At 48.1% G+C, this 70,869-nt stretch overlaps 2 protein-coding genes across 3 annotated transcripts in view; one reads left to right on the top strand and one right to left on the bottom strand.

The window, feature by feature from the left end:
* The window catches only part of EXTL1 (exostosin like glycosyltransferase 1), a 12,480-nt gene extending 12,266 nt beyond the window's left edge, over nucleotides 1–214 (bottom strand). The window contains exon 1 of the mRNA XM_054721125.1: nucleotides 1–214. This exon is cut by the window's left edge and continues 556 nt beyond it. Coding sequence (XP_054577100.1) covers nucleotides 1–214 — 214 coding nt within the window.
* A 16,206-nt stretch (nucleotides 215–16,420) lies between these two features.
* Nucleotides 16,421–45,245, top strand: PAFAH2 (platelet activating factor acetylhydrolase 2). 2 transcript variants are annotated; one of them, XM_054720957.1, is made up of 12 exons: nucleotides 16,421–16,475; nucleotides 16,613–16,887; nucleotides 22,386–22,522; nucleotides 23,486–23,639; nucleotides 24,415–24,511; nucleotides 28,464–28,532; nucleotides 29,150–29,291; nucleotides 30,480–30,593; nucleotides 34,532–34,623; nucleotides 36,273–36,443; nucleotides 38,999–39,153; nucleotides 43,526–45,245. In XM_054720957.1, the coding sequence occupies exons 2-12, from the start codon at nucleotides 16,824–16,826 to the stop codon at nucleotides 43,618–43,620; spliced, it is 1,290 nt and encodes a 429-aa protein (XP_054576932.1). In that variant the 5' UTR covers nucleotides 16,421–16,475; nucleotides 16,613–16,823; the 3' UTR covers nucleotides 43,621–45,245. The 2 variants fall into 2 exon arrangements, with proteins under 2 accessions (XP_054576932.1, XP_054576933.1); XM_054720958.1 differs by lacking the exon at nucleotides 16,613–16,887 and having other exon boundaries at nucleotides 16,431–16,475.
* The last annotated feature ends 25,624 nt before the right edge of the window (nucleotides 45,246–70,869 follow it).

Here is a 70,869-nt window from a genome sequence, read left to right as displayed (position 1 = left end):
CTCGAGGAAGTTGAGGGGCATCTTCTGGGGGCTCCCCAGGCTGGAAGAAGCTCTGCAGGAGCTCTGCATCCAGCCAGCGGGGCCAGCCTTGGGGGGCCCCTGCCCGAGGTCCGGTGGGCACGGCCAGGCGGAGAAGGGGAAAGACCCCCAGGAGGCCGAGGAGCCAGGAGGCCAGCAGTGCCAGCCAAAGGGACTTCCTTCTCCACGACTGCATGTGGCCACGCAGCCAGGGCCGGGGGAGCAGGAGGAGCAGGGGCCTGAGGGTGGGCCGCTGGAGCTGGGATCAGCCTAGTGCAGCGCCCTCATTGTACAGATGGGAAGACTGAGGCTCATCAAGAGCAGGCCGCCTGCGCAGGGCCAAACAGCAAGTCACCACCCAGGCGCCAGGGGGCCAGGAAGGGCCCAGCTTTCTGGCCTTGCGTTCCTGTGGTCAGGACTCTGCTTCCTTGGTCTTGGGACAAGCGAGCCAGCCTTTGCCCTCCCAGCAGGGCCCCCTGCCCCCAAGCACTGTTCAGGCTGATGCAACCTCTGTCCAGACTGCTGGGCTGTGTCCTTCTGCCCTTCTGGCTGAACCCCCTGACCTGGCCCTCAATGGGAACGACTGTCTGCCAGGCCATGGGGGACCTGTCAGGGCTCCCACAAGAGGCAGCTTGGCCAGGGTGCAGGGCTGGTCTCCCCAATTGCCCCCCCCCCCCCCCCCCTCGCCACCCGCCCCCGCCGCCTGAGCAGTCCCAGAGCAGCCCTGGCCACCCCTGTGCCAGTCGACCGGCACTCCTGGGCTCCGGGCCCTGTGGCTGAGCTAAAATTAGACCCTGTGCCCCATGTGGGCTATCAGGGTCAGCTGAGTTCAAGGCCTGGGTGTAGCCGGTGCTCCCTGCCTGGGGGGCCAGGAGGGCTCTTGGTCCTGGTCCCCTCCCACCCTACCGCTGTCTCCGTCTCGGGCAGCTCAGCCCCTCCTCCTCCAACCCCTAGCAGCTGACCCTGCACCCTCTGGCTTGGAGCTATCCCCTTGCAGAGGCCAGCGACCCTGCACCAAGGCTCTGCCCCAGGGCCCCTAGCCCCTCCTGTGCGCCTTCTCCCTTCCCTCTCCAGGCGCCGTCTGGCCAGCCTAGCTTTCCCTCCCAGTGGCAGCCCGGCTCCTCCCCGGCCAGCCTTGATTCGTTCCTGGCCGGGAGGCAGGGTCTCCCCTTAACCCCTTCCAAACCAGTTTCCTTGATTGCTAATAACAACCAGCAGGGACCGCACCTCAGTTTGCCACAAGCTACCACAGCCCGTGTCTCTGAATTCTCACATCAACCCTTCAAGGCGTGGAGTTTAAAGCGCCAGAGGCATGGCTGGGTAGGGTAGCCAGCATGTTCGTCATCCCGGAGTTCTGCAAGCCGTTTTGATGCATCAAGTAGAGGGTGGAGGTAGATATAAGCCCTCTGAAAGGATCGCAGTCACCACAGACAGAGGGAAGGGGAGAGGGGGAAGCAGGGCCAGTTCTGAGATGGGTGCAGCAGGTCCGCGCTGGCCCACAGTCAGCTCTTACAGGCTAACTGTACTGTTTCTTTAACTCCCCGGACACTGTCATTTTAATTTAGAGCATCTCAGATTTTTTTTCCTTATCATTACTCCCAAAAACGTCCTCCAAATGGCCAGCAAAGGGGGAATCTGGCCTCTTCGCATGACACAGAGGGTCAGTCACTGAGCGATGGGCTGACGTTCCCTGCATGGGTCAGGTTCTCTCTGTAGTGAGAGGCCTTTGCACACACTCTTACTGCTCCTGCCTGCGTGGCGTCCCTCTGTTTGCTGGGCTAACTCCTCACCCTACAGCAAGCATGTCAAACGCAAAGGCTAACATGGGCCAAATAAACGAGGCATTCGGCCCATGGCTTGCCCTATGGGAATCAGCTCCCTTCCTATAGGAAGCCTCCCTGACTCTCCTCCGACTGGGTTCGGGCCCTCCTCTAGGTTCTCATGCCATTGCTTCATCTCTCTATACCCAGACACATTCATTCATTCATCCAACCAATACTTACTGAGTACTACTGGTAAATATTGGCCAAACTTTATGCCAGGCACTGGAAATATACCACTGAAGAACAGTAATAGCTAACATTCCTATTGCTGTTTTTTCATTTAATCCTTTCCTATGGGGGCCACGAAGGAGATACCATCATGATTCCATTTTACAGATGCAGAAACGGAGGCCCAGGGAGCTTCATGTCACTTGCCTAAATTCCCATAGCGTAGCCAGAATCTACACCCCGGCGGTCCGTTCCCTCAGCCACTGCACCATTCCGTCTCCTGCAGAAGACAGACATGGCCCTGGGTCACTGTCCCAGGGAAAGAGAGACCAGTAACCAGGCAATTACTGAACAAGGGGCCAGAGGAGGCGTCTGAGGCAGTAACACCTCCCCTAAGACCTGAAGGATAACAATGTGTCTTTTAGGACAATCCCTGCGGCTACCTGTGTGGGAACAGGGAAAGGGGTGAGATATATTTTGAATCAAAGGAGAAAATGTAAGGAGGGTGACATGAAGTCCATGGGTGGTAGATTAAGGGGGCAGGAGAAAGCAAAGCGGGGACATCTTCCTCCAGGGCAAAATGACAGGATTGTTGATGGGTGGGATGTGAGGGGTGGCCTGAGCCCCAGGCAGGGTGGAGGTGCCAGCAGCTGAGATGGGGAAGACTTGGAGGGAAGGGGGGCAATGTGGGGAGAAGGTCGTGTAGACTGGAAAGCGGCCACCTGTTAACCCTGACAAGCTCAGGGCAGGCTTGCGTGGTGGGCCTTGCAAACTCAGACTGAAAGTGACCACAGAGGATGGGCTGAACATTGAAGTTCCTTTTTAAAAAATATATATGTTTTTATTGATTTTATTACAGAGAGGAAGAGAGAGGGATAGAGAGTTAGAAACATCGATGAGAGAGAAACATCGATCAGCTGCCTCTTGCACACCCCCCACTGGGGATGTGCCCGCAACCAAGGTACATGCCCTTGACCAGAATCGTACCTGGGACCTTTCAGTCCACAGGCTGACGCTCTATCCACTGAGCCAAACCGGTTTCGGCTGAACATTGAAGTTCCTAACTCATAGCAGGTCATGGCGGAGGTCACATCCTAGGCCTGGAACTTCCTTGACAAAGGTCCATCTCTCCCTTCAGTGAGCCTATCTGTTGCCTTTTTTGCATCTAGGACAACAGACCTTGGAAATGTCAGGGTAAGCCCCTTTTCCAGACCCCTCAGGGCATAACTGCTGCACCAGAGCAGAGACCTCCGACCCCTCATTGTCACTCTGGCTCCCCGCATTCCATCTCCATGTGCTGTAAATGTTATTAGTTATCCTGTACCCACCAACGTAAAAGAAGTTATGTGTCTCTCCCTTTCACTCTTTATCCAGTCCCAGAGACGCCCCCGCTTTGCTTTCTCCTGCCCCCTTAATCTACCACCCATGGACTTCATGTCACCCTCCTTACATTTTCTCCTTTGATTCTGGTGTACAAAATCAGATGCAAAACTGCCATTCTCTGGAGCACTTTCTCAATTTGTTGAGTTTTTGCTTCCAGGCAATTGTCATCAGTTTGATTCAAATAAACTCAAAATTTTCCTACAGGTTTGGACATTTCTTACATCGATAGTCAGGTTCTAAGGCTGGGAATTCATCCTTCTCATCCCCTGTACCAGCATAATGAATGTCCAACCAAAGCTTGTTGAAGGAGAGGATGGATGGATGGATGGATGGATGGATAGATGGATGGATGGATGGACAAAGTTGGGAGGGCTAGGAGGCCAAGGCCAGCTGTTGAGAGGATGGTGGTGGGTCACCTGCTCCAGCTCCAGGCCCCCTGGCTGGCTCAGGCCCATGCCCACACTTGAGCACCCACACACGCCTTCTCCTACCTTCATCCTTGCAGAGGAGACTCTCAGGCCAGCTGGGCCTGGGCTTGTCTGAACTGCCATTCACATACTTGCCTGGGGACTTGGATGAAAAAAGAGAAGGCAGGGCATTCTGGCAGGCAGGACTGAGCTGGGCTCGTCCTAAAAATACATGTCTGGGCTCTGCTAAGGGCTCTGGGCCTCCATCAAAGCCACCAGGCGTGCCTGTCCTATACCTGGGCTCTGATCACTGGAACAGAAGCCAACACTTTGGGGTGATGAGAGTGAGACAGGGCAGGAGAGAGGAGGACAACAGTGAGGAGGAGGAGGAAGAGGAGGAAGAGGAGAAAGAGGAGGAGGGGGGGAGGAGGAGGCACTGGGCTATAGTTCAACAAAGGGAGGATTCTGGGAGGGGTCAGGAGGCTTGTTTGTTTCCTGCAGGGCAGTTTGACAGATAAGGAGATGCTCTGGATGGCATCCCAGAGCTCAGCCGTGTTTGTTCCATGGCTGTGGTGTTATCATGCTGCCTGGGGCGGGAGGGGCAAGGGTGGGGGGGGGGGTGGGGGCAGGTCTGAGGGCTGCCTGAGCATGGAGTTGCTTCCTGTCTGAGGTGCCAGGTATCATATTGGTCAAGGTGCCCAGGCAGGAAATGGAAGCTAACGTCACTGTGTTTGATCGGAAGTGCCCCCTCTTTGCACCCTGACTCTGCTTCCCCACCACCCTAACTTTTCTGGGAGGGCGTGACATCTCCGGAAGGAATGTATCTCGTCTTCTAGGAGAAAGGGGCCTGGAGCACTACATGGGGCTGTGGTGAAGAGCACAGCGCAGGTGCTCTTAACAAGCTGTGTGTTCCTGTGCCGGTTACTCCACCTCTCTGTGCTTCTGTTTCCTCATCTATACAATGCTGGTAATAGCTTCTTTCTCAAAGGCTTGCTGGGGAGAGAATTAAATGAGAGAATGCCTGGCACAGAGCAGGCACCTAACAAATGGTATCCTTTGTTCCTCCTCAGCCCAGAGCGGGGTGAGATGACTTGCCCCAGGGACACCAAGCTTCCATCTGGGGTAGATCAGGACCAGGTTTTCCCCTCCCGCACCCATGCTCTTCCTGCCGCACCTCCATCTCAGTTCAGAAAGAAGACACTTAGAGCTCTAGCAGGCAGTCACCATGGAAACCCATCTGTTGCTTCTTTGCTGCTGCTTGTTCCTCCAGCCCTGAGCTGCCTGGGCGTCTCACTGCAAAATTAACCAGTGCAGGGGCTGGAGGCTGCAGGAGCCTCGGGGGTCTCAGCTCACTTGCTTGAGCACAGATAAGTCCAAACTGTGGCCCCCAGGGGGCATCATCAAACAGGCCCCCAAGGGTCATGGCTCCCTATGGATTCAGGCCCAGACGTTTTATAGGTCTGAGAACTAAGATGCTAATTTGTAGAAAACAGATATCCAAGAGTGATACAAATGATTTCTGACCAGTAGAGATTATAGGTTATAACCCAAAGGTCATAGGTCACGCACTGTAGGGCGTTTGGGGCTGGAATCTGATTAGCAATCTTCTTCCAGTGTTCTCCATGCTTCATTGATTATACCCGTCAGTCCTCCGAACTAGCTTTATCATCCTGATAGTTTCCTCATGATTACGTGAAATACAACTTTAACTTGTGCTCACGATGCGTTTGTATGATAATTTTTAAAACATTCAGATGAGTATAATTTGGAAACTCACTGGAGCCTCATGTTCCTCCTCTGTAAAATGGTGAATTCAAAGGAGGAGCTGACAAATTTGCTGACCCCGCACCAGGCACTACTGAGTTCTTGAGATCCATGGTTTTATTTAAGCTTCACAGCAAAACTGCAGGGGCGGGGTGGTGGCTCTTCTCCCCTTTTACAGGTGAGGTGAGTGAGGCTCAGAGAGGTGAAGTGATTGCCCCAAAGCTACACAGCCAGCGAGAAACAAAGTCTGTATTTGAACCACTGCATCACAGGGGGCTAATTCCTGCTTCTGTGGGGCTGGTTGAATGAGAAAACAGGTGGGGAAGTGCTTGGCAAGCTAGACAGGTATGCTCACTTGTGAATAGTTAGAGACGGCCCAAGGCAACCTCCTAACCAGACACAGCTAGGCATGGCCCAGGATCTGGGCTCCCCTCCTCTAGGGTGGGTTTCTGTTGTCTGAGGTGAGTAGGCATCGCTGGTCCAGCCCCTCACACACAGGACAGCATCCCTGCCTGAACCTGCAGAACAGTTTCCGCCCTAGCCTCCCTTTGGGGCCTGCATTGCTGAGACAGGGGTCTGGCGGACAGCAGGCCAAGTAGAGTCAATTTCAAACCCTGGTCTTGAGGTTATTCTGTCCCATCCTCCTGACCGTTTAGATCCTCCTGAATTAGATCTTCTCTGAAGGCTCCAGAAGCCATGCCCAGCCTCCTGGAAGTTTCCGGACCCTCCCAAGCAAACCACACGCAGACAGCTTCACCTCAGCCCTGGGGCCCAGGGGTTAATCAGTGGGGCCAGCAGACGAATGTTTACGAGCAGGCAGACAATTATCAGCCCGCTTTCCAAAGCAGCGGCAGGAAGATTTATTTCTCCCTCCTCCCTCCCTGGAGATGCCACTCGGCAGAGTAAACACAGCTTTCTGCTGGCTTCTGAGGAGCTGCCAGCTGAGAGGTGGGAGCTGAGAGGAGGTGCAGGGGCTCAGCCCCATTTCTCTTGAAGTCTGGGCTCCACCTTGGGAGCCTGGCCCCTCATTTAATCCTCAAAACCACCAGAAGTGCTAGATGCTGTTTTTTCTTGGAGCGAGGGGGGAGGGAAGAGAGGGAAAGGGAAAAGGAGAGGGAGAGGGAGAGGGAGAGATTTGTTGTTCCACTTATTTATGCATTCATTGGTTGCTTCTTGAATTCCCTGACAGGATCAAACCCACAACCTTGGTGTATCGGGATGATGCTCTAACCCAGTGGTCGGCAAACCGCTGCTCGAGAGCCACATGCGGCTCTTTGGCCCCTTGAGTGTGGCTCTTCCACAAAATACCACGTGCGGGCGCGCACGTACAGTGCGATTGAAACTTCGTGGCCCATGCGCAGAAGTCGGTTTTCGGCCTGGGCGAGTCTATTTTGAAGAAGTGGCGTTAGAACACTCAAGGGGCCAAAGAGCCGCATGTGGCTCGCGAGCCGCGGTTTGCCGACCACTGCTCTAACCAACTGAGCTACTAGGCGAGGGGGCAAAGTGCTCTTAACTCTGCCTCCAGATTGGGGAAGGACCCAGCCGGCAGTGTGGTTCAGTGATTGAGCATCGACCTTGAGCCAGGAGGTCACGGTCCGATTCTGGTCAGGGCACATGGCGGGTTGCGGGCTTGATCCCCAGTGGGGGGCATGCAGGAGGCAGCCAATCAATGATTCACTCTCATCATTGATGTTTCTATTTCTCTCTCCCTCTTCTTTCCTCTCTGAAATCAATAAATCAATACAAATATATTTTTGTGAAAAAACAGATTGGGGGAGGGAGATGCAGAGAGGTGAAATCACACGTCTAGGGTAACCCAGCCAGTGGGTGGTAGACCAAGCCATGGTCTGTCTGACACCAGACCCGCCGACTTTCTACTTTCCCGTATGGAAGAAAAGGCTGTCGATTTGTTGAGTCTCTACTGTGTGCCAGCCACCGTGTTGGGCACTTTACTTCTTCCTCTGATCTGGAAGGAGCATGTCCTAGAATCCCTTTACTATGCCCTTAACACCAGAAGAGTGAGATAGCGCCGTCCACAACCGGGGGCGGAAACACAGGAGCGAATCCCAGGAAGAAGAGATGGGCCTCAAGTTGCCGCGTGTAATCCAACCAGTGTCCTCAGCAGAGGCCCTTGAGGTCCCGTCGGATTCGCCTCCAAGCTACCCCCATGCCTCAGGGCCCACGGGAATTATTCCCACCAGCCAATCCTAAGCCTGCTTACCCTGCCTCATCCCTTCTTACCGTGGAAACCACAATGAAGACTGTGGCCCAAGTTTCCCCCTTGTTTTCTCTGCCCCCTGACCAACCTGGTGCTTCCCCCTGGAGCCCCCTGCAGCATGGCGTGACTCCTCCCTTAGGATCTGTGAGTATCGCGAACTGTCTTTTCAATGGCAGTTGTCCCCTGTTCTCATCATACCTAAATAATAATAAAATCTATATTTTAAAACAAACTCCCCAGTGGTTTCCATCTTGCAGAATAAAAACCAGGCTTCTTTCCATAGCCTAGAACAGTGGTCGGCAAACCGCGGCTCTGGCCCCTTGAGTGTTCTCACGCCACTTCTTCAAAATAGACCCGCCCAGGCCGAAAACCGACTTCTGCGCATGGGCCACGAAGTTTCAATCGCACTGTACTGTACGTGTGCGCCCGCACGTGGTGTTTTGTGGAAGAGCCACACTCAAGGGGCCAAAGAGCCGCATGTGGCTTGTGAGCCGCGGTTTGCCGACCACTGGCCTAGAAGGCCCTCCAGGATCTGGCCCCTGCCTGCCCTCCAGACCTTGCCTCCTTCCCTCTCCCCGGCTCCTCCAGCCCCACCGCCTTCTCTCTGTTTCTCAGACCTCAGGACCTGGCTGTTCCCTCTCCAGGGCACATGCTCCTCCCAGAGCCCAGTATCGTGGCTCCTTATTGACATCTAGGGCTCAGTTCACATGTCCTCTGCTCAGAGAGGCTGCTCTGAGCGCTCACCATCCAGGAACAGTAACAGCGAGCAGCCCTTGGGTGTTTTCCATGTGTCAGGCACCCTTTTATGTACTTTCCATGTGTTCCCTCTTAGAATCCTCCAACCCTATAAGGTAGGTATTAGTATTATTATTTCCAGAAACAATAATAAGAAACAGAGGCTCAGAGAGGTTAAGTGATGTGACCAAAGTCCCACAGCTAAGAGGCGGGAGAGCTGGGATGCAAACCCAGCAGCTCATTTCGCGTCCACACGTCCACACTCTGAATCACTACGCCTGATCTCCTGGGCAGAGTAAGTTTAAAAATAATTATTCTTTCATTTATTTTTAAAAATGTTTTCATTGATTTCAGAGGGAGGAAAGGAGAGGGAGAGAGAGAGAGAGAGAGAGAGAGAGAGAGAGAGAGAGAGAGAGAGAGAAACATCAATGATGAGAGGGAATCATCGATTGGCTGCCTCCTGCATGCCCTCCTATTGGGGATTTGAGCCTGAAACCCAGGCATGTGCCCTGACCAGGAATCCAACCTTGACTTTCTGGTTTGTAGATCAATGCTCAACCACCGAGCCACACAGGCTGGGCTAAAATAATTACTATTTTATTACATTGTATTGAACAGAGGCTGAATTCCACCCACCCATTTTCTCTAACCAAATTTGAACTCCTTTATGCAAATCACTCACTGCCCCCTTATCATTTTATACCAATTTACCCGACTTACTTGGACCCTGAAGGCATTTGTGTTTGCAAGCCCGGCTCTGGGTGCCTCTTACACATTCCCTCATTCTTTTAACCCACTGTGCCAGGTGAAAGGTTAACATGGTGTCCGGGGGCAGGCTAAGCAGCCATCTCAGATGGCGGATAAAGAAAAATTGAATTTATTTAAGGAAAGCTCTTGTCGTCAATGGGCCCCGGGGCTGAGTCAGTGAGCTTGGAATGCAGATGGAATTGGGATGTGCAATCAGGTGTCTTGAGGACAGTTTCAGCTCCTTGCATGGTCTGATTCCTGGTGTCCAGCAAGTTTTTCCTGGTCTTTGTTCTTCTGTGGCAGGAAGCCCTTAAGGATCGCATCGCCCTATAGTCCTAACTCCAGGCTCTGCGCTAGGCCCACTGAGATGAATCAGATGGCATCTGTGCCCTCCAGGAGCCCATGGCCGTGAGGGGAGGCGGACCTGCACACGGTTGTCCCACTGCACTGTTACGTAAGCGATTGTGGAAATGTCAGTGCATATTAGGGATTCAGCCAGGAAGGATTTCTCAGAAAAAGTGTCAACTCTGCTGGGTTTGCAAGACTGGACAGAACGCGGACAGGAAAGATGCAGCACAAACAAATGCACGGCTGAGCGCTTCACGTGGAGGGACCGGCCTGCTGCTTTGGAGTGAGTCTAACTGGCTGAGTCTTGAAGGGCCCTGGGCTTCTGATAAGGGTGCAACCCTCGCCACGGGGGCTGGAAGCAGGCTGAGGGGGATTTTAAGCTGGGGCTGATGCCATGTGGTCGGTAAGGGCCCTCCCCTCACGCCGTCCTCATTTTCCCAAACCTGCTGAGAACTTGGCACCTGCCAGGCCGGCTCCTGTTCTGCAGGCTGGGAGCTTTTCCAGGCATTTGATGGGATCGATGATAACAAGGCTGGGAGCCAGGAAAAGCAGTGCAGGAGTGGGAATTCAGGCCTTCCTTGGCTTCTGGGCTTCCCCGAACTGGCTCGGCCTCCAAGAATCATTTTTGATGAGAGATTCTGGGAAGCAGGCCATTGCTAAGGCCAAGTAAACTCCTGAAGGAATGGAAGGAGCCCAAAAGTAGAAAGAGTAATGGCCTCCCCAGTTTTCCCCTCCTAAGTGGGGGGGCGGATGTCATGCCCCTCCCTGTGCAGGAAGCCCCCTCAGCCTGGACTCCTTCCTCTGGGCTCCAAAGTCCCTACTCCTCCCAGCTAGGGCTCTGGCGACTGCCTTGGGGGAGGGAATTCCCCCTCAGTTGTAAAGTTAGACCTGATGGGGGGGGGTCGGGGGGAGGGAAGAGGGGTAAAGGGTGGTGGTGAATGTTGGAGCAGCCTCAGAGATTCTCATTCCTATCCTCTTCCTCCAGCCAGGCATCAAGGTGTGGTAGTGTGGTAGGCAGTTGGACAGACATGAGCAGAGCAAGGGCAATGGGCCAGGTACAGGTCACCAGGGTGGAAAGCCCCAGGTGCCTAGCAATGGACAATCAGTTGTAGGGTGGGACATCACCCCAGGGTGACTTTTCCTCCCCTAGCATATCGCTGGTCACACAGTTTGGAGCCCCTGACCTTTCCTCCTTAGAGATGACATCTATGCCTCAGTTGTATCTTAGCACCATACCTGTTAGGTCTGATCAAATAATTGAATTGATACCCTTTCCCCTGGGAAACTGACCTTTAGATCACTTCACAATCGACATTCCCTTTTGCTCAGACCACATTCCATTCGCTAAGACCATTATCTTTCCCCTCCAGACTTGCCCAGGATCAGGACCCGCAGAAAAAGCCTGCCTAGAGTCCTTTAAAACTTCTAGCCTGACCAGCCAGAGTGGCTCAGTGGTTGAGCATCAATCTATGAACCAGGAGGTCACAGTTCAATTCCTGGTCATGCCTGGGTTGCGGGCTTGATCCCCAGTGTGGGACGTGCAGAAGGCAGCCAATCAATGATTCTCTCTCATCATTGATGTTTCTCTGTCTCTCCCCCTCTCCCTTCCTCTCTGAAATAAATTAAAAAATACATTAACCCTTTGCACTCACTTGCTTTTTTCTCGATTTCTTTATTCTAATGCTAACCGTGTCGAGTCACACTCGACATCCTAATGCAAAAGGTTAAACAAAACAAAACAAAAACACCAAAAAGAACCCCAAACCTCTGACTGCCTGGTCCCTGGCTGCTGGCACCATTTTGGGGCTCAGCCCATCTGGTTTTCCAGATGACCTAATCCTAAATAATAAAGAGATAATATGCAAATTGACCCTCATGCCATCACACAAGATGGCTGCCCCCATGTGGTCAAAGATGGATGCCACAAGATGGCCATCAGGGGAGGGCAGTTGGAGGGGACCAGGCCTGCAGGGGAGGGCAGTTAGGGGGGACCGGCCTGCAGGGGAGGGCAGTTAGGGGTGACCGGGCCGGCAGGGAATGGCAGTTGGGGGCAATCGGGCCAGCAGGGGAGCAGTTAGGCATCGATCAGGCTGGCAGGGGAGTGGTTAGGGGGTGATCAGACTGGTAGGCAGGCAAGTGGTTTGGAACCAGCAGTACTGGATTGTGAGAGGGATGTCCGAGGGGTCCCAGATTGAAGAGGGTGAAGGCTGGGCTGAGGGACACCCCCCCCCCCCCTCGTGCACAAATTTCGTGCACTGGGCTTCTAGTCCATTTATAATTGTTTGCCACTTTTGGCCTCATGCATTCCTCCTTCAGTGACCCTAACACACCCAGATAAGCAATAAAAGCAGCCACAGTGGATGTCAGGACCAGCTGCATTGAATGATGCTCCCTACCCTGGTGCCAGCCAATCAACCAGTGAAGACCTCAACCCTGAAAGGACACACCTGGAAAACTGCTGAATATTCTATTAAAATCTTCCCCTGGGACCTCCCCTCAAATCTTCACTCTTAAAACCCTTGGGATGGAGGACCCAGTGGGCTCTCCCTCCCGGGAGCAAGCCCTGCTTTCCCCTATCCCTTCTCCTTTCCCCTGCCCTCCCCTGCCCAGCAGCTTACCATTAGTTTCCTCACTCCCAAGCTCCAAGGGCCTTCCTTTACCTCAATAACTCATTTCCTAAACCCATTTCTTCCAGGAATTACTTCTACCTCTATGATTGACCAAACAAATGTTCTCTTACAATTTGGGGGTGCACAACTCCCAGCTAGGTTAGAATGTCCTTTCTTTAACCAGAACAAGGCAATCACGGTTAACAGAGCATGATTAATATTTCCCATAGCCATAGTTAGCCCCCAATATTCTGTTTCTGCCCCTAACACAACCACTCTCTACCCTCATATAAGAGACTCTTGCTTCTTACTAAGGGCTGCTGTAACCTCAGTCGTCTTCCCTCCTTCAAGATAAGAATCACTCAAATCCCCAGTCAGAGAATTACCTCCGCTTCCTGACAGCATCCAATCCAGAGCCAAGTCCTGCTTCTTTAAAGCCTCCCTGAAATCACCTAACAAAAGCCTCAATCCTGTAAGTCCTTCCTGCACCCTCTTTTCCAGATGCCCCCGCAGTTCCCCATCACGTGTATTCTGCCCCCCCCGGAGTGAGTATCCAACTTATTCAATTACAGGTGTGTCTCCGGGGGTCTTTGACAGGAATGGCATTGACACGGGTATCAGACACTGATGGACCATTGAGCATAAAATATTGTCAAGAGTGCCCTGACCGCCGGTCAAGGGCATGTACCTTGGTTGCGGGCACATCCCCAGTGGGGGGGGGGGCGTGCAGGAGGCAGCTGATCAATGTTTCTAACTCTCTATCCCTCTCCCTTCCTCTCTGTAAAAACATCAATAAAATATATTTAAAAAATATTGTCAAGAGTTATGAGACGTTGTTCCCCCAAACTAGTTGATGATGACAGAGAGAAAGAAAAACAGTGGTTTTCTCTGGGAGTGAGGATGAGTGGTTATAAGCTGAGAAGGGACATGAAGCCACCGTTCGGGGTCCTGGAAATGTTCTACATGTTGAACTAGGTGATGATGACATCAAATTTTTAAAAGGGGTTAAGCTGTACACATAATATTAATGCACTTCACACACTTCTATGCTTTGACTAAAAAGGGTTGGGCCCTTCGCAGATCTCCCTAACAGTGACAGAACCGTGACTAAAAGGAGTGTCTGCCAACTTCAGCAGGTAGAGGGGTGTTAACCAAAAACAAGGTTTAAGTTGTAATAAAGAATAAAAAGTATTTCTTTGAGGATAGGAAGAATGGTAATGCGGTCGGTCTACTGATTCGGGTAGCAACCTAAATTGTGCTCCGAAGGGAACAAAGATAGGCAGGGTTTATAAAGGGCAAGACCATCGGTGCTGTTCTAATTCTGGTGCCCCAGGTAGATGAAGGGTGTTGGCTAGGTCAGTTAGAACTGGTTACACCCATTATGTAAATGAATGATGCAGGGGTTGGTTCCTTTCAAGGTGAAGAATGCTTACAGTCTGGTCACCATGAGGAGGAGGCAAGGTCCATATACGTCCTTGTAGCAATCATTGACCCAGATGTTTGTCTTGGCCTTGAGCTGAGTGTAGCAACATGTCGGCAACTTAACAAAAATTCCAAGAACTGAGACATGAGACATGCCTAGGCCTCACCTCCTTCATGATCTCCCGACTCCATTTTAAGTGACTCTCTTAACAATGCTTATTCTATTTTATGTTCTCCATTATCAGGAGGAGAAGAGGAAATCCAAAGCTCGTCACTCAAATACCAACGGAAAGTCACTTAGCAACAAGGTCAAGGCCAGAGTGGGATTGTGGCTGACTAGGAGGGGACCTTGGACCATTGGAAGATGAGATCTGTGGTGAAAAGGCTGGAAAATCAACCATTTGCGGAACACTCAAAAGCATTTGGGTGTTAGTCCCAGAAGAGATTAGATTGGAAGGAAATGCAATTGGAACTCAAGTATTTTATTTTGCAACCGAAAATAGTCTGGGCCCTAGGCAGATCTTCCTAACAGTGGCAAAAGCGGTAAAGGAAGCTGTGACATCCCTGTTCCTGGGAAGTTTAAAATTCAACCAGCAGATGTCCCCAGCGTGGCCTGGTCTGGAGCAGGAAAAAGAGAAATGACCTCCAGCTGCCCCTGCCGTGCCCGGGAATCCGGTTAGCCATGAGCGTTCTGGACTAGCAGCAGAACAGCGATTAATTAGCCAAAGGGAGCCACTCTCTGCTCTGCACTAAGCCTTTTATGTTCCGCCATCAACCACAGCTTTAATTAAATCCGGGGCTTAATTACCACAGTGCAGTCTGCCATCACCCTCTCCTGATGACTTTATCTTGGATCCTGGAAGGATGGTGGTGACGGCAGTGTATCAGGAGGAGGGATGAGCCTAAAGAAGCGTAAAGCACAGACTCTGAACACTGGTGATGTGAGGGCCCACGGGGTGGGCAGGTGGAAGGATCAGCTGTCGGACCCAGCACCTGACCGCAAGTTGCTCATAATTGATTGCAGAGTTAAAGCTTCCTACATAGGAGATGGCACAAGGCGATGTGAAATAAGCCGCCAAAAGAGGGGCACACACCGATATCCCAGCAACTGAGAGGGAGCAGAGACCCTTTGGGACCCGAGGGACCAGGGGAGCTTCCTGGAGAGAAAGTGAGGACCTAGAGGAATTTTCAGGGAAGAACGGGATTACACAAGGCAGCAGGCAGGGCAGTGTACCCAGTGGAGGGAAGAGCATGAGTGTGGAAGTAACAGTGAGAACCTGATGCGTCTGGAGGATGACGAGGAGGGAAGTGTAGCTGGGAACAGAGCCGAGCAGAAGAGAAGGGGTTCCTGTCAAAGAGGAGCATGAGCAGCCCTTTTGGAGAAGGTGGGGGACAGGTTGGGGAAGGCCTTGAATGCCAGGCTAAGAAGTTGGGACCTCATTCAGTAGGTAGCGGGAAGCCATTGAAAGTTTTTGAGCTGCTTGAATGATCCAAATGTCTTCTTGTTTTAACTTTATTTATTTTTACAATATTTTGGGAAGTACATGTTGTTTCTTAAACATGTTTTTAGAGAGAGAGAAATATCGATGAGAGAGAAATATCAGCGATTGGCTGCCTCCTGCACACCACCTACTACTGTGAATTGAGCTCACATGAGCCCTGACTGGGAATCAAACCCGTGACTTCTTGGTTCATGAGTTGATGTTCAACCATTGAGCCACACTGGCTGGGCTTAACTATTTTTACTATTTTTACAGATATCCTCTTTTCCCCACCCCACCCCCACCCCCACCAAATTTCTTACGAAAGCTTACAAGACTCTTGAGGATGTGGTCCTGCCTATTCCTCAGGTCTCCCTCTCTCCATTTTATCCCTCGCATTGTGTTCCAGCGGAGTGTAAAGCCTTCTTCCCACTCCTTGTATTCCTAAATTCTATTCCTTCAGTTTTCAATTTTAACTTCTAAGATCTTGCTGACTTCATTTCCCCTTGGGAAGGTACCACCTTTCAAGGCTCCCACAACCCGCCGAGTTTCCCCATTTCTAGTACATATCACTGGGTGAAATTATTTATTTGTTGGAATCCTCTGCTAGACTGTGAATTCTTTTGAGGCTGCGGATGGCATATTGCTCACCAGTGTGTCCCTAAGTACCAGCACAGAGCCAGCAAGGTGAGGGTGGATGGAGGGGCTGGGGCACGGGAGGACCCGTGATCTCTCACGTTTCTCTTGTTCCTGGAAAAGAACAATGGCACGTTCTCTCACGTTTCTCTTGTTCCTGGAAAAGAACAATGGCACGTTACTAGAGTCAACAGGTAAAGGTTGGTAGGAAATGCGCACTTTACCTGAATGATCAGTCTCTTAATCTCACAGGCAACAAAGCTGGGGTGGGGGAAACGAAACAAGTTCCCACCTCCCTAAAATAAAGTGAAGCCACGCTATTTCTTGGCACGCCTGGGAATTATTGAAGGAACAGTAAGGCTGACCGTTGCTAATGGGACTAAATGCAGAAACCTCCTCTCGAGCCTTGTCACCAGGGAGGTGGCTCCTTGACCACCAGGGGGAGGCATTGCATCGCATCGCGGGCCTTGGGCGGTTTCTCCCAACGACAAAGGGCCGCGTAGCACTATGGGAAGTGTAGTCCTAGGGTAGAAATGCGCGATCTTGCGCGGTGCACCACGGGAATTATAGTTCTAAATAGAGAGTCGGGAAATGCTTTTAAGTGCCAATGTTGAGTTCTAGAAACTACAACTACCACAGGGCCATGAGCTCCTGGACAGTTTCTCGGTTCCGTCGAAGTGACCGTCTGGGCTGCTTCTGAGAGGTCAGCTTGACTGGTAAGTTTGAGAGGGGGAAGCTCCTGTTCTGAACGGAGGTGTCTGCAGGCTTTTTCATATCCCAGCCCGGTATGGCGCTCTTCGTCTCCTCCCAGGAACTTCATATTAACCTCTCCTCCTTTCTGGCTCCTGTTCAGACGCCTCCAGTAGCCACCCACACCCTAACTCTCCCACTGTCTTCTCCAGCCGTCACTCCCGGCGCCCCTGGAACGCCGCTCAGCGCTCTCGTCTTAGGGCCCAGCCCCCTCAACCCCACCCTACGCCCCAGCTTCACCTCTCCGAAACCTGGACTTCCCGCGCCACACCTGTGTGCTTCACTGTCGCCCTCACTTTGCTGTTTCCCATGCTATGGAAGAAGGCTCGCCATTACTTCTCAGTCCGGGCAAAGCCCAGCGGGACTGGAAGTCAGCAGGTCCGGGTTCCAGTCCAACTCCGCAGCTCACTCGCTGAGTGACCTGGGCAAACCCTCCTTCTCCGGGACTCACTTTCTCCACCTGCCAAATGGAGATGACAGTTGCGCTGTCACTCCCAGGGTGAGGCTGTGTTGTGCAGCCAATGAGCTAGTCTGCGTGAAGGTGCTATGTAAACTGTAAAGCCTCCACAAGCGAGGGAGATTATTTTTATTAGAATTATTAATGCTCTGGAACAGTCTTATCTTGGCTCCCTTTTTAGCTCTGCCCCCTTGTTGCTCAAGCCTGTCCCCTGAGTGCTTGGTGTCTCTAAGCGCAGGATGATATTTCCTCACTTCCTCCAGAGACCAAAGGTCAGACTAATGAGCTTTAGGTCCCCAGAGAGCTTTCCCTGAAAGGCAGCTCCAAAGAAGTGCTTATCTTGGACTCGGTCCTGAAATAGTCAGAGACGAGAAGTCCACACAGCTGGCGGAGGGAGGCTTCTGCTCACTGGAAACAGGGCCGGGCAGGAGATGGACAGCTGGGCAGAAGCCTTATCCCTTCCCTCTCGGTTCTTCTGGGCCTGCTCTGTAGATTGTGTTCTTGCCATGCTGTCTCAGGCAGGAAAAGGCTGGGAGGAAAGAATGCATTTTGTCAAAGACTTTAATCCAGAAAAAAATTAGAGACCTTGGTTTGGTATGATAAAAGAGAGACATAGCATTGTTAATTAATTCCTAACATTTTATGAGCACTTAAAATGTACCAGGCCCTATGCAATATTAATTTAAAAATACTTTTATTGATTTTATTGATTTCAGAGAGGAAGAGAGAGAGAAGTATCAATGATGAGAGAGAATCACTGATCGGCTGCCTCCTGCACGCCTCCTGCTGGGGATTAAGCCTGCAACCTGGGCATGTGCCCTTGACCGGAATAGAACCCGGGACCCTTCAGTCCTCAGACTGATGCTCTATCCACTGGGCCAAACTGGTTAGGGCTCAATATCAATTTTTTAATTTAAGTTTTACTGTGCCCCCATTTTACATATAAGGAACTTTGGCTCAAAGTTCATGTGGTTATAATGATAGAGCTACCATTTATGGTTATAGTGCCTTCTACATATTATTTATATATATTTGATTTACATATATTATTTAATTTAATCCTCATCTACAACTTCATGAGTGATTATTATTACTATCATGTGGTTAAATTATCAGAGGCCTAGAATTTAAGGAACTTGTTCAAGATTACACAGCCAATTAAGTGGCAGAGGTGGAATTCAAACTTCACCAAAGCCTTCCTTTCCTCACTATAACATATAGCCTTACTTTTAGATAAAAAGAGATTAAAAAATTGAGAGGGTTTAAAACAAAGCCTCATAAAGGGACATTTTTTTGGGGGGTGGTCCCTAATATATGGAGAAAGCATGAAGGTAGGTGGTTTGGCCTGAAAAGAAGTACAAAACAATCTTTTACCTCTGTAGTATATCTGATGAGATAAGGCATAAGTATGTAAAAAATTAAATAGCATTTATTGGATAAATGGATTATTAAGGCCTATTATTGCAGGGCACTACATTAAGCCTAGTGACTACCAGGAGTATGTTTCTGGTGGCTATGGGATTAAACCAAGTGAAATCATAGTAATCATTTCATTAATTTGAAAATGAACTGGAACACTCAGGAAATGGTGCAGGTACACGTGTCTGAATAAAAGAAAAATCCCGTGTGCCATCTGAACCAGAGATTCCGAAACCTTGCTGATCAGAAACACTTGGGAAGCTTTTAAAAATTACCTGACCTCTGGGAATGGGGCCCCTAAAATCTCTGCATTTGAAGAGTGATTGCCAGATGATTGTGATGATGGGTTCAGGAACCTCTGATCTAGATTCTACTTGGGCCACTTGTAGGCACGTCTCTGATAGAAAACTGCTAGAATAAGTACTAATGTAAGAACTGTCATAAGGCAGCCTGTGATTGGTTACCAGGGGGCTGCAGACAGTGCCTATGCCTAGACTTGAGAGGAGGGAAGGTTGTAAGGACTTGGGGAAGCTTCAGAGAAGACCAGGGATTTCATGGGCCTTGATGAATGGGGCAGGTTTGAAATGGCAGAGAGTCTTCTAGGCACCACCATGAACTGTTTGAGCAAAAGAAGATAGAGACACCTAGGCTGGTTTCCTGGGAAAATTCTGTAGCAATTACTAGAAATGACTGGATGCTCTTTGTGGATGTTCCTCAGGCAAAATTTGCAAGTCAGATTGGATTTTTCCATCTCCCCATTCTACTTGAGCCCAGAGAATGCAGAATCAGTTTTATGTTAGTTTCACTGTGCACAATTAGCTTCTTTATTTTTTATTTTTTAAATGTTTTTATTGATTTTTTTAGAAAGAGAGGAAGGGAAAGGGATAGAGAGATATAAACATCTATGAGAGAGAAACATCATCGATCACCTGCCTCCTGCAACCTGCGTATGTGCCCTGACCAGGAATCGAACCGGTGACATCTTGTTCCTGGATTAATGCTCAACTGCTGAGCTATACTGGCCCGGCTAGTTTTTATTTCCAAACTTAATTTAGTTGATAACCTTCCCCAGAACTTTCCAGGAACCCCAAAGGATTCTACCCTCCTGTTTAGCTACTTGTAAGTCCACTCATTCTGATTCCAATCCCAAGCACTGTTCTCTGTGGGGTAAGAACAAAATCTCTTCCCATAGAAGCTGCTGTCATTCTACCCAATTCTGAAACCTGACTCATAGTTGGCTCTTCCTTCTCCCTTGACTCCCCACATCCACTCAGTTGCCAACGCTTATTTCTACTTTTCAGTCAATCAATAGATATTTCCTGGATACTTTCTAAGAGCCAAGTACTACTCTAGGTGCTTTAAATGCATTATTTCATTTATCCCCATAGCAACCCTATGAAGATGGATAGTATTCTCATTGTACAGATGGGGAATCAGGCTTAGAGAGATCGGATAACTTGCCCAAGGTAAGAAAGCTAGGCAGCAAAGGAACTAGGGCTCAACTGCTGAGCTAAAGAAGCTCTCTTTCTGAGAACTCCTGCACTGTTTATCTGACCCTCTTTTATGGCAGTTAGAACTTTCTGCTGCTTCATTGTCATGTGGGTGGCATGTGTCTTGTGCCCTTGTGTAGGTCTTCCGTTTGTATGCCATCAACAACGAGGGGAAAGGTCATGTCTGAGACTAAGCAGCACACATTCAATTTCACAGGCTACATAGTCCACTGAGTGCATCAGTCATTTCTGAAATACGTAGCCATAGTCTATTCCTACACGTGCCCCATCTGGCCTGGGGATCAAACCTGCAACCCAGGTACATGCCCTTAGCTCAGCTTCTTAAAAAGAATTGGGTTTACTTTTAAATTTGCTTCAGAGAAAGGAAGTCTATAGCAGAAGGGAAGTCACTTATTATCTTCCAAAGTTAAATACATCAACACTAGGATTATTGGTTGTTTGGGGTTTCCCACTGGACCAGACAGTTGGCAATCAGGAGATCTATGTGTGATAATAGTTCTGCTTATGACCTTGAACTGCTCACTTAACCAAGTTGGACCTTGATTTCTTCATCAGGAAAGCACACGTAGGTTACTGGGCCAGTGGGGAGGTGGGGGAGGGCGAAGATGATTGTGAGGAGGATTGATGAAAATTATTTATTGACTTATGTAACTGGAAAGTCTAGGATTGGGTCAGGCTTCAGGTGTAGTCTAATCCAGCGATTCTTAATGCCTGCACAAATGTGACTGTTTCTCTGATTCTCTTAGCTCTGCCATCCTCTCCAGGTAGCTTCATCCTCAAGGTAGCAAAGTGGCCACAACAGCCAGTTCAAGGCTTCATATCTGCACATCACTCTAGTTCAAAACAAGGCCTTTTCCACCTTTCACCATCAAACCGAAGTCCTGGGTTTACTCTGATTGGATGAACTTATGTGACCAGGGGATACCAGGGCTGATTGGCTCAGGTCAATTAAGGCCCAACTCTAGAGGTTAGGGATAAGTCAGCCACAACCAGATCCCGAAGCTACTGTGTAAGAGGGCAAGATAGAATGGATATTGAGAGTCTGACGATCCTTTCCACAGGTACAGCCATATTACCCATGATCACATTCTGATTTTGCTAGCTGTATGTTCTTGGATAAATTACCCAACTTGATCATGCATCATTTTCTTCATCTGTAAGATGAGATAACAGTATCTCAGAGGATTGTTGAAAGGATTCAATTAAATAATTCATGTAAAGCATTTAGAGTAGCTCCTGGCACAGAGTAAGTGTAATGATGATGGTGCTGGTGGTGATGAGATTGAAGAGGGACAGGGAGCAATGGCATTGGCCCCAATGCAGAAGCAGCCAAGTTACAGGGATGTCTTCTAGGCAGAAGCGTGCGCAGCTGCCACATTGAAGGCGCCCGTTTGAACTACTGCCCCCATCGTACCCTTTTCTATTTCTGCCCCATTTTGCTCTTTTATTATGTCCTGTCTAGAAATGCTTTTTATTTTTATTTTCTTCCCTGCCTCTAAGTCTTCCTCATGTTTCAAGGCCCAGCATAAGTGCCACCTTTATAGCCAATAGTTTAGGTCAGCGATTCTGTAAATATACAGTTGGCCCTTGAACAGTGCGGGGGGGTTAGGGCTACCAACCTCTCATGCAGTCAAAATTCATGCACAACTTTGACTCCCTCAAACTCAATTACTGTTGTGCCTCAGTATCTGCAGGGGATTGGTTCCAGGACCCTAGCCCCTTCCCCAGGGACACCAAGATCTGCAGATGCTCAAGTCTCTTATATAAAATGGTGTAAAACAATGCACACAGTCAGCCCTCCCATCTGCAGATTCCCAAGCACAGATAGAAAATGTGTTTGGTCTGCGGTTGGCTGAATCTGAGGATGCAAAACCCAGAGAAATGGAGGGTCGACTGTATATTTATTGAAAAAAAAAAATCCAGGTATAAGTGGACCTGTGTGGTTCAAACCCATGTTGTTCGAAGGTCAACTGTTTAACATGAGCAGGATCAGTAAGGGTTGAAAGCTCAGGTCTGGATTAGACTGACCTGTGTTTTGCCACCTGTAAGCAGTGTGACCTGGGCACATTATTCAACTTCCCTCTGCCTTATTTTCCTCATCTCTAAGACAGGGTCTTAGTAATTAAGTACCTTCTTCAGATTTTGTTGAGAGAATGAAATGCTGTAGTATATGTAAAGATCTTAGTTCAATGCTGACACAGTAAATAATATGTCTAAGTAGTTATTATTCTTTGCCTCATGAGGACAAGGTTTGTGTTAAATTCTCTGCAGCAATTATATCTTCTTACCACCCCTCCCCCATCAACAACAACATCAAAATCTTGGCAAAGGCAGTGTAGCAAAGCAGATGATGTGAAAGATTGAAAGAGCCACACTGGCAGGGAGATGGGGTGATAAGGAGGGGTGGTCAGGGGTGGCAGAAGACACGCGTAAGCAACAGGAAGCTAAGAGGGAACCAGCGAGAGCTTGTTCTGTGTTCCACTCTCCAGCATCAAGGTCGGCACTGCCCAAGTCGTTCGATTCAACTGCTGATGAGATGGGGGTCAACCAGTCCGTGGGCTTTCCACCTGTCACAGGACCCCACCTCGTGGGCTGTGGGGATGTGATGGAGGGCCAGAGTCCCCAGGTAAGTGTCTGCAGTTCCATCCCTGGGCACCTACACTGCTTCTACCTGCAGTGTGACTTATCGATAGCCATTCTGATGGTGCAATTCCAGGACTGGGGAGGAAACTGGGTTAGAGCTGGTCTGGATTCGGTTATAGAGCCCCCAAGTCTGTCCTCTGGCATTTTTCTTACTCCTTTCAATGAGGAACCTCTCAGTAGAGATGAACCTCTCAGTAGAGTTCTTTTTCCAGCTAGGAAGCAAGGGGGCTCTGGCTTCAATGGCAGCTTTCAGATCCTTCCTCCCGTCTTGAGAGCAGATGCCTAATCCTGGAAAGGTTTCTGATCTACTAATCTGAGTGTCTGAGAGGAGAGCAGTGGACCTTTTGCCATTGGCCTATGACTCCCAACCTGGATGGAAAGATAGTCCCTTTTTCTCCTCTCCTGCCTTCATTTATTTCCCCCTGCTGCTTTGGTTCCAGACTTTTCCTCCAAGAGTTCCTAGGTCCTTCTCTGCTGGCCGTTGGACTCCCCTCTCTCTTGTGAGAGGCACACACTTCCTGGTAACCTCTTGCTGCTGTGTGAGAGGAGTGTGCTGCTGCTTGTGAGGGGCCAGCCTGGAGGTGACCCCTCAATGCCACCCCATTCAGCATGCGGGCTGATTTCTCACCCCTGGGGTTCCTCCAGGCCTGGGCTCAGGGCCAGATTTAAATCTTTCCATGTCCCAAGCTCTGAAAATACTTTGGTGCCCCCAGATGTAATTCAAAATACAGTTGGCTATTTGAAATAAGCCTTATGTGTATTCTAAAAATAAAATTGCTTCTTTCTGGATTTTCTGAATGCAAAATTCAGGTATGTGCACTGAAGCTCAAGTTTTCCCAGGTTGGTGCTTTGCTCTTGCCCCAAACACCTGCTGAGTGTGTTTGTTGGGAAATCTAGCCGTGCTTGGGCCTCTAGCTGTGAGCAGCTGCTCTCTTCTTTCCTACAGGGGAGCTTCTTCCGACTCTTCTACCCCTGCCAGGAGTCAGAGGAGACCATGGAGCAGCCCCTGTGGATTCCCCGCTACGAGTACTGCGCTGGCCTGGCCGATTACCTGCAGTTTAATAAGCGCTGGGGGGGTTTGCTCTTTAACCTGGCTGTGGGTAAGAGTTGGCCTCACCCCTAGATGCTTTCCCAGCTTCTTGGTTATGTTCCTAGGAAATCGCAGGTAGACACAGTACCTTACAGCTTGCTTTGTCCAGCGCTTTTGTAGTGGGACATCCATTAGCCAGCATGGTGTGGAGAGCTGGAAGAGGGTTATATAATAAGAGCTTTTATAGAGTTAGATTGTCCTGGATTTGAGTCCAGACGTTATCATTTACTAGCTGTAGGGCTTGGGCAAGTTATGTAACCTGCCTGAATACCTGCCTTTGCAGGTTCTGGTCTGGGGTGTATGTAAAGCCTCTAGAGCAGGGCCTGGGACAGAATGTGTTCCATAAATGGAGGCTATTACTCATTTATCCGGCATGTAATTCCCACTCTGCCAGCTGTGTAGATCAAAGAAACATGCCTAACTGCCAAAGAGTGTACTGTCTCCCACTGTTCCCCCTCTAGCTCTCCTCTTCTCGGGAGGGTCACACTGAATCATCCACTTCCCCCCGTGACCCCACCACTAGGAACTCTACCCACTGCCTTGGCATCTCAGGGATTTCCCCCCGCCCCCCTTCTTCCCATTTGGATTTATCTTCCCATTTTCTATTGTGTTCATGCTGTCCGGGGAACACAGAAAAGGTGATTGGTTACCCTGGGCTACTCAGGGGTACATGATAGTCCTCCAGAAAGGAGGGACATGTGCTCCCACACATGCCTATGCCCAGGCTGCCCTTGGGGTTACAGCTTTGGGGCAGCCAGAGATTCTATAGCTCCTGTCTCTGCTAGGATCTTGTCGCCTGCCTATTAGCTGGAATGGCCCCTTTAAGACAAAGGACTCTGGATACCCTTTGATCATCTTCTCCCATGGCCTGGGAGCTTTCAGGTAAGAGCCTTTTTCCCTTTAGACCTTGTCATGTTCCTTGCCTGGTGACAGCTGTTGAGACTTATTCTCAAAGGGCAGAGAAACAGACATTTCCATCTGCCAGCTGTCTTACCTACCATCTGCCTCATTCCCTGGCCTGGGGTCCAAGCTTCTTTCACCTGGTGGAGCTTTCAGCGGGCTTCACACCCTTCGCTTCTCATGTTCCAGCATTTATATAAGTTAATACTTCTGGTTTTCTTCCAACATAACAGCACAGAAATATTAGGAGTTTGAGCCTCATAGTCAGACTAGAGGCCCGGTGCATGAAATTTGTGCACGGGGGTAGGGGGGGCGGTGTGGCGGTCCCTCAGCCTGGCCTGCACCCTCTCCAATCTGGGATCCCTCTCGCAATCCAGAACCACTGGCTCCTAAGCGCTCACCTGCCTGCCTGCCTGATGCCCCTAACTGCTCCCCTGCCAGCCTGATGGCCCTAACTGCTCTCCCCTCTTGGCCTGATCCCCCTAACTGCCTAACTGCTCTCCCCTGCCAGCCTGATGGCCCTAACTGCTCTCCCCTCCTGGCCTCACCCCCCTAACTGCCTATCTGCTCTCCCCTCCTGGCCTGATCCCCTTACTGCCTATCTGCACTCCCCTCCTGGCCTGATCTCCCTAACTGCCTATCTGCTCTCCCCTCCTGGCCTAAACCCCCTAACTGCGCATCTGCTCTCCCTTCCTCTCCACGCCTTCAGACCCCAGCACAGGAGTGCTGAGAACTCTCTGCCAAGGCCCTGCCCCCATCCTGATGCCCTCCTCCGGGCCAGGTTGCGCAGCAGGCCTGCACACGCCTCCACCACGGGGGCTGCTTCCCCCTCCCCCGTGACAGCCTCATGTCCCTGTGGTACAAGTCCCCGCCCCCGTCCCCACCCACCAGCTTTTGTGTGCACGCAGCCTGTTGAATGGTCATGACTGGGACACTGTTAAGACCAATTAGCATATTACCATATTTCCTCTTTATATATATAGATAGTCATTTATTCAACATATGTTGAAGGATGACTGCACTGAATGAGAGAAGCTCACTTCCTGCCCTCATGGAGCTCTCAGCCTCACCTCCAAGCCTTAGCCAGACCACCTGTGCTCTGTGTGAGCTTGGGCAGCTGTAGAACTCCGAGCCTAGGTTTCTTCCCCTGTCCAATGGGGACAGATGCTGCTCCCACAGGGCGGTCTGTGAGGATTCAGTTGGACTGACTAGTAGGAGCACACACACAGTTCTCTTCGTTCTAGCTGGAGGAACATGGGCTGGTGAACTGTAGGGTCCCTGTTACCAGGCTTCCGAGACTCTTTAGTGTTTGTAAGCTCCATGAAGACAGAGACCATGTCTGTCTTCTCTCTTTCCCAGTGCCTAGGGCAGTACCTGGACAGTAGTTGTTTCCCAGTAAATGTTTATTGAATGGATACAGCGGCTATGATTTTCTAGGTTCTCATTCATTCAGAAAATATCTGTTGAGCACCTGCTCTGTGCCAGCCTCTTGGCGTGAGAGGAAGGTGGGACATACAGATATAAAAACAAGGAATACACATTCACTAGAGGAGCCTGAATGTGGACTCACATGACTATAGCCTATGGCAGGAAGTGGAGAGTTGATGTGAGATGAGAGTAGAAAGACAAGTAGATGGTTTTCCATATTTCTTTCTTGGTCAATAAATTAGTATCTGCTGTGCGCCAGGACCTATGCTGGGATTGGGTACTCAGTAGTGAATAAGATAGAGTACCTGCCCTCAGAAAGGTAGTCTAGTGGGGAAAGAAGCTAAGAAACATTCTCTCTCACGTTCACAGGTATTTTATGTAGTCAGCAGGAAAGCACATGACTTTGGAGAGTGATCTTTTTGGTCTCAATCTGTATTGAGACTTCACACCTCAGTAGACTTTGTGAGCTCGTTATAAATAAATACTCTTCGTTAACCAGAGCAAAATTCCAAGAAAAGGGGAGGGAAAGGGACATGGTTTCCTTTCGTAGTTTCTGTGTTTGATTCAAGCTCTGAAACCCTTCCCACGTTCCATAGACTCGTGGTTTCCCATCCCAGGGCAGGGTATGTGCTTTAAACACTACTTAACCATTTGCAATGTGCCATTGCCTCCTTTGGTTTCCACACAGTCCTTCGGGGCAGGCAGGGGAGGGAGCATATTTTACAGAAGAGCAGGCAGGCTCTGAAAGGCATACTTGCCCGAACTGACCTCCCTGAATCAGTTAGGATATGGGGAAGTTGTATTTAACAGAAAACGCCCAAATAATAGTGACCTAAATGACACTGATTTCTTTTGCAGATAAAAGACAGCTAGAAGTAGATGGCTGATATGTAGTTCTGTGCACTTATCAGAGAAGCAGACTTTTTTTTATCGTCTTGCTCTGCCATGGTGGCTTCCATTTATGAAGATATCTCATGACCCGTGGTGGCTGTTTTAGCTCTAGCCATTGCACCCATATTCCAGGCAATAGGAAGGGCGTGCTCTTCTTTTTGAGATTTCCTCAAGTATAACACAACTGCGTGCATCCCATTGACGAGAGCTGCTATGTCCACTATAATAGCTTCTAGCCACATATGGCTATTGTACATTTGAGGTCTGGTTGGTTCAGAATGAGATGTGCTATAAATATAAAATATACACTGAATTTCAAAGATTTCGTATTTTTAAAAAGTAATAAAACACCACATTATTTTTTAATTTAAAAAATATTTTTATTGATTTCAGAGAGGAAGGGAGAGGGGGAGAGAGAGAGATAGAAACATCAATGATGAGAGAGAATCATTAACTGGCTGCCTCCTGCATGCCTACTACTGGGGATCGAGCCTGCAACCCAGGCCTGTGCCCTTGACCAGAATCGAACCTGGGACCTTTCAGTCTGCAGGCCGATGTTCTGTCCACTGAGCCAAACTGGCTAGAGCTTTAAATATTGATTATATGTTGAATTGATCATGTTTGGCTGCATTGAGTTACATATATTATTAAAATTAATTCTACCTGTTTCTTTTTACTTTTAAAAATATATCTACTAGAAATTTTTAAATTTCTCAGGGTAGTATTATATATTTTTTTTGTTTTTAATATATTTTTTTATTGATTTCAGAGAGGAATGGAGAGGGAGAGAGAGATAGAAACATCAATGATGAGAGAGAGAATCATTGATAGGCTGCCTCCTGCCTGCCCCACACCTGGGATCCAGACTATCACCTGGGCATATGGCCTGACCAGAATGGGAATTGAACCATGACCTCCTGGTTCACAGGTCAATGCTAAACCACTGAGCCACGCCAACTGGGCCAGTATTATATTTCTTTTGCTGGACTAGAATTTAATCACATACAAACCTGGTTGTAGAGGAGGCTGGGAAATGTCATATTTTGATGGCATGACAGTGTCTTTAGCTGAACATTAGATTATTTTATCAAGGAGGAAGAAAGTGTTTGGAGTGGGCAGTTAGCAGTGTCTGCCATATTCTTTTTTTTCTGTAAAGCTGGACAGACAAAAATTCCACATGCTAAATCTCAGAAGCAGATTTACACATTAAAGAAATAGCCAGAGTCCCTGTCCTCAAGGTGCTTACCAACTAATTTGGGAGACATACAATATAACAATAAAAATGCAATTGTTGAAGTAGCCAAACTGTATTGGGGATGGTGTGGGATGGTGTGTGTGTGTGTGTGTGTGTGTGTGTGTGTGTGTGTGTGTGTGTGTGTGTAGGGTTGGAAAACACCATGGATTGATTTGCACATGCTTCCTAGCGGAGGACTCTGGGGGCTGTGGTGAGAGCAGGGACATTCTGGCTGGAGAAAGCACCTTGAAAAGGGCTGCTACAAATGGAAGTCCTCCATGCAGTCTTTTGAGATGGTCACTAGCAGAGAATAGTTAGAATGGGGGCTAAGGGTGGGCCATTTTTCTGACCACCTTTCTCTGTTCCTTCCTGAATCTCTAGGACACTATATTCAGCCTTCTGCATGGAGCTGGCCTCCCACGGCTTTGTGGTGGCTGTGCCAGAGCACAGGTGAGCAATGGCAGTCACAGTGAACTATCGTGTATTGGGTGCCTGCTGTGGGCTAGGATATAGGTTAGTCCCCTAATCCTCACAGCAACTGTGCAAGTATCATATCCATTTTGAAGGTGAGGAAACCAAGGTTCAAAGATGTTAAATAGTCTGGCCGGTGTGGCTCAGTGGTTGAGCGTCAATCTATGAAACAGGAGGTTGCGGTTCGAATCCCAGTCAGAACACATGTCCTGGTTGTGGGCTTGATCCTCAATGGGAGGTGCGCAGGAGGCAGCTGATCAATGATTCTCTCATCATTGATGTTTTTGTCTCTCCCTCTCCCTTCCTCTCTGAAATCAATTTAAAAAATACACTTAAATTAGTGGTAATAAAGCTTTTTTTTTTTTTTTTTTTAAAGAAAAGATGTTAAATAACTTGTTCAAAGTGACACAGCTGAGTTAGGGTTCAAACTCAAAATCCATGTTTTTTCTACTCTCCTATACATGCCCTTAGATTTTTCTCCCCTAGCAGCTGAAGGATGAGCCAGAGTGTCTTGGGTGAAAAGGAGGATTTGGTAAAGGGGAGAAATAAGCTCAAGAGTGTATTCGGGTTTCTCTCTGGTGACATGTGTATTTCAGGGATGGGTCAGCTGCCACCACCTGTATCTGCAAGCAGGTCCCAGAAGAGAAGCAGTCCTCGAATGAGTTGCTGGAGGAGGAATGGATTCCCTACCGTCCAGTTAAGGAAGGGGAGAAGGAATTTCGTGTTCGGAATTGCCAGGTAGGCTTGTGCCAATTAGGGAAGAAGAATTAATAAGCCTGTCCTCCCTGTAATACATTCACTAAGAAGACTTACCCAAATTTCTCTCTTGAAATCTCAGGCGTAGTGTGAGTCTGAGCTTGCACATCAATAGGAGAAATGGGGTATTAATCAAGGCTGTTGATAATTGCAAGTGACAGAAACCCAACTTATGCTTGCTGGGCAAGAAGGAGAATAGATAGGCTTATGTAAGTGGACATATTGGATGGGCAAGACCACTGGACCAGCCTCAGATGCCCTCAGGACTTGTCTTTCGTTCTCACCCCTGTGTCCTCTGCTGGTTGGTCTCATCTGCAAACTGACTTACTTTAAAGTTAGAGCCACAGTTCTTGAGCTTGCATATGTTTGACCTCGCCATCTGAGAGAATGGGACTGTTTGAGGTTGCTCCCTCAGTCCCTACCCCTGCCCCAAGCTTCAGTATGAAAAATCCTGGAGAGACTCCTAGGCTGGGAGAAGTACCAAAGTGAGAAGTTCCTATCAGAAAAACATTGTTAGATTTTATTTTTGTTTGCAGGGTGGGGGGCAGTCCTCAAAGGCAGGGTTAACAGGAGAAGTGGAGCTGGTAAGTGCTGGGCAGACAGAAACAGGAGATGTGGGCAATAAATGATAAGTAGAATCCAGTACTGGATTGATAATAACAGCAGCCTTATGTCCTTTTGTTTTCAAAGTGCTTTCATATACATTGTCTTATTTGGTCCTCCTGACAACCCCAAGGGTATGTAGATAGAGTGTGGATAGCAGGTGGACTCTCTTGAACCATTAGGTCAGGGGTGGGGACCTTTTCTCTGCCAAGGGCCATTTGGGTATTTCACAGGCCATACAACGTTATCAACTTAAAAATTAGCCTGCTGTATTTGGTCAAACATTGAATTAACTCACCCCTACGGCCTTGGCAGGGCCAGACCAAATGATTTCTCAGGCCTTATGTGACCCAGGGGCCAGACATTTCCCACCCCTGCATTAGGTGATGCTTAGGTGAGCTGCTAAGAGGGAGCTGAGCCTTTCTCAGCATGTGGGGCCCAAGGGCTTGCTGAGACCTGGGAGAGCAAACTCTCCCTGCATTCTTCCTTGGCTCTGCAGGGGAGTGAGTTTCTTCTGGATGGTTTGTGCAGTGTTCCCAGCTCCCACTGGGACTGTCTCTCTTGCAGGTGTATCAGCGGGTAGATGAGTGTACTCGGGTGTTGAAGATCCTGCAAAAGGTCACTGCTGGGCAGCCTGTCCTCAACATCTTGCCTGGTGGGTTGGATCTGATGACCTTGAAGGTATGACCTGAGCTCATGTATTCATCAGAACTTTCTTGGTTACATGTAATAGGAACTTACCTAACTTACCAGCTTAAACCAAAAGAGAATTTACTGGCTCGAGTAACTACGAAGACCAAAGGCAGACTGGCTTTGAGCCATGTAGTTAGATCTAGTGTCTCAAACATTGCCATCAAAGCTCTGTCACTCCTCTTCCTTCTGTCTCAGTTCCACTCTGTGTATGTGGGCTTCATTAGGCAGGAAAGGTTGCTGGTAGCCCAAGCCTGCATTTCAGCTCAGCTCCAGATTTAAAAGGAAAAGAGACTCTGTTTGCTTCCACTGATCTGGGGAAGGCTGTGGCCCTGCGTGAATCAGATGCCCCCCTGGGCCAATCACTGTGCCAGAGGGATAGGATAATCTGATTGGCCGGCCTAGGTTACACACCCACTCTGACAGCCCCACAGAGCCACGTGGATGAGGGAGAGATGGTCCCTTCCCCAAAGTCCTATGTTCCCTGCAGGCTAACATCTTTCTTTGAGGGAACCCCCAGATCCCCCAAGAGGATAGAAATTGCTGTTTGGTGCCTATTAGATACATTTTTCTCCCCCACCCAGTTCTTTTCTCCCTAATTTCAAAAGTAGCTCAAGCACTAGAGAACTAAGAAATCATAAAAAGCATAAAGAAAAAAGAAACAAAATTTTTTTTGACATTTTGATGTTTGTCCTTTCCGTTCTTTTAATGCATTACACACACACACACACACACACACACACACACACATCTATACATATATATTTGTATATATATCCTATATAATAAAAGGCTAATATGCAAATTGACCGAACAGCAGAATGACTGGTCACTATGACGTGCACTGACCACCAGGAGGCATATGCTCAACACAGGAGCTGCCCCCTGGTGGTCAGTGCGCTCCCACAGGGGGAGCGCTGCTCAGCCAGAAGCCAGGCTCTCGGCTGGCGAGTGCAGCAGCAGTAAGGACCCCTCGGGGGATGTCCGCCACAGGGGAACGGCCCAAGCCGGCAGGCGGGTATCCCCCTAGGGGTCCTGGACTATGAGAGAGTGCAGGCCGGGCCAAGGGACTCCCCCGCCCCACAGTGCACGAATGTCGTGCACTGGGCCTCTAGTATATATATATATGAAAATCTAATGTTATTTACTATAAGCTGTTTTGTGGCCTTTTTTCTTTATTTAGCAAATATATATTAAATAACAATTACTGTTTTATGAGTATTTACTATGTAAGAGCAGCTCACACAAATGTATGCAGTAAGCATTAGCATCTCTTCACATAGAAAGAAATAAAAGATCAAAGAAGCTAAGTATTTTCCCAAGGTTACACAACTAATGAGTGGTAGAGTTAAAATTTAAGTTGGGCTTTTGGATCCCAAAGACTGTGCTGTGGGCCCCAAAGCCTCTTTAGAAAATATCTTTTAAAGGCTTTGGTAAAGTCTTCCAGAAAGAGACACCTGTCTGGATGGTCAGTAGGGAAGGCAGAACCTGGAATCTGGAGTGCTTTACCAGCCCCCACCAGATAAGCGGGCTCCCAGGCAGAGGCCCAGGCCTGCATGTCATTGGGGAATGGCAGGCTACAGTATAGTTGGGTTAGTTAAGAGGGAGCCTTTTGGAGAAATACAGAATAAAGAAGGTAAATTTTCACGTATCAGACTGAGTAAGATCTGAAAATTGATTACTCATTCTTGTTGGCAAAGCTGTAGGGAAGTAGATATAATCCTACGTTGCCCGTGAGAGTGCAGATTGCCCCATGTGTGGGGCAGTTTGGCAATAGCTATTAATGTTACAAATGCACATATTTTTTGACCCAGTAATTTCCAGTTTTGGAAATTTATTCTGCAGATACCTGCACACATGCAACATGATATATGTGCAAGGTTATTCATTCCAGTGTTGTTTATAATAGCAAAAGATTGATAGTATCCTGAATGTTCACTAATAAGGGAGCTAGTTCAATAGATGATGGAACAATGGCTGTATTCATTTGGGTAATGCTATTTGCTATGACACATAAATCCCAAATCTCAGTGGCTTAACACAATAGAAATTTATTTCTCTTCCACATAAAGTCCAAAAATGGGAGCTCAGGGATCCAAGCTACTTTTATCCTATACTCTACCCTCTTCCACTTATGAAACCCAGCTTCACTGTGTGCATTAAGCCAGGAACCGGAAAGGACATGGAGGTGTGCACGAAAGAGTGTGCATGGACTAGGCCTGGAAGTAGAGATTTCACTTTCACTCACATTCTATTGGCTAGAGCCACAAGGCCACATCTAACTGCTGGGAAATAGAGTCTAGCTATGTGTCCAGGAAGAAGAGGAACAGATTTGGAGATCACTAGCTATTTGTACCATGATGAAATCAAATGTAGCTGTAAAAAAAAAGATAAGGAAGCTCTTTATGTATTAACATCATTATGCAAAAGGGTAAGATATAATATCCCTTGTGTAAAAAGGGAGGAAGTATATATTCATGTTTACCCATATATGTGTCAGTAAATTCTTCAAAGACATGTAAGAAACTTACCTGTTTGAGTGCAGGGAGTGGAAAGGGGTTGGGGTAGGTGGGAGAGTTCTCTGTATACTCCTGATTTTATTTTATTTTATTTTATTTTATTTTATTTTATTAAATATTTTTATTGACTTCAGAGAGGAAGGGGAGAGAAAGAGAGAGAGAAATATCAATGATGAAGAGAATCATCGATTGGCTGCCTCTTGCACGACCCCTGCTGGGGATCAAGCCCAGAAGCCCAGCATATGCCCTGACCTAGAATTGAACGGAGACCTCCTGGTTCATAGATTGACGCTCAACTGCTGAGCCACGCTGGGTGGGCTGCTCCTGATTTTAGAGTTATATTAGCCTCTACCAATACCTGAACAGGCCACCAACCAAGTTGCTGATCTGGAGGCACTGAGTAAAGGGGGGGTGGGAATTTAAATATAAAACCTTGGGATAGAAATTGGGGAGAACCAGGTTCAGGCCAGAGGCTGGGCAGCGAAGCCTAGAGACTTCCCAAGCCCCTCAGCAGACAGCTGCAGTGGCTCTTTATGTAGCTGTGCCCTGAAGGCTTCTAGAGGCAGCTGGAAATAGGTACGTGCAGAGCACGTTCCAGCAAGCACACTCACGCCGCTGCAGAAAAGCCAGGACAGAGGCCCAGAGGAAGCAGAGCCTGAGCTGGTTTCTCGACGGCAGGTCTTGCTTCAGAGCAAAGTGGACGGGCAGCAGGAGCCCCCCCATTCTGCCCTTGACTTGGTGCCTGTGTCATCCCGTTGGACGGGTTTTAAGACAGGCGTCTAGCGGATGGAGAGAGTTCTTACTCTTAATGTGCTCTTACACTGATGGGTCAGGTTGGAATCACATAATTTTTATCTATTCATCTATTCATAGATATTTTTTTAAATGAGGAAAATAGTTTTAAAATATATTTGTATTGATTTCAGAGAGAAAGAGAGAGAGATAGAAACATCGATATGAGAGAGAAGCACTGATTGGCTGCCTCCTGCACACCCCACACCGGGGGATCGAGCCGGCAACCCAGGCATCTGCCCTGACCGGGGATCAAACCGTGACCTCCTGGTTCATAGGTCAATGCTCCACCACTGAGCCACGCTGGCTGGGATATTCATAAATATTTGAATGTCTACTCTACTCCAGGCATTGGAGGTGTTAAGATGCAAAAATAAAGATGGGAAACATGGTTTTTGGAATTCCTGCCTCCAGAAGGCTGTTCAGTCCAGGGACTGCCTGGCAGGCTGCTCTCCAGTTGGCCGGTTCTTTCCTGCGGTGGGGGTGGGTGGGGGCGCTGGAAACTCACTTGCTGAATTGTGCTTCTGCATTGTCTCGCTGTTTCTCCTTCTTGCCCCTGAAGAAGTCCTCAGAAAGCACTCCTCTGTCTGACGTGGCTAAGTTCTCTGCTTTCCTCAGGGCAGCATCGACATGAGCTGTGTGGCTGTAATGGGACATTCCTTTGGAGGGGCCACAGCTATTCTGGCTTTGGCCAAGGAGACCCAATTCCGGTGAGTTTCCCATGATGCTGCTATAAGTTCCACACCCCGTTCATTCTTTCAGCAGGTATTCGTTACGTAAGTATCATGCGCTAGGCACTGTTTTGGGGGCTGGGAATTTAGTGGTGAACAAGAAAACAAGGTCCCTGATTTCATGGAATTTGTAGGAGGAAACAGACTAGTAAACAAGCTAACAGGTAACCAAATCCCCAGCAAAAAGTGCAATGAAGAAACTAAAATAGGCCAGCTGTATAAAGGTCTAAGGGAAAATCATTTTAGGCAGAGGGAACAGCTAACGCAAAGGCCTTGAGGTGGAAGGAAGCTTGCTGTGTCAGTGTGGGAGGAGCATGGTGAGTGAAGGGGAAGAGGTTAAAGATGTGACCAGAAGGATAAAGGGCAGATCACCGGGCCTTTGGCCAGAGTAAGGAAGTTAGGTCTTATTCTAAATTGGATGGGAAACCATTGAAGGATTTAAGCAGAGAAAAAACAACTTACTTACATCTTAAAAGATCCCTCTGGCTACTGTGTGAAGAGTGGATAGTAGCTGGACAGAAAGCAAGGAGGCTAGTTAGAGGGAGCTATTTTGGGGTCCAGGTGAGATGATGGATTTGCATTACGATGGAGGCAGTGGGATGGAGAGAAATGAATGGAGTCAGGACATGTTTTAGAATTTTCAGGACTGTGGTGTATGAGGTGAAGGGAAGAGAGGAATCAAGGTTTTTCATTTGTGTATCCATCATTTGAGTGAAGATGATCGCCCTTTACTGAGATGGAGAAGGCTGGAGGAGCATTTGGGGCGGGGGTGGGGGTGGGGGCAGGGAGGCTTGTCTTAGGGCCTTCGTTTTGCCCTTGGTTACTGCTTGTTTACTGCTTGACAAACTGGCTAGATCTCTGAGTTGTGGCACCAAGAGGCTTTTCCTAGCCTCCGCCTCGTATGCTCTGGGCTCACTTAGCAACTTGTGCAATCAGGATGCTGAGCTGTATTTTGTTAATTTGTCTATCCTGCCTCCCTTTCTCGACTGGGGACTCCTTGAGACCAAGAACTGTGTCATTTAGCCCTAGCTGGTTTGGCTCAGTGGATAGAGCATCAGCCTGTGGACTGAAAGGTCTTGGGATTGATTCCGGTCAAGGGCATATACCTTGGTTGCAGGCTCCTTCCCCAGCCCTGGTTCAGGCATGTGCAGGAGGCAATCAATCGATGTTTCTCTGTCTCTCCCCCTCCCTTCCACTCTCTCTAAAAATCAATGGAAATATATCCTCATGTGAGGATTAAAACAACAACAACAAAACAACAACAACAACAACAACAAAAGAACTGTGTCATTTATCCCTGTATCCAGAGCATAGGGCTAAGCACATAGTCGTACTGAAAGAATGTTGAGTGAAGGATTAAACGAATGAAGGGCCATTCTGTGTAACAGAAGGCAGCTGCCTGAGAGCAGGTCCAGGGCGAGGAGAGGTCTGACCCTTGCTCTCAGTGAGTTTAAAATGTAGAAGGATCTTTGGCAACAGGTGAAAGTGGTCTCTATCCAAGATCCTAACTGAAGGGTGTGGACCCTGGTACCTCCTTGGCTTTCTGAACCTTCAGAAGATCTCGACGCCTTCCCCCATTACCCTAACCGCTTCTGCACGGCAGTTCCCAGTGTCTGGTCCTGTTGCAGGTGTGCTGTGGCTCTGGATGCTTGGATGTTCCCTCTGGAACGTGACTTTTACCCGAAGGCCCGAGGCCCAGTATTCTTCATCAATGCCGAGAAATTCCAGACAGTGGAGAGTGTCAACTTGATGAAGAAGGTGTGTGCCCAGCATGAACAGTCCAGGATCATCACTGTCCTGTAAGTAAACCCCAAGGCCACACTCCCAGCGCCCTGCCACCTTCTCACCAGCTGCGGCTCCCTTGATTACTTTTGGGTTATCCAGAAGCTCTGCCTGTTAATGGGATACCTGAATGCTTCCTGATTTTCAAAACCTTAATTCCTTTAGAATTTCATATCTGCTCTTCTCCACTTCGTTCTACAATGATTTCTTCACTAGTTTATGTGACAGGATTTGTCTGTTCACTTCTGGGAAAAGGGTATTGTGGGATTGTGTGTTGGAAAGTGTGGGTCTGGGTGGACTCCAATATCTCTAACCTCATTTGGGAATTTTATTGGGTCTTTTGAAGAATGTGGGTAAAGCCTGGCCAGCATGGCTCAGTGGTTGAGCACTGACCTATGAACCAGGAGATCACGGTTCGATTTCCTGGTCAGGGCACATGCCTGAGTTTTGAGCTCAATCCCCAGTGTGGGCATGCAGGAGGCAGCCAATCGATGATTCTCTCATCATTGATGTTTCTATCTTTCTCTCCCTCTTCCTTCCTCTCTGAAATCAATAAAAATGTATATTAAAAAAAGAATGTGGGTATGATAGACCTTTGACATTCATAAGACAGATTTTTAGAGACCATCATGACTACCTAAATTCAGACATCTTCCAGAAACCATCTATATTCTGGCTAAGAGAAACCACATTCTCTTCACTCCATCATCAGCACTATCAGCTTTCTTTCATAAGTCATTTTTCACAGGAAAATTTTGAGAACTTTTAAGAAACATACCATGCATAGGAAGTGGCCTAGAGCTCCAGGTGCAGGCTGAAGGCTCGCTGACAAGGCTGTGACTTGCTCCTGTCCTGCACTTGAGCCTAAAGCACATGCTTCAAGGGTCCCAGCCTCCATTAAAGCAAAACAACAAGTAACTGCATGCCACAGACCTTGGAATCTTCCAGAAACCATTTCAGGTAGTTGAAATGCCATCTCCACAGCCCCGGGAGGCTAGGAATCTGCTCAGTAATAGCGGCTTCTTCTCTTGCTCATTTTGGCCCCGAGGCCAGTCAGATTCGGGATCATTGTGAGCCCGGAGGAAAAGGCGAGATAGCCGTTGGAAATGGGTACACAGGGGCATTTAACTGCTGGTAATGTATTCTTTCTTAAACTGAGTGCTAGACATTCAAGTATCCATTATATTATTCTTTATGCTTTTTCATGTGCCTTAAAAATACATTTAAATTTTTTTTTTATTGATTTCAGAGAGGAAGGAACATCAAGATAAGAGAGAATCATTGATTGACTGTCTCCTGAAGGCCCCCTACTGGGGATCGAGCCCACAACCTGGACGTGTGCCCTGACGGAGAATTGAACTGTGATCTCCTAGTTCAGTGGTTGGCAAACTGAGGCTCAAGAGCCACATGCGGCTCTTTGGCCCCTTGAGTGTGGCTCTTCCACAAAATACCATGTGCGGGCCACATGTACAGTGTGATTGAAACTTCATGGCCCATGCGCAGAAGTCGATTTTCGGCTCTCAAAAGAAATGTCAATGTTGTACTGTTGATATTTGGCTCTGTTGACTAATGAGTTTGCCGACCACTGTCCTAGTTCATAGGTCGAATGCTCAACAGCTGAGCTAAGCTGGCCCAGCAAAAAAAATACATTTTTGTAAAGTCAGGTGTTTATTTTTTTTGCATGATATCAAAGTTTAGCAGTTAGATTTTTCTCCCTTATTTTTTTTTAAATATATTTTATTGATTTTTACAGGGAGGAAGGGAGAGGGATAGAGAGCTAGAAACGTCGATGAGAGAGAAACATCGACCAGCTGCCTCCTGCACACCCCCCACTGGGGATGTGCCCGCAACCAAGGTATATGCCCTTGACCGGAATCGAACCCGGGACCTTCCAGTCCGCAGGCCGACGCTCTATCCACTGAGCCAAACCGGTTTCGGCAGATTTTTCTCCCTTATTGATTTGACTAATGTTAATTTTCAGTAATGTTAGTTTTAAGTAATTTAGCCCCAAATGAACCTAGTCAGAATTTCACCTTTGCATTAAATGTATTTGATACCAAAGGACTTAAATTCTAATCCAGAAAGCCTCTTTTACAAGCACTTGCCCTCACTTAAGTTCCTTTTTCCTGTTTACTTTGTGGTACAGTTCTGAAGACAGGAGCTGACATGTTTTATGAATGTTCGGAAGTCACCAGGTAAAAGCTGTGGTGTTACAGTTTATAATAACAGGAATGGCAGGTGCTGCAGACCTGGCCTCCTTGGCCCTGTCCCCACTCTGGCTAACACTCTGGCTAACTCCGCCTTTTCCCTGCACCATCAGGCATTGTGGTCCAGGCGTTGAGGCCTCTCTGAAGCCAAGCACACCTGTGTTCAAATCCTAATGCTGTCCCCTTACTAGCTGTGTGACCAGGGGCAAACCATTTCTCTCCAGATTTTTCAAAGGGGAATATTCTTCCCTTATTGTGAAAATGAAATAATGCACATAAAGTACCTTGAACATAGTAGGTGCTTAACAAATATTTGGGTGCCCTGACCTCAAAACTACCAGTTATTTGTTTTTCTTTTCCTCTAGTGGTTCTGTTCATCGGAGTCAAACTGACTTTGCTTTTGTGTCTGGGAACTGGATTGGAAAATTCTTCTCCACTCAAAACCGTGGGACCTTGGACCCCTATGAAGGTCAAGAGATTGTGGTACGGGCCATGTTGGCCTTCCTGCAGAAGCACCTTGGTAAGGACACAACTGGGACTTCTGAGGCAGCCATCAGGTGCCTTAGATTTCCATGCAAAGTGGCCTATACTGATAAGTCTCGGATCAGGGAGATTATGGCTAAAAGAAACTCTGACTGAAGGAGAGAGTTACATAGACTTATAGAAATAACACTTAGCTGAAAGTTTGGAGATCCTGACTCTGTCTCTTACTACCCCAATGACCTTAACCTAGTCATTTAACTTCTCTGAGCCTTGGTTTCCTCACTGTAAATGGAATATTCACATCTCTCTACTCCACTTGGTTTCCTCACTGTAAATGGAATATTCACATCTCTCTACTCCACTACCTCTGTTCTAACTCATCACTTATCCGTATGGTGGAGGAGGTTATGATGAGAAGTGGGTTAAATTTGTAGAAGTGCTTTAATAAAAACAAAGCACGGGAAGATTGTGACTAATATCATAAATCACCCCAGCTAAATGGCAAGACCGCAGAGGTCTTTGGTCCAGCCTCCTGTCCTTAGGAGATACCCTCTCATATCCTCCCTGCCACACAGCCCAGCAGCAGGGAGAGTGCTCTGCTACAGCGTCAGCCCTCACCACCACTGGAAACTTTAATGGTTTGGAAGTTAATATTGCAGGCTTTTTTGGGTTACAAGGACTAGAGAGATTCACTGATTTTCCTCTACTGTTCTGCCAGTGACTCTCAGGACCCACGGAGGCGAGTACTCAGTCTTTGGGAGACAAGGGAAAAGAGGCTCCCTAGATAAAGCGATATTTGTCTTTAATCTTAGCAGGTGATTAGGGTTCAGCAGGCAGGGGAGGGGCAAGGGTCTTCTAAACAGGAAGCACAAAGGCCTGGGTGGGCCTGGTCAGTTTTGAGAAACTGTGTTCAGTGTATCTGGAGCTCAGGATGGTGAATTGTTGGAAGATGAAGGTAGAGAAATGGGCAGAAACCAGATCTCGAATCCCATGCATTTGCTGAAATAAGCTTGAATTTCCCCCCACAGGCTGTGAGAGTCCTTGGGTTCTAAACAGGGGGCTGTCATGATTAGACTTGTATTTGCATTCGGGCTGCAACATGGAGGATGGGCGAGACGGGGCAGGTTGAGAGGCAGAGAGCCCGGGTGGGAGGCTCTTGAAGTATCTAGCTGCTGAGAGATAAGACAGAGTCTGAAAAAAAGCAGAGCCTCTCTGCTCTAGTTAATTAGCTTTGCAAAGAGAGAAAAGCTTTTTGGTGGCCACACAGTTCCTTGTCACATGGGAAACTAAAATAGGTTGAAGAGGCTGAGCAGAACTTCTCACCACTCCTAAAAAATACCGCCAAGAGCACATATTCCAGTGACACAGGGATAGTACTGTCCATCGAGAAGATTGGTGCTTCTCTCATATTAACTACATGCAGCTCCTGCCCCCACCTAGTCATTCTCTCTTCCCCTCTCCTGGAAGACTGTTTTACACCTTCTCCTCTATCTTCACCTCCAGCACCTCATCCTGTTTGGTCTGCTCAAGATGGTTGTGCCAGCAATTCTTTTCTCTTTACCTTAGATCAGGGTGGGCAACCTTCTTTCTGCCAAGGGCCCTTTGGAAATTTATAACTTCATTCAAGGGTCATACAAAATTATCTACTGCCCGGCCGGCGTGACTCAGTGGTTGAGCGTCACCCTATGAACCAGGAGTTCACGGTTCGATTTCCGGTCAGGGCACAAGCCCAGTTTGCAGGCTCCATCTCCAGTGGGGGGCATGCAGGAGGCAGCTGATCAATGACTGTCTCACCATTGATGTTTTTTTTTTCCTCTCTCCCTCTCCCTTCCTCTCTGAAATCAATCATATATATATATATATATATATATATATATATATATATATATATATACATACACATATATATATATATACACACACACACACACACATATATATGTACATATGTGTGTGTGTGTGTATATATATATATATATATATATATATATATATATATGATCAACTTAAAAATTAGCCTGCTATGTTTGTTCAAACATTAATTAACTCACCCCTAATGCCTTGGCAGGGCCAGACCAAATGATTCCTCAGGCCTTAGCTAAATCCGGTGGTCAGTTCCCATTCCTCAGCTCAGTGGAGCTCTCAGCACGGCTGACGGAGCTGTGATGCCATCCTTCCAAGACAACCCACTGTGGCTGTCTCCTGTCTCAGGATTTCTCCTCCTCCGTCTACTTGGCTGCTTCCAGGGCTCAGTGCTTGGACCTCTCCTCTGTCTATGTCCTAATGTCATCTGGTCTCATGGCTTTAGATGCCATCTCCAGGCTGACAAGTCCCCAGTTTATATCTCCATTTTTATCTCTCCCATGAACATCAGATTTATATAACCCACTTATTCAACATCTAATAAACATCACAAACAAAGACCAGTTTCAGTTGCAGTCTTTCTCTTCTCAACTAATAGTTACTCCATCCTTCTAGTTACTCAAGCCTAAGTCCTCATTCATGTCTCTTCTCTTACACCTCCCATCCCATCCCTCAGAAAATCCTATCAGCTCTACCTTTCAAATACATGTGGAATGTAACCACTTGTCATCACCCCACAACTGCCATGCTGTGCAAGTCAGCTCTCACCTAAATTTAAATTACTGTATCAGTTTCCTACTGGTCTCCCTACTGTCATCATGCCTCCCTACACAATCTTTTTATTTTTTTCTTAGTGTTGTCACTATTTATTTATTTATTTTAAAATATATTTTTTATTGATTTTAGAGAGGAAGGGAGAGGGAGAGAGAGATAGAAACATCAATGATGAGAGAGAATCATTGATTGGCTGCCTCCTGCATGCCCCCCACCGGAGATCAAGCCCGCAACCCAGGTATGTGCCCTTGACCGGAATCGAACCTGGGACCTTTCAGCTCACAGGCCAACGCTCTATCCACTGAGCCAAACTGGCCAAGGCCCTACACAATCTTTTTAATAGGACAGCCAGAGTGATCTGTTAGAAAGCAAGGCAGATGTTGTCACTCCTCTGCTCAGAACCATCCAGTGACTCTCCATTTCTCTGAGAGTCAGAGCCAGTGTCCATTGTCCTGCTAGACCCGATGATGTGGCCTCCTGAGCTCACTGCTCTCTTCCCCTGGCCTACCTCACTCCTGCCACACGAGCCTCCAACACTCCGGGGGCACTCTGTCTGGCTTCAAGCCTTTGTAGTGCTCTTCCCACTGCCGGGAACTTTCTTCCTGTGTAGTCTCGTGGCTCGCTCCCACCTCCTTCAAGTCTTTCCTCAAACCTCACCTTCCCAGTGAGACACACCCTGACCAGACTTTTAAAAACATTACACCTTCCCTACCTCCCTCACCCTGTCCTTGGCACCACCACTGCTTCTCCTATCTGGCTCTTCCCTGCCATAGCACTGATCACCTTTTCACATCCTATATAATTTATGATGTTTATTGTTATCTCTGCCCACTGGAGTGTGAGCTCTATGAGGATGAGGATTTCTATTTGTTTGTGGATGGACTTTTTGGAACCAAGAACAGAGTGTGGCACATCATGGGTATATTCAGTATTTTTTGAATTAATGAACATGTAGCATTTATTTGTTGAGGACCTATTCCATGCCAGGTTCTTTGCAGGGCCCTGGGACTCAAAGATGAAGGAGAGTGGGCCTTGCCTTCTGTCCCAGGTTTCGTTTGTTTTGAACATGGAAGTCCTTTGCCTGCTTGGCTGTGCCCTTCTCCCTCAGCCTGAGGCCTCGGGCCCTTTCTGACTGTTAGACCCACCTGCCCATGACCCCAGTGCCCTCTCTTGGATCATTCCCAGTGTTACGCTGCTTCATGATGTTGCCACCCTCTTCCTTCTACTCTTCACTGAGGTGGCCCTGGATTTGCATCCACTGGCTGGCGTACAAAGGACCTTTTCTTGCTCAGCACCATCTCCGAGCTTGGAAGTAGACTTCCCATTTTCTCACCCTTTCTGACCAAGGTGTGAACTCTGTCACTTACCAGCTGTAATGACATTGGACAAATCAGGTAGCGTCTTTGAGCCTAGTTGCCTCAACTATAAAGTAGGCTAATAACAGTGCTTAGCTAATAGAGATATTGTGAAAATTAAATGAAACAGTGCATGGTCAGCACAGTCCCCACAATGAGTTATTCTTCAACAAATATTACTTTTTTGTTATCATTATTGAGTTATTGTGGATTAAGCAAGTTATTTATGAAGCATTTTATAAAGGCACTGAATGTATAGTAGTTACCATTACTGCTACCACCATCACAACCAGTCCTTTTAGCATCCCAGGTGCTTCTCTCTAGGATGGCCCACTAAGTCTGTGGTCAGTACTCTTTGATCTAACCTTACAATGACGTACCTAACCTTCCTGGGGGGTTTTGTGTGTATTTTTCCAGACCTGAAAGAGAACTATGACCAATGGAACAACTTCATTGAAGGCATTGGACCATCGCTCACCCCAGGGGCCCCACACCATCTGTCTAGCCTCTAGACACAACTGGGCTGAATTCTCATTTGGGGTCTGCCCATGACCTCCTATCAGGAAGTGGTCAACAGCCCTTCTTCACAGATCCAAAGGATGTAATCACACTGCTGATTGGATAACGGGGTACTTTGATCTTAGACTTGTTGATCTTAAATTCGTGGTGGGACTTGGATCACTTACTGATTGGCACACTGACTTTCTGGGGCCTGAGCCCTGATGGCGTGGGGTTGGAGCGGTTGGGGTGGGGCTGGGGAGCACCCAAGCCCTGAGCTGAGCACTGTGAGCACTGTTAACCCAGCAAGCCTTCTCCCTCACCTTGGGCCAGTGTGGCTTCTGCAGTGGAAGAAACGAAGCCAAAGGATGGAGTGAAAATTCCTACCTTCAGGACCTTTAGCCAACCTGGCCCTCTCTCCTCATACCTCTCAGCCCTCTCCCTCTCCCGGGCCACTTGGTGAGTTCTCAGCACTTTGGGGAACTTTCTAGGATATGGACCACTGTCAGATTTTCTGTTTATTTTCAAGCCTTCTCCTGCATGAAACATAGTCCTGGGCACTCAGGACTAAAGTTACCCTTGTGAGCCCCTGGAGGAGGGCAGATAGCATTGCCCTCACAGCACAGGGCAAGATGCTGAGCCTCCGGAGCTCTGGATGTCTTGGGGTTTTGCTAAAAATGTATCTTGACACAAGTAGGTTGAGTTGGAGAATGACAGTGTTAAGTAGCCCTTGCCACAGAGGGATGTAGTTTGGTAGCTAGAGTTCAGGAGGCCAACCCTAGAAAGGTTAGGAACACTTCGGTCTTGCCTCTTACCTCAGGTATCGTGGGCCTCCACCTTGCTCAGAATCGGGGTGCTGTAAGTTGTCTGTCTTCTGGCTCTGAGGCCCTAGCCCCAAATTTAAGTCAGAATATAGGTTGAATTTTTATTCCATTCCATTTATATAATATGAATGATCTTAATACTCATGTTTGCCTAATGATATGTTGGGATATTCTTTACTTAATCTGCATTAGAGCAAGATGGGGAGCCATCTGGAAGTAACTTTTCCTTCTGTCTTTCTTTGTTCGCTTACCACTTGTGCCCACGCGGAAAAAAAAAAAAAAAACACGTGTAAAAGGAAAGGTCTTCCTGGGGAATCCAGTTCAAAGCGGTCTGGGAAGATCAGCCTGAAAGACCCCTCTCCACTACTCCAGACCGCTTACCTCAGTTCAGGTCGGGGACCCAGAGGAGCAAGAACTAAAGGGACATGCATCTCTACACAATAGGTCCAAGGTCCGTGCCTCCACCACACGCTGGGACTAGGTCTCCCACCTCTTCACAGTTGCTGTAAGAGGAGAAACATCAGATCCGTGGAGGCTCTGAACCGTGGGAGGACCTATGAGTTCCAGTGAGACGTAGCGTAAAGAGAATATCACTAAAGCCTCGGCTCTAGAGTTCTATAGGCTGGTTTTGAGTCCTGGTTTCACCATGACTAACTGGGTAAATGTGAGCGAATGATGTTCTCTTTCCAATCTCGGTTCCTGCATTTCCAAGATGCATTATGATAGTTAGGAGGATTAACGGAGAGGATGTATATGCATGTGGATTATTTAAAGTATGTTTCCTATTTTCCAAATATACAAGATTTTTCCAGTTATCCTATAGCTGTTGTTTTCAAGCTTAATTGCTTTTGATCGGAAAAAATGACCCATATGGTTTTCATCCTGAAACTTGCTTGTGGGCCCGGTATGAGGTAGATTTTGTAAATGTTCCTTATACGCTTAAAAAGACTAGATTCTCAAGGTGCTGGCTCACTCAGCAGCGTGGTGGTTTTCCTCCCGTGGGAGTGCAGACAGACATGTAATCGCGCCTTCCAACCCCCGTTGGGGACCAGAGCCCCTCAGCACTCACAGAAGCGGTAGCTGCCTCCCCGTGCGCATGGGCTGGTTCTGCCGCTTTAGCTCATGAGACCCACCTTCTCTCTGCCTGACACGGTGCAGGTATATTTTGTAAAGACCGGAGCCTCCCTAGAGAAAGAAGTTGTTTGGAAACTGGATCTGTGTCTCCTCCATTCAGTTCATATTCTGTCAATGACTCGTTTATCCAGCAACGTTGGAGCAGGTGGATTTTCCCTATAATTGAAAATTATCTTTTAAGCCACAAAACATAACATTGACTAGTTTGAATGGTAACTTACCAAAAAGATAGTGCACATACCTCTTAATGTGAATTGACCTCATTTAAATTTCAGGATGTTTCAGTCAGGATAGATTATATTATATGGTAGTAGCAAGCAACCCGGAAAATCAACAGAAGTTTATTCCTTGTCCACGCTACTTGTCCTCTGTGGGTCAGCCAGAGGGTCGTCTCTGTGTCATTTTTTACAAAATGTATTTTTATTGATTCCAGATATAAAGAGGGATAGAAACGTCGGTGATGGGAGAGAATCATTGATTGGCTATTTCCTTGCACACCCCACACTGGGATTGAGCCCAGAACCTGGGAATGTGCCCTGACTGAGAATTGAACCGTTCACAGGTCTATGCTCAATCACTGAGCCATGCCAGCCAGGCTCTGTGTCATTTTTATCCTTACTTGGGGACTCGGGCTGGCAAAGCTGCCACCGTCTGGAAGTGTTGGAAGAGCATGGGGAAGCTTTCTGCCCAGAAGTAACACTCATTATTTCCATCCACATGTCATTGGCCCAAGCAAGTCACCTGGCCATACCTAACATCCCATCATCCCAAGAGAGCCAGAATATCTGTGGCCAGGCCCAGTGGCGGTGCAGTGGCACCCTTTGGCCTGTGAAGACAGGATAGCTCTTTGCACCTACACTGCGTGGCCCCAGCAGCTGTCCTCCTATCCTGTGATTGCATTTCATAGTCTGTGTCATCTCCCTATGGCCAGGCGGCCAGCCATTACTCTTCATTGCCTCCGATGTGCCAGCCCCTAGCAGCTCTCCCATTCACTTCAGATTTATTCAGATCAGCTACATTATTTACAACTGTCTAAAGTAGAAGTCGGCAGTTACTGAGAGAGGGCTTTAGGGACTCTCCTGCAACTAAAATGCACTGCCTTTAGTGCTTAGAATTTGTAACCTTCCTTTGACTGCTCAGAAGGGGTATAGCAAGGTCTTTGGTCCTTTGCCTTGGTTTTTGGTTAGCTTCCAGGGAATCGAAGGACACCAGATACATGGCCTTTAGAAAAGCAAGATAATCCTACATATTAATTGTCATGGGCTGATAACCTGCATGCTAGTGACTCTTTTCGAGAAGCAAAGGTGCCTTGGGTTTCTTTTGCTTCTTGTTCCCAGGCCATTATAGAACTGTGCTCATGGAGGCCTCCTGGTGGCGCGTTGTGACGTTGCTGTGCAGGGCAGGGTTATTTCAGTTAGGAAGGGAGGTGAGCCAGTACCGGATGGAATGAGACTCCTCGTCCCTCCCACTTCCTGGAAGCATCAGGTTGAGGCTGGTTGGGTTCTTGCTTTCCCTCCAACACAACTGCCCCCTTGCCCTTCCTCAAGAAGTCCACTGGGCTCTTGAAATATCATGTGTTGGCCTTGTGGGGACCTTCATCTGCCCCCCTTTTCTTCTGGGGCACCTCTGACCCCTGGACCTGCAAAGTGACAGTGACAGGAGGGGCCATACACTGTACTCGGGACCCAATCCTTATTAGGAAGCTCACTTTCTGTCCCATCACAGCCAGATGCAAAGATCAAGTGTCCCCGCCATGGCTGCGTGGCAAAATGACCACGATGCTGATGATCGTCCCTGTAACAGCCAGCGTTGATGAGGCCCCGGATGCGTGTCCGGGACTGTGCTCAGTGCTTTCCATGCCTCATCTCACGTGGTTTCCACAGTGACCCCGGGAGGTCAGGTGGCATTAGCCTCATTTTCTGTAGGCGGAAGCAGAGTCGTAGAGAAGTGATTAGATTAAGTTCTCGCAGCAAGAATTTGGCCAAGCTGGGATTTAGGCATCGAAGTCCAAGCTCTCAACCACTGGGCCATCCTGCCTAATACACATACTTGGTTTTGCGCCTCCCCCTGTCTCTTTAAACTGTCAGGGTATGAGGAATATAATTTCATGATAGATCGAATGAAGAATGTCAAATTTTCCAGCAATTTCTTTTTTTTATTTTTAATTTTTTGTTGTTGTTAATCCTCACCTGAGGATATTTTTTTCCATTGATTTTTAGAGAGAGTGGAAGGAAGGGTGGGGGGAGAGAGGGAAAGAGAGAGGCGGAGAGAAACATCGGTATGAAAAAGACACATCCATTGGTTACCTCCCGTACACTCCCCAACCAGGGCCGGGCATCGAACCTGCAACCCAGGTACGTGCCCTGGACTGGAGGTCGAACCCACGACCTTTTGGTGCACGGGCCAACAGTCTAGTCACTGAGCCACACCGGCCAGGGCCAGCAGTTTCTATATGACTTGTATTGAGATTCAGTGATATCCTTAGCACTACTGAGAAGTGGATCTGAGAGAATTGAGCTTCATTGAGGACTGTGGGACGGGTTTTCTCACCCATGACAAGTGAGGGAAGCAGTTCAGGAACTAAGAACATGGTCTTTAAAATCAGACAACTCCAACACTATTATCCCTGTGACTTTATGCTAATTTATTAACTTATATGAGCTTCAATTTTCTCATTTATAAAATGGCAATTCTAATAGTGCTTCCCTCTTAGAGTTGTAATAAGTGAAATAATGCATGGAAAGCACATAGCACGATGTCTGTACTAAGGGGTTATTAAACATTAACTATTAATGTTATTTTATTTGGTCCTCCTTAGACCTATAAGGTGAGGTATAATTTGCCCTTGTCCTCAACAGCCCCAGATGGTCTTGGTCTAAGTTCTCATTCCACCTTCTGTTTCACAGTTACCTCCCTTACATGAAGCCTGCTAACCCCCTCTCAGCTACTACCATTGTGTGAGGGTGGAGCTAGAGGAAGAGAGAGAATGTTTCCAGTCTCTTTGCTCTCATTTCCCTGCTCCTCACAGCAAACGTCAAAATCCACACCATGGTTCTAGCTTTGCAGGCTCTCTTTACCACGTCTGTGCACCAGATGTAAGCGAAAGGTCCTAAAATGTTGAATGGGGTACTCAGGAGGTCTGTGCAGAGGACGCGGGGATAGGAGTTTGTTGGAGGGGCCAGTTGTATTCATTCTTGTCCGCTGCCTCTGAGGCGGGGGTCAGGGTAAAGGACCCCGTGACCTCAGGAGAAACTTCCCCAGGCCTGAGAATGGCCTGCAAGTTACCTCTGCAAGCTCTCTCCCTCACGACCATATCCGATTTCCTGCCAGGTTCTTTTGTTTCTTCCCACTTGGTGGATCTCACTCCCAGCCCATCTTTTCCCTTTCATTCGAGCCTCGTCCCTCCCATGGACTCACCCCTGAAGTCATTTTACATCTCCTGGACTCCTAACTTCTCCGTTCCTCTGCATTCTGCTGCCAGATCTGCCTGAAGCACCACTTTTATATAAAAATGCCAGCCTGGCAAGGTGGTCCAGTGGAGAGAAGACCAAACTGATTGGAGCCCTGGATTCTTGTCTCAACCCTCACAGTCTCTCGATCTGTGGCCTTGTGCGTATGCACGTATGCTTTTCCTCTCCTGACTTCAGCTTCCCTAACAATAAACCATAAACCTGGACGTAGGGTGGTGGTTGAATTGGCTGGTCCTTAAGGAGGACTGGCATTTCATGTCTCCGTCACTGTGTTGTCTAGACTCTACTGGACCCTCTTTTCCCTGTTCAATTGCGTCTCACCCCCTCATTCTGTCTGGTCTGCTTCCTCCCAGGCACTCTGTTGTTTCCGCAGTCCCCTTAATCTCCCCACCCATTCCCCAAACAGGCATGCATGCCCTTTCTCCTGATCTTTTCTGGCTTGCAGGGAGCCTTCCCAGCTTCCTCTCTGTATATCCAAATATGGCTAATCCTTGGGCCTATTTCTAGTTCCACCTCTTCTATGGAAGCCATTTTTATGAAATTCAACTAACGTTTGATCTCTTGGCCTCCTGTTGCCCAAGAGAAATATATTCTGTGCCATGTCTAGTATTGTACTTCATTACATTATTCCAGGAGCAGGGCCTGTCTGTTGGACAGGGAAACACATCCTCCTGTTGACGGACTTGGGGAGCAGGATTGCTGTCCCTCCCCCCACACCCCCCCATCAGCAGGTTCTTGTTTGACAACCAGACTTGGGAACAGCTGGTATTGGCCCCGCCCTCTGATGTCTCCAGCTGCCCCTCCTCCTTTTTCTTTGGTTTTCTCAGATCCCAGCTGTGGGGCCCCGGGCAGAGCCTCCGGACCATGCAGCCAAGGGCAGCTGGAGCAAATGAGATACAGGGACATGGAGCAGTTGAGAGTTAGAAGGAAGGCAGAACTGAGCACAAATCACACCAGTGTGGAAAGTGAGGGAAAGCAGTTTGCCAGCTTATTTTTCCCATCTTGCTTTCATCTAAAAAAAGAAGCTGCTCAGAAATACAGTCCTTCTCAGCCTGCTAAGCCAGGTGGTCCCCAGATTCTTGCCAAGTGTGCATATATAATTACTCATCTTCATGGAGTCACACCCAGGTCTGAATCTAAACACTGATACTTCTTTGCCATTTGATCTGGAACCAGCGAACCTTTCTTTTTCTACGAAATGGGGTCACTAATGTCTGCCTTGTCCCCTCTGTGTTTGGGGGGGGGGGTCCCATATAAGATGTAAGAGCACTTTGTAATTTATAAAGCACTGGACAAATCTATGTTGCTATGAATAGGAAATGTGCCATATTTTATTTTTACTGCAGTGTGCTACTAAATGAGCACTTATTCTGTGCCAAATACTGTGCTAAGTGCTTTACATACATTGTAAATACATTGAATCCTAACAACTTTCCTGTAAAATAATGCATGTTATCGCCTTTCAACAGACCAGGAAAGTGAGGTTCAGAAGGTTTGGTGCTGCAGCCAGGATTTGAACTTAAACTGCTGGGTTCCAAAGTCAGTGCTCTTAATTCCTGTTCATTTCTATCTCACAAAAACAAAATGGTTCTTTACCACGTGTAAGCTAAAATAGCCCACAGTTTGCCGGAACCGGTTTGGCTCAGTGGATAGAACATCGGCCTGTGGACTGAAGGGTCCTGGGTTCGATTCTGGTCAATGGCATGTACCTTGGTTGCGGGCACATCCCCAGTAGGAGGTGTGCAGGAGGCAGCTGATCGATGTTTCTAACTCTCTATCCCTCTCCCTTCCTCTCTGTAAAAAATCAATAAAATATATTTTAAAAAATAAAATAGCCCACAGTTTAATCTCCCGTAAATGCCCTATGCAGTTGGGTCATATAAAGAGTCATTTTTGTCGAAGACATGACTGAGTCTTGACAGTACACCTTGAATTGCTTTTCTTCCAGTAGAGATGGGCTGGCTCCATCCGTTCATCCACCCGTCCATCCATCCATCCGCCATCTATCCACCTACCTCACATAAAGTTAACCTTAAGTGCCGTACTGTACAAACCAACCAACTGACAGAATGATATTTTTAAATCTCTAACTCATATATTATAGATTAGTGATTCTCAACTCTAGATGCACATCAGAATCACTTTGAAACTACATAAGAACACCCATATCCTACCCTGGCCAGGTAGCTCAGTTGGTTAGAGTGTCTTCCCAATACATCAAGGTTGTGGATTCGATCCTCAGTCAGGGCACATACAAGAATCAACCAGTGAGTGCATAAATAAGTGGAACCAATAAATTGATATTTCTTGCTTCCCACCCCCCCTCTCTTCCCCTCTTTCTCCCTTCCATTCCCTCTAAAAATTAATGGAAAAAATATCCTTGGGTGAGGATTAACAAAAAACATGTTCCGGCCATGTCTCCAGAGATCCAGAGATGCTGATTCAAGGTATAGGGTGGAGCCTAGGGATGAGAGAGAGAGAGAGAGAGAGAGAGAGAGAGAGAGAGAGAGAGAGAGAGAGAGAGAGGCTCCAGGAGTATTCAGCCAAATATGAGAACCTTTGCTGTGATTTAAAACTATTAGCTTTGCCCTGGCTGGTGTGCTCAGTGGTTAGATCGTTTCTCCCTCTCTCTCCCCTCCCTCCTCTCTACTCCTCTATCTAAAATCATCCTCACTCCTCCGGTGAACATTAAAAAGAAGAGAGATAAAAATATTAACCTATTTTCTCTTTTATGAAACGAGTATTTGCTAGCTGAAAATAGTAGAATCATTAAATTTTAGACTTGGAAGAGCCCGTACATCAGTTGGTTCGTGAGGAAACCAGAGCTTAGAGAACTTCAACAAGTAGCTGGCAAACTTGAATCAAAATTCAGATCTTCTGACTCCCAGTCTAGGGTTTTAGATATATGCATGGGCGCCAGGCTTTTTTGGATTACTGAGAAAAACCTCAGGACCCACTCGCCACGACATCCATGATTCCCAGCCATCACACCTTGCAGTTTTTGTGTAAGAAGAAGCCTGGCGAGAAGGCCTGTGAGAACCTCCTGAGATGGCAGTTCTCCTGTGTGTGCATGTACCCTACACGCACTGACTGAAGTACTGTGTGCTATGGCTGGCACCGTCCTCAGGGACTGAGTCTAGAGAACAAGAAAGGCAAGTCAGCAGCGTGATGAGTGCATAACAGGGCGTGTATGAGGCTCAGAAGTGGCACGGTGGGCTCAACCTCAGCAGAGTAAAAAGGCTCCACAGAGTATCATATACTGGAGCTTGGTGTTTGTATTCGTTATCTATTGCTGCATAATAAATAGTCCCCAAATTTAGCAGCTTAGAGCAACAAGCATCTCACACTTTCTGTGGCTCAGGAATTCCACAGTGGTTTGGCTGAAGGTCTGTCATGAGATGCCAGCTGGGCCTGGCTAGCATGGCTCAGTGATTGAGCATTGACCTATGAACCAGGAGGTCACGGTTCAATTCTGTCAGGGTATATGCCCGGCTGCAGGCTTGATCCCCGTCGGGGCATGCAGGAGGTAGCCAATCCATAATTATCTCTCATCATTGATGTTTCTCTTTCTCTCCCCCTCTCCCTTCCTCTCTGAAATCAATAAAAAAAATATTTTTTTTAAATGAAGATGCCAGCTGGGCCCTAGCTGGTTTGGCTCGGTGGTTAGAGCGTCGGCCTGTGGACTGAAGGGTCCTGGGTTCAGTTCTGGTCAAGGCCATGTACCTTGGTTGCAGGCTCAGTCCCTGGCCCCAGTCGTGGAACATGCAGGAGGCAACCAATCGATGTGTCTCTCTCACATCGAAGTTTCTCTCCCCGTGTCTCTCCCCACCCCCTTCCACTGTCTCTGAAAATCCATGGAAAAAATATCCTCAGGTGAGGATTAACAACAACAGAAAAGATGCCAGCTGGGATTCCTATCATCTGAAGGCTTGGCTGGGACTGGAGGATCCACTTCCCCGACGGCTCACTCACATGGCCGGAGAGGAGGCCTCAGTTTCTCAGCAGCGGAGCTCTCCGTGGGCTGCTGCTCAAGACGTGGCAACTGGCTTCTCCCACAGCAAGTGATCCCGGGGAGTAAAACGGAAGCCACTAAGTCTCCCCACCCTGGGAAGTCATGCTCCATCATTTCCACAGAGTCACATTAATACACAGGACAGGCCAATTCAGTGGGGGGAGAGGGGTACACGAGGGCTGGGATACCAGGAGGTGGGGCTCGCTGGGGACCGTCTTGGAGGCTGGCTACCATGGCATTGAAGATGAATGGAATTTTCCAGATGGACAGGGAGAAGAAAGGCATTCCAGGCAGAGGAAATGAAATAAATAGCAGGGCAAGTAAGTAGGGCATGGCATGTTCAGGACATTGTAACTGGATTTTTGAAAACAGGTGGAAAACAAGGATATGGGAGAGCTTACAGAAATCAGCCTTCTATGCCAAGCGCACAGGTTAGGTCTGATCATGTTGGCCAGTGGTTTTCAAATGTTTCTGCTTGTTGCAATCACCTGAGGAGATTTTAAAACTTCCAATGCCAAAGCTATACCACTGTCAATAAGACTTTCTGGGCATAGACCTGGATATCTGTAGTTTTTATTATTATTATTACTTTTTTATATTTTCATTGATTTCAGAGAGGAAGGGAGAGGGAGAGAGAGAATCATTAATCAGCAGCCTCCTGCATGCCCCTGTCCCCCACACTGGGGATTGAGCTCACAACCCAGGCATGTGCTCTGACCGGAATCGAACCTGGGACCCTTCAGCCCACAAGCTGATGCTCTATTTGCTGAGCCAAATCGGCCAGGGCCTGGGTATCTGTCCTTTTTAAAGTTTCTCAGGTGATTCCAAGGCTGAGAACCAGTGGTGCAGGCAACGTGAAGTAACGGAAAGCTTGAAACAGGAGAGTCATGTGAGCAGATGTCCAGTCTCTTCTCCCGGAAGTGCAGCTACACCTTCCTTCTCGGCTCCCCTAGAAAAGTAAATATTAGAACTAGACAGGCCCTGTCATCTGCACGCACCTCCTCACTTGGGTGTGATGTTTCATCATTTCTGCTAACAAAAATTGAGCAGAAATGTTTAAACTTTAGCAGCCCCAAGTAGGTTCCCAGCATCCTCAATTACCTCTTTAAATTTCCCAGCCCAGGGTTGATGCCAACATTCTCATCTATCTATATAATAGAGGAATATGCAAATTAGCTGGGACACCATCACATCACCACCGAACAGCAGGGACCTGAGGCTGCATGGCAGCTGGCGGGGGCGAGGGACCTCAGGCCATGCCCGACCCCCCCCCCCCCCGCCCCGTGGGGCTTGACAGGGGACCTCAGGCAGCACCCCCTGCCCCGGCGCTGGGCTGGAGACCTCAGGCTGCGCACTCCGCCCCGTGGGGCTTGACAGGGACCTCAGGCCATGCCCCTCACTTGGCGGGGCTTGATGGGGGACCTCAGGCCGTACCCCCCGCCCCTGCGCCAGGCCGGGAGACATCAGGCTGCGCCCCCAGCCTTGGCGCAGGGCCAGGGGACCTCAGGCTGCAACCCCTGCCCGGTGGGTGTTGGAGGGGACTAACATTGTGGGGTCCCCGTAAGTGCCAACGTAAAGTGTGGAACACTGTGTTAGGGGTCTGTTAGTTGCCAGTGACAGAAAGCAGACTGGATCCAACTTTTTTTTTTTTTTTTAAATATATTTTATTGATTTTTTACAGAGAGGAAGAGAGAGGGATAGAGAGTTAGAAACATCGATGAGAGAGAAACATCGATCAGCTGCCTCCTGCACACCCCCTACTGGGGATGTGCCCGCAACCAAGGTACATGCCCTTGACCGAAATCGAACCTGGGACCCTTGAGTCCGCAGGCCGACGCTCTATCCACTGAGCCAAACCGGTTTCGGCCTGGATCCAACTTTTGAAGTGGGGTTGTTGGCTGTCTGCATGGCTGCCAAGGTAGTTGCCAGCAGCCCCAGACTCCACAATCCCCAAGGAAGATCTTGGCGATGTTCTTTCCCATATTATTGGTCCTCGTGGAGGGAGGCTGACTCTGCTTGAATCCTGTACGCACCTCTAGGGTCACTGTGGACAGGTGATCAGCACTGAAATGGTCCAGGCCTGAGCGATGGCCCAACTCTTACACCAGGGCAGGCACAACCTTGTGACTGATGGTTTACCAGATATGTGGGGGATGGCAGAAGGACAGGCAGTCCCCCCCCCCCAAAAAAAAGGGCAGAATTCAGGCAGACAGACCACCCATATCCTCATGAGGATCCTAGAGCAGCGGTCGCCAACCTTTCGGACCTCACGGACCACCAGTGGTCCACGGACCACCGGTTGGCGACCACTGTCCTAGAGTATTCATTCCCGGGTAGGCTGCCTCTTTCTTTCCCTCTGGGACCTCTGGCTTTTTCACTTGGGAGCCCTCCCTGAGATCTTTCACTGTAGGAAGCACTTCCAATACCTTTAGAAGATTTTAAAGCATCATTCAACCATGGATGCATTGATGCAGCACTACTCATATGAGGACATTTATCCTAAAAACCAAACCATTGGATTTATAGCTTTTATTTATTTTTACTTTCAAGGGTACATGTAAAGCAAACATCCTCACTTCCACTCCACCGAATGCCAACTCTCATCTCTGGAAACTGGGAGTGAGAGGGGGTCAGTGGCACAGTGGAAATCAGGAATAGAGTCAAGGTCAGTGGTGGGATGAAAGTTAGGGGTAAGGTGAACATCAGAGAGAAAGGGTTGGCTATGTCTTTCATAAGCTACTTGGCAATTTTGAAATGGACTAAGACAGTAATTTTATATTTTGACTCAGTTCTATCAAAATTTCTGCCGTGTCAAAATGTCCCCCATATCAAATTGGCTTTGCCAAACTGCCCTGCTTTGAGACACAGTTGGACTGAGACTCAGATGACTGACTCCCAGGCCAATACTCTTATCAGATAGGGCACCGTCCCTGGCAGAGTGGGCCTGGGTCCAGGCAGGACAGGTTCCAGGCCCAGATCGGCCCTTGTTTGTCTCCCTTGAGCAGCCTGAGCAGTTGGCCTGAGCATCTGCTCCACCCATTCTTTGTCTTCCTCCCCCAACCCCCTTCCTCTGCCTCTGGGTTGCAGATCAGGGAGGTGAGGGTAGAATGGGCAAGGGTGAGCTAGCTGCCTGCTTCCACCCACAGCCCCCACCCCAGCTTCCTCGACTCTGTCTCTCCAGCCTCCTTGTCCTCCATAAATAGAACTAACCCCAGAGGATGCCCTCATCTTCCTGCTCCACCCAGTTCGAAACACCCAGTTCAAAAGCTGCAGAGCCTGTAAGACTTCCTCTCACCTGCTCTGGGGCAGAGACCCATGGCCCTGCTGTCAACAGGGCCGCTGACTCCCCAGGAGCCAGTTCCTCTTTACTTTAGGGTCTCAGCCTTGAGTTGCTATTTTTATTTTGTTTTTGTTCTGTTTTGTTTTAATTTCTCTTTGTTCCTCCCCGCCACACACACACCCGCTCTGTATTTGACTCCCACCCCCACCCCACCATCCCCATTCTTTGAGTAAGAGATGCTGTATTAGTCAGCCGAGGCTGTCATAAAATACCATCAGTTGGGAGGCTTAAGCAACAAACATTTATTTCTCACAGGTCTCATGCTGGGGAGTCCAAGATGAAGGTGCCAGCTGACTGGGTTTCTGGTGAGGGCCCTCTTCCTGGCTTGCAGACAGCTGCCCTCTCTCAGTATTCTCACAGGGGGAGAGAGAGAGAGAGAGAGAGAGAGAGAGAGAGAGAGAGAGAGAGAGAGAGATCTGGTCTCTTTTCCTCCTCTTATAAGGGCACTAATCCCATCATGGGGGCCAACTCTCATGACCTCATATAAACCTAATTACCTCCAAAAGGCCCCACCTCCAAATGCCATCTCATTGGGAGTTAGAGCTTCAATGAATACATTTGAGGAAGAAACAAACATCCTACAAAATAAAAAGGTAATATGCAAATTGCATCACTCCGCTACGCCCACGATTGGGCTGGTTGGAGCGCGGGGGGTGGGACTCAGGATGGCTGATTGGCTAGCGGTAGGGGTGGGGGCTGGGGACTCGGCCTAAATGGCCTGCACTTTGGGAGGACCCAAGGGGCTGGCTGAAGACTCCGGTGGCGGTGTCGGAACTCGGGGTGGTTGATTGTGTGGCTGCCAGCATCAGTTTTCCTCTGGCCACCCCCCGATCGGAGCGCCTCCAGAGTCCCGCCCTCAGCCTTCAGGAGGCGCGCCAATGGGCGGGTGGCCAGACGAAAACTGGTGCTGGCAGAAAACTGGTGCTGGCAGCCAGGTGAAGGAAAGTCTATTGCACGAAACTTCGTGCAACGGGCTTCTAGTTCAGCCCATAATAGATGCTTATTGTAAAATTTTTGAAAAATACAGAAAGTAAAACAGAAGAAAAGCACAACCTATCCTACCATCTAAAGGTAGTGTTGTAAACTTTTAGCATATATATATATATTTAAGAATAACCTTTTAAAAATATATCTTTATTGATTTCAGAGGGGAAGAGAGAGGGAGAGAGAGAAAGAAACATCAATGATGAGAGAGAATCATTGATCAGCTGCCTCCTGCACACCTCACACTGGGAATCGAGCCCGCAACCTGGGCATGTGTCCTGACCGGGAATCGAACCATGACCTCCTGGCTCATAGGTCGATGCTCAACCACTGAGCCATACCAGCCGGGCTCAAAAGGTTCCTTAAAATCCACTATTGTGGACATCTTTTCTATGTGCATGTGTACATCTCAACTTCTAATTATTTCCTTTGAGTAAAATTCAGTAGGAAATTAAAGCTCTCCATCTTAGCACCTTGGGCACTAGCTGTCATCCGAGAAGCCTTGGGCATAGAAAATGGGTACATATGTCAGCAGAGGTTAGGGGTAGCCCTACTCACAGACTGCCCTATGAAGCCAGAATGCCAGAAAGCCAGAGTACTAATTTACAATGAAAAATGTCAGTGCAGGAAACCAGACCTCCCCGAACCCGCCCGGTCCATCGACCTGTGGGCCCTCCACTGGCAGAGGCCACATTATAATCAGAAGCTTGGTGGTATGGATGCAGTCAGAGCAGGGGGATTAAGTGACATGACCCAAATGTTCAAAATATCAGGCTAACGCCCGCTGTACACATCTCCACAGTAGAGCTAAACCATTGTCATCCAGGTTAGACAGGTTCTTGGGCCTCTGTAACTCCCCGGCTTTACGGACCCCTGTTCCAGTCAGCACATTGTTTCTTTAGGTGTGTGATAGCCAAATCCTGTTGGCCAGGAGCTGACCTCATTAGAGCATTGGTTCCTAATCCTTGGTTCAGTGGACCTCTGGAAGGTTCTAGAAGAGTTCCCCTGAGAATATAGTCAATAATATTCTATAACCATGTATGGTGTCCAATGGGTGGGAAATTTATTGGGATGTTCCCTAGTAAGTTGTATAATGTCTAATCATTGGGGTGTATACCTGAAACTAATAAAGTACTGTATGTCAACTATAATTGAAAAATTAAACAATGATTAAAAAAAAAAAAAAGAGCCCCCCTGAAATTGTGTGTTTGGTCAAATATCCATTTTCCTGGAGAGAGTTTGCGATGGTTACCAGATTTTCAGAAAAGGATATCCATTTAATAGTGACATCGTGTGGCCCCCATGTTCCAGACCTTGCACTGAGGGTTTCACATACATACATTATCGCATTCAATTCTCACTGAGGTCAAGAAACTTGCCCCACGTTAACGTTTGGGCAAGTGGAAGAACTACGGCTTTAAAGAGGCTTTGTAAATCCTTTCTCTGGTACATTCGATGCCTGTGCTGCAGGGGAGTGTTATCTCCCCACCCTCTTTATCTTCCTCAATGAAGAAAAAGTGCTGCCAACAGGCGCACACGATCCGGCCAGATGAAGCCCGGGAATGGCTGTGTCGGTTCTTCCTGGAGACTGAGCTCTGCTGTCTGCCCCAGCATCTCCAGTTACCTGTTTCATTTTCTCATTCACAGGTCGCTTTGTGCACTTAAATTAACTTGTGAACTAGCACCTCTTATCAGCCTCTCACCCACTTTGACAGCTTGGATGCCGTCTTCTATAAATGCCCTTCCTACCAAAAAGCAGGCCGGCTGTCTGTCTGCCCTCCCTTTCACTCCATCAGAGTCTGGAAACTTCAGGTTTTCTAAAGGATCATGGGGTTGCTTTTTATTAAAAGCGGCATGCTTGGCTTCCCAATAGAAATCAGGCGAAAAGTTATTCACTGAATACTCATCAGTTTTCCAGATACTGTTCTAGGCATTAAGGATATGGATAGCCCAACGGGAGTGGCTCAGTGGTTGAACATCGACCTATTAACCAGGAGATCACGGTTCAACTCCTGGTCAGGCCACATGCCTGGGTTGCAGGCTCGATCCCCAGTGTGCGGGATACAGAGGAGGCAGCCTATCAACAATTCTCTCTCATCATTGATGTTTCTCTCTCTCCCTCCCTCTCCCTTTCTCTCTGAAACCAATAAAAATATATATTTTTTAAAAAAGGATATGGATAAAAATCTTTGCCCTCATGGAGCCTAGGTTTTAGGGAAAAAATTAAACAAATAAACAAGTAAAATATATTCGATCAGATGCTTTAAAGTGCCTAGGAGATAAATAAATAGGGTTGGGGTATAGAGAGTGCCGGGGTGGAGGGGTGCATGTTTACCTCGGGTGATCAGGCAAGGCCTCACTCAGAAGTGACAACTGAGCAGAGACCTCTGTGGCAGAGTGGAGAAAACAGGTTTCGGGGTCAGACAGGCTAAGTTCAAACCTTGACTGTTTTTTTAATTGTGTGGCCTTGGGCTAGACTCTTAGACTGAGCTTTAGTTTCTCCGTTCTCAGCAGATAGATAAAAGCACCTACTTATGAGGATGGGAACGGTTGTCTTGAGGGTCCATCCAATCCAGCGTTCCCTTATTTCTGGAGGGTCTTACTGGGATCCAGAGGCCCAAGGGGAGGGGCTGGAGCCTCCTCCTTTTCCTGAGTCTGGCAGCAAGATGAGGTCTAAACCTTCTCTCATGGTGACTGAGAAGGAAGTCACTCTGCAACAATAGGAACACTTCTCTCTGAAAACAGAGGGTTTTTGTTTTTAGGAAAGACCCCTCATAGTTCCCTCTTCTCCCTGCCTGATAACGACGTGGCCTTCAATCCAGTTCCCTGGTTGCAAAAACCTGGATTGATTCAGCACACTTGATCTATTTCCATCTCTCCACCACTTGCTTAAAATAAGGAGCTCATTGCTATTCCGCCCACGGCAGCGTCTAAATCATAACCGGGCTGGGAGTTGAATACATTTTTCTCTCTTCTGCTAAATATCATTTTTATCTTTGCGGAGCCCACAAGCCAGACAACATTGTCTGCGTTAGCAGTTGTTCACGGGGCTGAAGGAACGGAAAGGTGTTGGGGGACCCCTCCCTAGCTCAGAGTGAGCATCCAGCCCCATGACCTGTTTGTTCCCCACTGAAAATTCTCCTACACACAGAGCTAGCGAAAGCCACCGTCCACGCTGTCACAGTCCCTCCTTCTGTTTCCACCAGCCTCTGCCCTCGGTGGGGGCAGGGTGTTTGGGAGCCTGGGAGTCTCCGATTTCTCCTGAGAAGGCTTGAATCTAAGCACTCTCTGGACTGATGTCTCCCCACATTGACCCTTTTTTATAAGAGGTAGAAAATTAGCAAAATGAGGAATTCAAGGAACTCCAAAAAGCAGTTTCATAAACATGAGTTAAAGGAGATTCTTGTCCTAGCCAGTTTGACCCATGGATAGAGCGTCAGCCTGCAGACCGAATGGTCCTGGGTTCGATTCAGGTCAAGGGCACCCTACCTCTTGGTTGCAGGCTCTTCCCTGGCCCAGGCCCTGGTCGGGGCTCGTGCAGGAGACAACTAATCCATGTGTATTTCTTACATCTGTATTTCTCTGTCTTTCCCTCTCTCTTTCATTCTCTCTAAAAATCAATGGAAAAATATCCTGGGGTGAGGATTAAAAAATAATTTTTTTTAAAAAAGAGACTCTTGAGTCCTAAAAGGAATGATGTCATGCTCTAAATTCAGCCTGAAACTCATGCTTTTTCATCTCTAACCCTCTCCCATCCAAGTCTAACTCCTCCCATGTGCCTGCTCTCCTCCTTCCCATGAGAAAGGTTGACACTATTACCATCATTTTACAGACAATGGAGTCAGCCCCGCTGGGGAGGGAGTCAGTGGCTGGGTCCCGACTGGGACCCGAAGCTCTCCTGAGGACAGGCTGGAGCTGAGGTGTTCCTCGACTGTCTCATTATTTTAATCATTTTGAAGGTTCCCTTTCCACTTAGCCCCTGTGCACTTGTGATAAGAAATCCTTGCCACCCACCGCTGCAGACCTCACGTGTGACGGAAGGGACTACTAGGGAAAGGAGTAAGCTCCCCATTCTGCTGTGGGGAAAACTGAGAGTAACTGGGAACACAAAGGGTAAGGGCCCCAGAGAGAGGAGCACAGGCGGAGAGAATGACAGCTGGCCTCCGCCTCCCAGCCGGAGCCATTCAGAAGCCGCACTGTCACGTGAAGCGTTTCCCAGCGGCGGAGGTGGAGAGCTGCGAGCCAGCTGCAACAATGGCAAGGAAACGCTCCGAAGTGAGTCAGCCTCTGGCGAATCCTGACTCTGCTGGTTTTTGGCCGTGTTACCCTGGACAAGTTGCTGAGCCTTTCTGAGCCTCAGTTTTCTCATCTGTAAAATGGGGATGATAATATTTCTGCCCTGTAGGACTGTCATAAGGATTAGATGAGGTGACACAGTGCAGTGCTATTCAGGTTACAGTCTGAGCTCCAGCGTCCCATCCTTTCCTTGGGCGCCTGGTGTTGGTGGTTGGTGGTTCCTGAGAGAAGGAGGGTCCACTTGTGTTGGTTGGCTGCTGACCAGTGTAACCTGCCCCATCAGGCAGGGATTTCTGTCAGGCCACCGTGGTAGGAGTTGGCCACCCACTGGCCAGCCCACCCCGGTCCGAGCAGGATTGGTTTTAATCGCCACCCTCTGCTACCTTATGCAGAGAGAACTCAGGACACTTTCCTCGGAAGGGAGTGGCGCAGGTACTCCGCTTCCAGAACTCATCGCTTGGATGGCATTTAATCTTTGTTGTCTGTTCCCTGAGCCCTTTTCAGTTGGGACATTAGGGTCCAAAGTTGCCATTTCATGATTTTTTTTTTTTTCCTCCTTTAATTTACCCCGAGTTTCATGCAGTTTCTCCTATGGAGAACTGTGTAATTTCTCCCTTGGACAGAGAGAGAGGGAGCTGAGAAGGAACCGTTAGAGGTCACAGTCCAACTTACTTTACAGATGGGGAAACTGAGGCCCAGAAAAGGTGATAGACTTGCTCAAAGTTGCTCAGCAAGTTAGCTGCAGGGCTAGGCCTAGAACCAGGTCTCCTAACTTCAGTCAGAATGTTTGGTCGCTATATAAAGGTACTTCTGTGCCGTCGAGGTGTTCATGAAGGCACCTGCTGAGTACAAGGCAGTGTGCCGTATCCTGGGAAGAGGCAGCCATGTTATTATCCCTGCCCTCTAGGGAGCTACAGCCAGAGTGTCAGAGCAGAAACAGAGAAAGATAGCTGTCCCATTTAAAACGGCCCTGAGGGCCCTCGCCGGTTCGGCTCAGCGGATAGAGCTTCAACCTGCAGATCAAAGGGCTCTGGGTTCTATTCTGGTCAAGGGCACGCACCTTGGTTGCAGGCTCCTCCCCTACCCTGGCCCTGGTCAGGGCTTGTGCAGGAGGCAACCAATCAATGTGTTTCTCTGTCTTTCCCTCTCTCTTCCATTTTTTTCTCCTTTAATTTACCCATTGGTAAACATATCCTTGGGTGAGGATTAACAACAACAAATAGAAATAAATAAAATGGTCCTGAGGGAAGCCAATACACTTAGGTAAATTTTACTCTGTACCAGGCAGAGACCTGGGAAGCTCTGAGTGCCTGCCTGACCCTCACAACCTCTGAGAAAGATGATCATCGTGATTTTTTTATGTTTTAGTTCTGTTAGAACCAGACAGGCTCCAGCAGGACTTCTGGACCCAGCCATAAGCCAACGGATAGCAGTGAGGAGCCTGCGGGCATGGAAAGGGGGAGGTTGGGGCCTCCCTGCCTGTGGCCTGTTCCCTAAGCCATCTGTTCTTGCAGATCCCTAGAGCAGCCAGAGCAGCTAGTAAGAGGGACAGGGGCCTTTGAAACACAAATCCTCAGTAATTACAAATTAACTCCATGGGTTGTGAGACCGTCTTTCCTCTCCACAAGTGGCTATGGTTATCAAGGACAAGTGGTGTGTTTTTTCTGGCTGGTCCAGTGTCCCTCCGACCATGTGCCAAGGGGATGCTGTCAGAGGCTCCTGGGAGTGGCGGTGGACCGGCTTCCAGAAAGACAAGTTAAAACCCAGCTCCAAGGTAAGCGGCAGAGCCTGGACCCTGGCAAATTAGTCTTTTGGCCTGGTTGCCATGGAGACAGACAGGCAGCAGCTGCGAGGGAAGAGGGACCAGCAGCTTCACCGACATCTAGGATTGTGAGGCAGCCCTGATGGGGGAGGGGGCTTGGCACGGCCCTTTCTCCCCCAGATACAGCAGCTCCTGTCTGCCCCCGATGCCCAGACACAGGACCTGGTGAGTTGCCAGGGTCCCAGAGGGAGACGTGGCGGCTCGGGCTCCTGAAACCCCAGGTTTTCTGCTTCTAGGCTAGCGCCCTCCCACCGACCACAGCGGCCTGCGGCCCGCTTTTGGGGCAAACGTCTCTCAGCGAGGAGCTCCTGGGCCCTGGGAGGTTCCCAAGCTCCCTCCTTGGTATTAGAGTAAGGTGACCAGACGTCCCGATTTTTAACAATTTGTCCCGCGTCCCGCGGCGTTTTAAAAAAGTCCCGATTTTTGGAAAGAATGCACGACAAGCTAGGGAACGGCGGAGAACGGGAAGGGAATATACGGCTTTCGGCGGCCATGTGGCTGTGTAGCCAGGATATGAGTTTTATATTATTTTTGTTAATTTTATAATGTTAAACTTTAATAATAACTAATAATTGTTGAGAACTGATTATCGAGAACTGCTTATCAAAGTTCGCATTGTAGATCAGTTGTTAGAATTCGACCACCATTGTTTGGACTTAATGAACAATGGCATTTTTTGGGGATTGGCAACGAAGAAAACATTTTGTAACTGTCTCTCAGACGATACACATCGTACTGCGTGCTAGTAAGTTAAACAAGTGATGTCATTACACATCAGCTATTCAGATAATTTAGGTAAGTAATTTATTTATTTATCTCATAAATACATACATTTTCTTGAATTTAGCAGACAGTACTCGTATTATTTATATTTTATAGTGGCGGCAAAAAGTCTAGCGCCAGCCTTGAAAGTGACACTTACGACTTACGTTACGGCAAATTCATGACCTTTTAAACAACGACAGCAATCTACTAAAAAAAATTCACTCAAATGAGAAATATGCCAAAGAATAAAATAATACTATACATAATTTTTTTATTTATTATATTTGTAAATTGTACTTATGTTGAAATTTAAAAAAATATATTACAATACTATTTTTGCGTTCTATGAAAATTTTTGTTGCTCCATATAGACCAAATTTTTAATCAAGAAACCCCCCCCCCGCTCTCCCCCCCCCCCCCCCCCCGGGTCAATGGTGTCCCGCTTTACCAATGTTAAAATCTGGTCACCTTACTCATAATATCAATTTTTATTGTCCAATTTCCAATGAGCACATTGCTGGAGTGACCACACTGGAGGGTCTGATCACAAATTCCTAGCAGGGCAGGTCATGGCGGCAGTCACGTCCCAGGCCTTAGTCACGTCCCTTAGCAAAGGTCAGTCATCTTAAGTGCACTCTGTCCATTGTTTTTGTTTTTTTTTTAAGAGATATTACTAGGTTTTTTTAAAAAATATCTTTATTGATTTCAGAGCAGAAGGGGGAGAGAGAAAGAGAGAGAGAGAGAGAGAGAAAAACATCAATGATGAGAATCATTAATCGGCTGCCTACTGCACGCCCCCTACTGGGGATTGAGCTCACAACCCTGGCATGAGCCTCTGACCGGAATCAAACCTGAGACCTTTCAGTCTGCAGGCCGATGCTCTACCACTGAGCCAAACCGGCTAGAACTGTCCATTGTTCTTATGCATCTAGGATGACATCCGGGGAAATGTCTGAGCAATTTTCTTTTCTTTTTTTTTTTTTAATGAATCTTTATTGTTCAGATTACAATTGTTTCTCCTTTTTCCCCACATATCTCCCCACCACCCAGTTCCCACCCCCCTCTGCCCCTACCTCCCCCCCGCTGTCCTTATCCATAGGTGTATGATTTTTGTCCAGTCTCTTCCCATACTCTCCACACAGACACCCCTTTCCCCCTGAGAATTATCAATCCACTCCCATTCTATGCCTCTGATTCTATTAAGTTCACCAGTTTATTCTGTTCCTCAGATTTTTAATTCACTTGACTTTTAGATTCACTTGTTGATAGATATGTATTTGTTGTTCATAATTTTTATCTTCTTCTTTTTCCTCTTTTTAAAGAATACCTTTCAGCATTTCATATAATGGTTCAGTGGTGATGAACTCTTTTAGCTTTTTCTTATCTGTGAAGCTCTTTATCTGCCCTTCAATTCTGAATGATAACTTTGCTGGGTTGAGTAGTCTTGGTTGTAGGTTCCTGCTATTCATCACTTTGAATATTTCTTGCCACTCCCGTCTGGCCTGCATGGTTTCTGTTGAGAAATTAGTTGATAATCGTATGGGAGCTCCCTTGTAGGTAACGAACTGTTTTTCTCTTGCTGCTCGTAAGATTCTCTCTTTGTCTTTTGCTCTTGGCATTTTAATTATGATGTGTCTTGGTGTGGTCCTCTTTGGATTCCTTTTGTTTGGGGTTCTGTGCGCTTCCTGGACTTGTAAGTCTATTTCTTTCATCAGGTGGGGGAAGTTTTCGTTCATTATTTCTTCAAATAGGTTTTCAGCATCTTGCTCTCTCTCTTCTTCTGGTACCCCCATAACTCTGATGTTGGTTCGCTTGAAGTTGTCCCAGAGACTTCTTACACTATCTTCAACTTTCTGAATTCTCTTCTCTTCATGCTTCTCTGGAGGAGTGTCCTTGGCCTCTTTGTATTCCAAATCTTTGAGTTGATGCTTGCGATCCTCTAGTCTGCTGTTGAGTCTCTGTATAATATTTTTTATCTCAGTCAGTGTATGTTTAATTTCTAGTTGGTCCTTTTTCATATCCTCGAGGGTCTCATTGAATTTATCGGCCTTTTCCATGAAATTCTTGAAAAACCTTATAACTGTGGTTTTGAACTCTATGTCCAGTCGCTTGTTCTCCTCCATTTCTTTGGTTTGTGATCTGTTTCCTTGCCTTCTCATATTCTCTGCTTCCCTGAGTTGGTAGGGTAGCTTTGTGTACTAGGTGTCCTATTGGTTCAACGGGTCAGCCTCCCAGTTACCTGAGGTGGACACTCTTGGTGTACCCTTGTGTACTGTGTGTCCCCCAGCAGGAGCTACAGCAAGAACTAGTTTTCTCCTCCTTTGCTTGGGCGGTTTTGGAGCAGTCTGACTGGAGCTGCAGTTAATTTGGTTGAGCTGCCACAGAACAGGCCATTTATATGCAGAAGCCGCTGTGTGGAGCCTGGGCGGGTTTGTAGAATGTGCGGGGCGGGGCCTCTGGGCGGGGCGGGGTCTCAGGGCGTCACTAGGCTGGGGCGTGGCCAACGGCGATGGCTGGTGTCAGCCGTCTCTGCCTTTCCCATTTCCAAGTCCCTGCGCCCCGCGCTCCAGCGCAGTAAACAATGATTGCTGGGTGCACCACTGCAAAAAAGTCACTCTCACTTTCTGATCCGATGGCTGAGAGTCCAGCCTCTCCCCGTAGGTGTCTGGGTCCCCCGAGTGTCCCCAGAAACTGGATTTCAGAGCGATCGGGAGCTTGTCTCCCTGCGGGTTGAAGAAAAACCGCGCACCCAGTCGCCCGCTGCCAGCCCGATTTGCGCGCCTCCGTACCTCAGCTCCCCAGCGTTTGTGCTCCTTTCTCTTCCTAGTTGTAAATCTTCCACTCAGCCAGCTTTCCCGTGGTTCTGGGTGGTAGACGCTCTGTCCCTTAGTTGTACCCTCGAAATTGTTGTGTGAGGCAGCAGATTAGCTGCTTAACTATGCCACCATCTTGGTTCCTCCTCCCGCAATTTTCTTTTCTAGGCCCCTCGAAGGCACAGGGCATGAGACCACAGAACCCCTCAGTGTTACCTTGTTCCCCGCATACCAAAGCTGATGGTGAAGTATAGTAGCAATCACCTCAGGTAGAAACTGCAGTTTTAACTTTAACCCTGCTGTTTTGGCTTCTGTATTTATTTGCTTGCTAAAACAATACAAAAGTTATTTTTATTTTCTGAACTTATGTATGCTAGCCCAATCGATTGAATACTCCATTGTTGGTGGTTTGAATATCCCATTGATTGTGATCTTACTAGTTATCGAAGCACATTCTTCTGTACCTGGGAACCAGGACAGCACACTTACCCTAAATTGTCTCAGTAGCTACAGATAATGCGTTCCGGTTGACTCAGTGGTCCCAAGACCAGGACAGCACAATTATTCTAAATTGCCTCAGTGGCTCCAGATAATGTGTTTCCATTGATTCAGTGATCCGTAGACCCAAAACTATACTTAATCTTTATAGATAACTAACTTGCTCAATTTCGCTTCTGTAACTGCTTTGTGCAAACCAGGTTCCTCATTCCAAACCCAAAGATGTAATCGATATCTTTGTGATATTCTGCCCATATAAGCTGGATGTGGTGAGCATTTTGGGGGTTGCGAGATTTGGAATGTGTATGCTTCCTTGTAACCGCCGGCCTTTGAATAAATGACTCCATAATTTGACTTTTTGAGGCGTCCTTTGTGAGATTCGGGGTACACTACAACAATGGTATTAGTAGGTGGGGCCTTTTGGAAGTGATGTATCCAGGGTAGAACCCTCATGAATAGGATTCATGCTTATAAAAAAGATCCCACGGACATTCCCTAGCCCAGTGGTCGGCAAATTCATTAGTCAACAGAGCCAAATATCAACAGTACAATGATTGAAATTTATTTTGAGAGCCAAATTTTTTAAACTTAAACTATATAGGTAGGTACATTGTTATTAACTTAATTAGGGTACTCCTGAGCTGGCCTTTGCTAAAAACTCAAGGGGCCAAAGAGCCGCATGTGGCTCGAGAGCCACAGTTTGCCAACCACTGCCCTAGCCCCTTACACCATCTGAGGATACAACCAGAAGCCTGCAACCTGACCCTGCTGACATTCTCATCTTGGACTCCAACCTCCAAAACTGTGAGAAATAAAGTTCTGTTGTGTGGAAGCAAAGGGGCCACATGCTAACCTGACGAGCTCAGGAGAGACCTGCGTGGTGGGCGGCCTTGCAAACTCCAGACCTAAAGTAACCACAAAGGATGGTCTGAAATGAAAGCCAATTAAAAAGCAGTCTATGTGGGTAGTCATGTCCTAGGCCCGTATCTTCCCTGACCAAGATCAACTCCGATCTTTACTGAGTCTATTGTCTTTTTGCATCTGAGGGTAACTTGTAAGTTTCCTTTTTTCTGGACCCCTCCAGGGTACAACCGATGTGGCAGTGTTATGCCCAGTGTTCAGGATCCCCCAAAACCCCACCAGGAAGGAGCCCAGCCCGATGTAACGGCATCAGAACCTTTATTCGTGCGAACCTTTATTCGTGCTAGCACGAGCTCCCGTCTCCAACAATCACCGGCCCAGCGGCGGGGGAGAGAGAGCGTGCTTTGGGAGAACTAAGGCTTTATAGGGGGTCCAAAGCAGTGGGTGGGGGAACGTTCGTGGCCCCGTTGATTGGTCAGGGGGCAGGGTCAGGGGTCTGGTTACACAGGGGCACTGTGCAGTTTGCCTAATTTGGACTGAGTCCACTTCTCTGCATTCCTATTGGCAGGTTTAAGGGCGGGTCGGGTAACTGACACATTCTGTGATTTTTCTCAGAAAAGGGAGTCATATACATAGTTACACAGGATGGAGGGTACAGTACATTTTGTGTTGTCCTGCTCTGCCCTTTCATTCCCCCCTTGTCTTGAAACTTACGGGCCCAATCAAGGGACAGTTTGCATTTCTACCTCGTCTCCCGCTTCTGGCCAAGGCCTCTAGTACCACAATCCCCAACAGTACTGTCCACAGTGAAGTCCAGTTCCTCTCCTGCAGGTGTCGAGTCTCCTCCTGGCCTGTGTGGAGCCCAGGCTAGGAATCTCACGGGTGGTTGCCAGGATTCAGGCTGTTTCCTGGTGCAGGAGCTGGGAGTGGTGTAGCCAGGTTTGGACGCCGTCTACTTTAACAGCTGTGGGCGTGCTCAGGATAACAGTGTAGCGTCCCTTTCAGGTTGGGGTGAGTCCTTGGGCAGTGAACTTCTTTACCCACACCGAGTCCCTGGGCTGGAAGGGATGTACAGGGTCCGCGGTGGGCACTGGCAGTGCATCTCGAACAAGCTTATGGGTGGCTCTCTGGGTATACTGCAGAGCCTGTAAGGACTTGAGCAAGGGAATGGTTATGAATTCCAGCTTTCAGTTTCTCCCTGATCCTGGGAAGGTTGGGAGGAGATCTACTATACATGATTACAAAAGAAGGGAGGAACCCCTCCCGGTAGAAGGCGAAGGGCAGGAGGTTGGTCCAGTTTTCACCGGTTTCTAGGACAAATTTAGTTAAAGTACTTTTTAGAGTCCTGCTTATGCCTGTCCAGATTCTGGGCCTAAGGCTTGAGTTATACTTTGAGATACCTAGGCTACAAAGGCGGGGCTGTTATCTGATCCTATGACTACTGGCCCCGAATCTAGGTATAATCTCCTGGAGTAATCTCTTGACAACTATAGAGGCAGTTTCTGTCCTAGTGGGGTATGCTTCAACCCAACCCGAGAAGGTGTCTATGAGAACTAGCATGTACTTGTACCCTGACGCTAGTGGCTTAATCTCTGTGAAATCCACCTCCCAATGCTCTCCTAGGGAATTTCCCTGGGGCCTGAATTCCCAGGGGGACCCTCTTACCTTGCTTAGCATTTACCTGTGCACAGACAGTACTTCTAGTGACTATGCTTTTAATTACCTTATCTAAGCTTGGTAGTACCTGCCTCGCAGAAGTTCAGAAGTCTTGGTGACGCCAAGTGGGTAGCCTGGTGTAACTGGGCAACTAACGTCCGACCTAGAGCCTCTGGGACCAACAGTCTGTCATCTGGTAGGGTCCACCAACCATCTGGTCCTTTGATGGCTTGCTTCTGTTCTGCCAATTCCTCCTCTTGTTTGGTGTAAGAGGGGGTCTGTGTAGGTCCAGGTCCAGCAGGGTTACTAAAACTTGTAAAGGCCCCACTGGTTTTTGGGCGGCTTCCTTGGCAGTTTGGTCTGCGGCTCTATTTCCTCTGGCTTCAATTGTCTCCCCTTTCTGATGTCCTTTGCAGTGCACTATTGCAACTGCCCTTGGGAGCCAGATGACCTCTAATAAGGCTAAAATCTCTTCCTTATTTTTAATGTCCTTTCCCGCTGCAGTTGGTAACCCTCTTTCCCGGTTGATGGCACTGTGTCCCCATCGAAGGGCCTGGATTAAGGCCAAAAGTTTGACTTTTTGTGCCGTGGTTCCCCTATTCAGGGACTGCGCCCAAATGGTGCGGTCCAGGGTGACTACCGCTGCCCCTGCATATCAGATGCCATCCTGAACATAACTACTCCCATCCGTAAACAGTACCTTGTCTGGTGATGATAGCGGGACATCTGTCAGGTCTGGGCGAGCTGTTTGTACTGCGTCTGTTACCTCTGTGCAGTCATGAATGGGT

Source organism: Eptesicus fuscus, chromosome 9 (assembly GCF_027574615.1).
Source record: "Eptesicus fuscus isolate TK198812 chromosome 9, DD_ASM_mEF_20220401, whole genome shotgun sequence".
Taxonomy (NCBI): domain Eukaryota; kingdom Metazoa; phylum Chordata; class Mammalia; order Chiroptera; family Vespertilionidae; genus Eptesicus; species Eptesicus fuscus.
This window is presented reverse-complemented; position numbering and strand designations above follow the sequence as displayed.

Coding starts and splice junctions, on each gene's coding strand:
- PAFAH2 (XM_054720957.1), top strand. CDS start 16,824: ATGGAAGAAGGCTCGCCATTACTTCTCAGTCCGGGCAAAGCCCAGCGG. Junction 22,523..23,485: donor TGGAGGGCCAGAGTCCCCAG/GTAAGTGTCTGC, acceptor TCTTTCCTACAG/GGGAGCTTCTTCCGACTCTT. Junction 29,292..30,479: donor TTCGTGTTCGGAATTGCCAG/GTAGGCTTGTGC, acceptor TCTCTCTTGCAG/GTGTATCAGCGGGTAGATGA.